The sequence below is a fragment of the Neoarius graeffei genome, chromosome 15 (genome assembly GCF_027579695.1).
Source record: "Neoarius graeffei isolate fNeoGra1 chromosome 15, fNeoGra1.pri, whole genome shotgun sequence".
Lineage (NCBI taxonomy): Eukaryota > Metazoa > Chordata > Actinopteri > Siluriformes > Ariidae > Neoarius > Neoarius graeffei.
The window spans coordinates 36,136,820-36,197,860 of NC_083583.1; the positions used below are offsets into that span (position 1 = coordinate 36,136,820).

At 41.6% G+C, this 61,041-nt stretch overlaps 1 protein-coding gene across 2 annotated transcripts; it reads right to left on the bottom strand.

Moving 5' to 3' along the window:
- Window positions 1–470: 470 nt before the first annotated feature.
- On the bottom strand, window positions 471–52,014 carry map1sa (microtubule-associated protein 1Sa). 2 transcript variants are annotated; one of them, XM_060941209.1, is made up of 7 exons: window positions 51,839–52,014; window positions 26,526–26,627; window positions 10,325–10,407; window positions 6,944–7,084; window positions 3,757–6,841; window positions 3,025–3,239; window positions 471–2,821 (listed from the first exon to the last, which is right to left on the bottom strand). In XM_060941209.1, exons 1-7 carry the CDS (start codon window positions 51,996–51,998, stop codon window positions 2,666–2,668), a joined length of 3,942 nt encoding a protein of 1,313 aa, XP_060797192.1. In that variant the 5' UTR covers window positions 51,999–52,014; the 3' UTR covers window positions 471–2,665. The 2 variants fall into 2 exon arrangements, with proteins under 2 accessions (XP_060797192.1, XP_060797193.1); XM_060941210.1 differs by lacking the exon at window positions 51,839–52,014 and adding an exon at window positions 38,151–38,230.
- Between the last annotated feature and the right edge of the window lie 9,027 nt (window positions 52,015–61,041).

The window sequence follows — 61,041 nt, forward strand, 5'->3', positions numbered from 1 at the left end:
TTACTTTGAACACTCTTAATCTCGGATACTGGTCTCAATAAATATGGGCTCAGCTGAGTGTCTGTACAAAAATACTCATATTGACCACAAGCCAACTAGCTGATGCAAAGACTTGGCCTCAAGAAAGATTTCATAGATTTTGGACTCAATCCCGACTTGCAAGCTTGTTCCCCTGAAGACATGGGCTTGATGAATCCTGATCTTGGAGCAACAATAAAAGTTTTGACTACAGCCCTAGTTATATAATATTAAATCAAGTTATGCCAATATCACACCTGTAAAGTTCAGTTCCCTTGATTCAAGACTTAGCTTTAATACTCCGATACAAATGACAAACCTGATGTGATGTCTAGATGACAAAGAAATTATTTTTAAGATGGAGGGGAAAAAAAAAATTTTAAATAGTGCAGACTGCTTTAATGCAAATGGATTTTTTTCCCCCCACTCACACACAACCCAGTTTGCAAATATTCAAATCATGAATCTGAAGCATTTATTTGTTCAGACAACTTGGATTTTATAGTGTTTAAGGCTTGTGAACTTGTTGAATTACAAACTGCTTAAATCACACACAATGGGGGGGGGGGGGGGGGGGGGGGGGACCAAAAAAAAAAAAAAATCACCCCAAGCGGTTGGATTTGCAAGCGTCTCCTCTAGAAGTGCACTATTTAGGATGCTCAACGTATCCACTTCCACACTCCTTAGTCCACCATTAACATGATCAGACAGACTTACAGCAATCCATTTTCTCAATGGTGTGACAAATGGTGCACAAATGCAAAAAACCGCCACTGCTAAAAGTAATCCCAAAGTTAGTTTTAGATCAACACTGCAAAATCTCAAAAGCAACTTGTGGCATTTTTTTTTTCTACATTAAAGATCAAACCCACCCTGAATAACATTCATATTAAATCTTTAACACTTGATCCTCAGTAGTGTCCAAGACTTATTTTATAATGATAATCTGAGTTTTGATTTAAACTTCCTTCATGTTGGTCCTTTTCCACTTTCACCTGCTAATAGTGGTGCATTAGCACACACTTCAGCTCGATCTAGAGGAAGCCATGCAGCAGCACTTTAATCCTTTAGTCTGTCTAGCCCCCTTTCCTCTTCGATACACTCCGCTCAAAACAGACCAGCTTGGAAATCTTTAACCTTCATGCCAATGCCACCACACTAGTCTCAGATCGCCAACTAGCTGAGCTGAGTGGGCTCTTTACTCAGCAAAACTGTCTGCACTGCCAATTTGGGGTTTACTTTAGCTCTGTAGGCCCAATGCAAAACTAAAACCTGTCTCGGGTGGCCGATTACAAAATGGGGTGAAGCATTCATGTCGTGAATTTTTGGGGGGAAAAATGAAGCCTTAAGATGCTGAAAAAGCTCCAAACAAATCTGTCATACTATATCCTGAACCAAAATCTGGAAATTTGTAATCCAGGAAACGGTAATTAACAGACTCATTACCATGCATCAAAACAGAACAATTGTAAAAGCAAAGAATATACATGATTGTTTTCTAAAACAAAATTGGCTCACAGTGTACCGTCACTAGATAAAATTAGCCCTGGACTACACTTATGCTACATTCAACTTAACTCAGAAATGGAAAGTCTGATTTGTGTAATATTTAAGCTTGGTGTATTGAGCTATAAAGTGAAAAACATGGACGCGTGTTAATCTAGGTCAGCCAACAGAAAAGTGATCATAAACTTCTGTATTTACATCTAAACAGCAAGCTTGTGTCTTACGGATTTGACCAGGTTGATTAATATTAGGACTATTAACTCAAAGTAGTTTTTTTTTTTTTACTATTGATATGAAGTCATAAGCCAAGTTAAGGAGACCTTCCCAACTTTCCAAGTTAAGGGGAGATTTTTTTCTTTGGTTTGAGGTTGCAGATTCCAAGTTACAAGCTTTAGTTGAACGCAGCATAAATCCAAGGATGCAGTAAACAAGTCGTTCCTAAACACTGGTGCTTGTGTGGTGGATGATTACCATCAACAACAAATGTGAAGATGAAACAAATACTGAAACTGTTCAAAACATGCAATTGTGATTTCATCCCAACAGAAGAATCATTCATTATGGTTCAGGAAACAGGTAAAGCATGGTGGGGGGAGGGGATTGCTTGATGATAAAACACCCAAAGCAAACCCTTTGTCATTTAGAGAGGATTAAAAATAACCCCGTGGGACCGGTGCATTGACCGTCCAGCCTCCTCGTCCATTACATAAGTCCACTGCGTTTTGTGTATCCCCATTTGTGCTAAAAATCCAAACTGTGCAACCATGCAAAAACCGACTGTAGTAATGAGGGAAAGAAAAATGATGTGTGAAGTCTATACAGCTTGGGACTGTTAAAACAATCAATATTTCACTACGGCATAGAAAAAAAAAAAAAGAACACCCCAAACTTTTGTTTACTCCTTTTGTTCACACACGATCTAGAACATAATACCAATAACTTCTGTAAATCTTCATTAATGGAGAGTCACAGTTTGTTTTAGCTAATTCTCAGAGTTTATGCTAATTAATTCAATGCATATCTGAGCAGTTATGTAAATGCTACTAAGCTTTGAACAAAAACTTCTATGAAATGTTACAGCTGAATTGGCCCGAGTGCTCAAAATGGGAGGAGTGAATTTGTTCCCCCCCCAATTTCCCATTCAAAACTCCACTTTGCAGGCAGGGAATGTTTCATCCTGCATGGCCACTGTACTGTTGCTTCCCAGTACCGTTATTGCTAGCTCTTTTTGTCTTTCATGCGTCTCTTGATACCAGTCATGCATTGTCAGTGAATCAAAAGTGGGGATCAGAGTGACCTGAAAAAGATGAGAAGCTACAATGAGTCGGGTGGGTTTACAATGATCAACAAAAAGCAGGAAAGGTTTTAACAATTTGCTTTTAAAACATCATACAAAAGGAACCCCTTGATTTTTTTAGTTACTGGACAATTCAATAATTGTGTAAAATGTACAGTTAAACACATTCGTTTATTGTACGCACAAGTTGAACCATAACTGACCTGTATGTCTGCCCAGGCCGCCTTGCCTTCTAACAGCGATTCAAGGATGGGCCTCATGACCGAGTTCTTGTACAATTCTTCCCCACTTATTATATAGCAGGAGGAGCGCACACGGCGGAAAAACTCCACATCAACCATAGACGCTGCAAAGCCAGAGGGTAGGTATGCTAGGTCCAGGTAAACGGCTGCAGCATGTGTCTTGTTACTTGCTGAACCTGCAAAGAGAGGAGGAGGAGATGCCAACGTTGTTTTGGGTTGATTTCTTGTATTAAAAAACCTTTATAAAGGGGAAAAAAAAAGTTCCATAATTAGTTTTCTTAAATTTCCTGGACATCCAATACCCCAGAGTTTCAAGTTTTTCCCCTAATCCCAACACCCGAGTCAGCTCATCGGATTATACCCTCCACCTTTTGATCATTTACAGTATACTGATTAACATTTTTCATCCAAAGCAACTTACATTTTAGGGTTAAGGGTTTTGTTCAAAAGCCCAACTTGGGAGTGCTGAGATTTGAACTTACAATATTCTGATCAGTAGCCCAAAGCCTTAACAGCTCTGAGCCACAATTTCCCCCAGCATTTAGATTCAGGGGGAAGTGCTTAAAATGGATAAGAGGAGGAAGAGAAGAATGCTTAAAACTCTGCAGGGAAGCTGGACGACTTCCAGCACCGGTCAATAAGGTTAACATTCCAAAACCTGACCCATACTGCGATATAAAATAGTAAAATCACCTGATTGTAGTTTTGCACTTGCTGACATTGGTCTTGTGTTACCAATGGTACTACGTAAAGCAGACTTCGTATCCAAGCTTGAAGAAGACCTAATTGTACCGCTTGTTGCCTGAGAACCAGCCTTTGTCTTGCTACTTTGTGCTGAAGTATGTGCAGCTGCCATCTTTTGTGTGCCCGACGTTGCTGGTTTTTTGGCCTTCATAGCTACATTCTTTGAAGACTTGCCTTGGGAATCGGCTTCAGGGTCAACCATGCAGGCACCAGGCTGAGGTGGGAGTGGGGGCAAGTCCTTCATTGGTGCTGGAGGAGGATCTGGAGAAGAATGTGCTGGGTCCATGTGAAACAAGTGACTGCTGGGATGATCATGTGGATGATTGGGTGGGAAAAGGTCAGCAGACTCATCATCAGAATCCAAATCTTCACTAAGTGAAGGACACTCTCCGGTAGCTGGCGGGACATCAGAATCCGAGACTGTAGGGAGGGAGTCGGTGACCGAGGTTGGTGTTGTCTCTTGGCCTTGTGACGAGTAACAAACACTGTTACTGTTGCACTGCGAAAGTGATTTAGCAGGCTCTTGAGACTGGTCACTCTCAGGTGAGAAGTTGTGAGCACCTGGGCAAGGCAACCCTGTTTGGCTGTCGGGCGATTTATGATGCTCAAATTCACAAGGTGACACCAAACACAGGTCAACATCATGAGGTGGGATATCAGGGCAAAGAGCCTGCGGGCCAGAGAGATGTTTCTCAGACCCGTTATAGTTCTGGTCACCATTACTGAATGTCCTTAATGGCATATGCGCTTTTGAATCATGCCCATTGGTGTACAAGCCATCTTCTGACCGGTCAACAGGGGGTACTACTTGCTCAAAAGAAACTGATAAAGAATTATCAACTTCAGTGGAGTGTGGAGAACCTTCCTCAGCAGGCAGGGATGTGACTGTAGACGAGGCATCTGGGAGTATGTCCTTCAAAGATGTGGGGTTGGCAGTCACATGACTTTTTGAGCCAATTGCCCCATGAGCATCTTCAGGACCAGTGTCTTGATTATCATTTTCAGGAGACGGACAGAATGACATCTGTCCTCCACTGTTTGCTGGAGAGACCATTTCAAGGACTCCATCCATCAACCCGTGCTCCATTGGCACGAGATCAAAATTCACACACTTCTCACTTTTTGGAGTCTTTGCAAGTGGTGAAGGAGATGGTCCCAGAGCAGAATTTGAGGCAGATAGTGTCTCTGTACATCGAAATTTCTCCGGAGTTTCTGACAAGTCTGTCCCACTTTGTGCTCCATTCAACTGATGATCTTTCTCAGCTTGCTCAGTGCCTTTAGCTGCAGAACCTAAACAATTCCCTTCCTCATCCAATGCTTGATTTTCCAATTTTAACTTCTCAACCTCTGCTCCAATATCCTCAGACAACTTTTGACCAGAGTTTGGTTTCAGATGGTGCTCTTCATTATTCTCTGGTTTAGACTTCATCCCTTTAGATAAACTGTCCTTTTTAGTGATTGTCGTGTCCTTCTTTAATGACCCGTTCTTGCCTGATAACTTTCTCATGTCAGAAGATGCAATTCCAGAGGTTTTCTTTGCATCCTTAACAACTGGCTTAGTCGTTTTCTTCTCCTCTGGTTTAACCTCTTTCTTAACCTCCTTTATTTCAGGTTTAAGGTCTTTTTTAGGTTTGGATCCCAAGTCTTTCTTCATAGGTTCCTTCTTTTTCTCAACATGTTCATCTTTCTTAGAAAGACTTGTCAAGGGTCGTTCCTCTTTCTTCTTCACTTCTTTTTTCTCCTCTTTAACCAATTGCTTTTCAGGCTTCAAGAGTCTTTGTTTCACATTATCTTTTGGCTTTGCTTTTTCTTCCACTTCTTTACTCTCTTTTTGGCCCGTTTCACTTATAGATTTGGCTTTCACTTTAGTGTCTTGTTTCTTATGGTCAACTCTGCTGACCTTGTCTTTGAGTGATGCAGTTCCAGGTCTTGAGTCTTTGGTAAGAGACTTCAGGCTCTCTCTGCTCTCCGTACGTTTTGGTTGCTTATCAGGCTTGAGTGATTCAAGATCCTGTAGACTCACCACTGGGTGCTTAAGGAAGTCTAGCTGTTTCAACCGCTCCAACCCATCAAATATCTTTGCCTGTGGCGTGCACCCAGGGAAGAGAACACGAATAATTTTTTCCTGAGGGCTAGCAGGATGCCATACCAACAGTGCACATACTGAAACCAGGCAAGGTAAAGGGATTTCTGAACCCTTCACACCAGAGGCACTACTGGGCCACTTTTGCATAAAGGTTTCTAGTTCTTTACTACCTTTAACAGGATTAAGAATATACAGTTCCAAACGACCAACGCCCATCTTCTGAAAGAGAATCAATGGCTCAATATTTGGACTGTTAGGACGACTGAGAGATTCTGGAGAGATCGATAACCTTTCTAGATGCTGTAGTGTAAGTGAAACCTGATCACAGCTGCGCAAAACCTTAGGATCACCTTGTAGTGTCTTAAGTCTTTCAGGAGCATTAAGGAACACAATTCCAATTTCTGGAGATATCAAGTTCCTCTGCCAATCTTCACTGCTCTGGGAGCCCGCCGAATCCTCCTCTTCCTGTTCTGCCGTTTTTCTCTGGAGAAAACTGTTTATACCTGGCAAGTTATCCGCACCAATGTGCGTCATCAATATGGAGTCCACTCTGTCCAAATGTCTCACCAGTTTCCAAAAACAAGAACGTGGATTAGACCCACCGTTGACCAATATGTTAAAACCATTCACGGCAAAGAAGGCAGAGTCCCCTCTACCACCAGGAAACACGTAGCAGCAGGGACGGGACAGTTTTAGAAAGCCAACTGTGCTAGGAGGCTCAAGGAGCTCAAAAGCCAAACGAGGTTCGAGAGACTCAGAAAGATACTCTGTAAACTCCTGCAGACCTTCCATCTCAGGCAGCACTGCTGGCGGGTTGGTCTTGATTTCAATAAAGTCTTGCAAATTGTGCTTCTCCAACATGGAGCTCTTCCATGATCCAGACACGGGGCAACTCAGTGTGAGGCTTGCTTTGTGTGTAGGATCTGCCGAGCTTAACATGTCACCAATCTGCGTTATAATATAAAAATTTATAAATGTTACTCCATGTGGCAATTTTCACACTGAAATCAATGGGGCATTACAATATGGACATCATTTCCAGTTCCTCACCTCTTCATGAGCAAATATCTGGATGAAGTCATTCAGTGAAAAGCACCCACTTTGTAATACAAGGTCCCCAGAGTCTTCCACACACTGTCCGGCCAGAATCAGCAGCTTGTGACGAGACGTGTCGGTAATAAGCCGACGGACCTTCGAAATGGAAAAACAAAAAGGGGACACAAATGGAGATTAACTTGCCATAGAAAGCATTACCACAAACGAAAAAAATTAGATCATAATTCAGTAATTGTGTGACGGCCTGGGAAACTGACATTTTTTCTACTGTAGGTGGTCCTGAAAAAAATGGAATTTCCTCAGCTGAAAACAAGTTTGTGTAAAACATTAACACTAATCAGATTTCAAACTGAGGGCTATGTCCATTTCGATACATCCCATCCAATGGAGCTTGATCAAACCACACATTGGCCCTGTTCATAGCTGGCATTTATTTGGTCTCTACGCATGTCTCGGGCGACCACTTGATCATTTCATTTCCCTGCTGTACATACAAACAAACACGTGCAGTACCAGTAAAAAGTAAATGAACGAGTGTGTCCAAACTTGTGACTGGTACTGCACATTTCTGTTTTCAAAGATCAAATGTGTTGTTTTTAAACCGGCGAGAGACCGTAACCAGGGTACCCCCAGGATTGTTAAACCAAAATTTAAGACTTAAGACTTTTTTAATGCCATTTCAAGTGAAATTTAATACCTTTGTTGCACTCATTAGGGAAGAATAAATCATATTGAGCACCAGATTAAACCTCAAATAATTAGTATTTACGAGTGTTTGAAATAACAAAATTACATTTATTAAAATAATCAATCAGAATTCATTCTACTCACACCCCCTGGACACCATGCAGAGGAGAGCACCCCCATGTAAGTCCAGACAATCACCCCTCATACACACACACACACACGCCAGAGAAGCATTCAAAAAGACAAAAAGAATAGTATAGCTATAATAGTATAGTATAGCTGCCTGCTTCTGAATTGTGGATGCAAATGAAATATGTTTACCACTTTTCATGTGAGAATCCAGAGCTGTAAGCCCCATTGTCCCTAGTTGAAAGGTTTTTTTTTTTTTTTTTACACAAAGTGCATAATGCCTCACGGTCATTATTTGGAACCCCCTTAACCCAGGCGTATTTAGGCCCCGGTCACACCGCCCGAACTTTGCTGGAGCGTTCCTGGAGCGGTGAAAAAAAAATTCATCACCGCTCGTAACCGTTCACCACCGTTTAACAAAAGTTGGCCCCCGTTAAAGCAACGCCGTATACGCTCGGCCACCGCTGATGTTTCTCGAGGGGCCCTCCTACCGCTCCGAAAGTTTTGAGCCGCACAAAATATTGCAAGCGGTGAGGAGGGGGCAATTTTCCGCCCCGGCAAAGTTCACCCCCGCTCCACCAACGCCCAGTCAAAGTTTGGCACCGCTAGACGCAAGTTCGTGGACGCTTGGGTCCGCTAGGCCAACGCAGAAATCTTGAACGCTGGACCACTGCTGCTTCGCCAGCGTTGCCCGGGTGGCGATTAAACGTTGCACAAACTTCAGTGGAGCGGTTGTAAGCGTTTTACGAGCGGACACAGGGTTGCTGGAACGGTGTCGGGCGTTGAAGCAGCTATCCATGGCGGCAATGAACTTTGGTTTGGCGTTGGTATAGAGGTGTCGGAGTGGGACCAGAATTTGGCTATAAATACAGGAGAAATGGACCAGGAGCTCATTTGGAATCGAGCTGCCGTTGAGTTCAGACCTCATCTATATCAAATTTGCTCAAAGTTACAGTAAAACTGTATCACCATGGATGCGGAGAGACTTGCTATGATTGGTGCTAAACCAACTTTATACCCCCGCCGAGCCAAAGCCCGCATGCGCAGAACGCCACTATACCAACGCTCGCGTCACCGCTAAACCAACGCTAAAGCAACGCCGGCTTCAGCGGTGCACCGCTAAGCCAACGCCCGTGTTTTCGATTTTTTTTCCCCATTTTGTGCGCGGTGACTAGCGTTGTCGAAATTCAGCCCCCCCTCCCTACCGTTCAAGGAACGCTCCAGCAAAGTTCGGGCGGTGTGACCGGGGCCTTAGGGTCGAGCGGCCACTTCGGGTTGAATCTGCACTTCCCCATGCTCTCTCCCCCTCACCCTCTCTGCGCCTGCTGCTCTCGTTTCGTGTGAACCCTTTACGGCGCGACGTGAATTTCCCGCTGTTTGCGTGTGAACGCCAGGGCAGCGCAAAACATTTTAGATTTTGCTTCATTTTCATCACAGAGAATTTAATCTAGGTTACGCAACGATGTTAGACTTTCTTTGGAAAATTAAGACCTCTGTGGAAAAAATTAAGACTTTCAAGATGAAATTTAATACTTTTAAGGCCTTAATTCTGGAAAATGAAATTCAATACTTTAATACTTTTAAGACTCCGCGGGTACCCTGTAACGTATGTCCCATGCCTAGTAGGGTTTAAGTTGTCCGATCACATGCAGTTATCAGGCAGATGAAAAGCTCAATGGCCAAGATGTCCAGGGGGAAATACAGGGTTAGTCAAAATTATGTTAAAACACACTTAAGTGGTAGAAACCATTTATTCACAAAACATGCATCATATGTACATGATTTACAGGACGGTCTCAAGCCGTTCGCCATCGTGTTCAACACACAAAAACCAGCGAGCAACAGTACCATTTAATCTGTCACCAATAACGTACATCTATCTGCAAGAGAAAAATAATCCATTAGTGTTAACAATTTTGACTAACCCTGTATACCAAATAAATGAATTTCATTAATACCATATTAAATAGCCCAATATTGTGTGAACTTAAATACAAAAAGTTTGGCTTTACCGCCACGGTTACGACAGTGAGGGCGTCACTGAGTGGTTATGTGACTAAGCACTGTATGAGATGAAAAGCCTATAGGTTGCCACAGCAACCCTGTGCTTAGAGCTGCAGGACACGTGTTCATACCAGACGTGAAGAGGGCCATAGTGAGGTTTTAGAAACCTTTAGTCAGACTGTTTTTACCACCATGTTTGTTGAACTGTCTCAATAGGATTTCTCTTTTTTTCCAAGAATTCAGTCACAGCGCCATCTGCTTGTTTTTCCCATACCCCCACAAAATGTGACATTTCTAGGGTGTTGGACTGCAAATGTCAAGAGGATGCAGAAAACCCATGTTTATACTTCATTCAGCTGAACACTTTACATTGATAAGGGAGCGAAACAGCTCTCTGATCATTAATGCAGATCAAGAACAAAAAGGCACCACCATTTTGTCAATTTCTCTCTGGGATTACTAAAAAGTGATCCATTTCATGCAAAGCAGCTTTGTAATGCTTGTTAGTTAAAACATCCTGATAGCACACGCACACACACACACACGTTGTCTGACCTCTGAACACACCAAACTGTGGGATGGGTTCACAACCACCTGGGTCTCCAGAACATCTCCACTGTGCTGCAGCGTCCTCTGGCCTAGACAGAGAGAGTAGGGGAGGGTGGGGAACTTTACTCATTACTCAATTATCAAAATAGTTCATTGCAGCCTTACCTCAAAACATATAACCACCAGCCCTGAAATTAGGGGAACCCCCCCCCCAAAAAAAACCCCACCCACAACAAAACCCTGTGCAAGAGGATAAATGCTTCCGGTACTGTACACAATTTCATTATTGAATGAAAATCTATTCAAGTACAGAAAATGAACATCACATTATGTTGGGGGGAAAAATCCCGACTATGTTTATATTGCTGGAAACTCAAAATTAAACCAAGCCACATCCTGAATAACCCCCTTGTGGAAGGCTGATTTTAACCTTGATTGTGTTTAGATTGCAATTTTGTATCCTCTACTGCTGCGAAACAAACCACTTCAGGAATGCACAAGAGCGCTTCCAGAAACAGTCAAGAACCATCTTCTCCATTTAACCAGCCTCCGAAGCCTTGAACAGATGCGAGTAACCCGCTGTTGAGAAAACATTTCACTTAAATGTTGTATTTGTTACCAAGAGGCAAAATGCTGGAAGGGAAAGTAACAACGCCAACCACGGTCTGCCTCAACACAGCAGCCAGTACTGAAACTTCTCATTTTATACCACAGCTCTCATCTTCTAGAACAGCAGCTCTGACAGTCGTGCAACTATAAATAATTGAACAGGTTCAGTAAATATAAATCTTATCGTTTCTATATAGTAATGGCTCATTCGCAGGGACTTGTACGGTGGACACGCCAAACAAATGTGTTACGTTTCAAAAAATGTGGACAATTAAATAGCCTGTAATACATTTGACTTAAATTAGACTAGCTTTTACATTTTTTATTCCAGGTTTCTGGGAAACCAAAACATGCTCGCAAACACATTTATGATTCGTCCTTCCAAATAATTACTTTGAAAAAGTCTTCAATTTGCCTATTGCTGGAGTTCGGTCCTCAAAAATAAAGGATCACCCATCACATCGTTTGTTAGTGTGAACAAAAAGTGGCCTTGAACTGCTGAACTATCGAATGTTCAAACCTTGAACATGATCACACACATGATAGGAAGGAGCTGCTTCCTTCCTGTACACAGACATACTGCTGTCACATCTGTTTGAATCAGAAAGGTCTCATGTTTAAGCCTTGAATGAGATTTCTTACAAACCGGTTTACTTTTTACATGCTTAGTGTGACAGATCTAAATGTGGATTATTATTTTTACTTCTGAATGAGGACACTCGTCAGCTATAAACATCAGTTATTCCTGTGAAACAACGCAAATATAAAATCAAGGCCTGTAAATTTTTAGCTTGATCTTGTTTTTGCAATCATCAATGTCCAGAAAATTCTGCCAAAATCCGTAAACAAGTTTTATGGATTATGTTCAAAAGGTGCTTATGATTTGAGTTAGTACATTTTTAATACAACGCTGTAGATGTCTTCCAATATTGAAGATAAAGAGGCTTTGGAGCAGAATGGGATGATCAACATCATGCTAAATTATGAAGCACTAAATTCTTCCGGGATCTCAAGTACTGTCAACTTTAAAAAAAAAAAAAAAAAAAAAAAAAAAAATTACCCATTGACTGGACACAGCTGCAAGTTTTTATTGAAGCTTACTTTTTTTTTTTAATTACTAAATATTTACAAGAGTAAAGCATTAATTTTGTGCTGAACCTTTAAAACGTTCAAGTTAATGCCAATACTGAGATTTGATGTTACTTACTGAACTCGGTTCTTGAGTAAGAATTCCATGTCGAGTTTTTTGGCATTTCCTTGTCCGAGGTCAGAAATGACAAGTTACCACCTTTAGTCAAACACAGTGTTTTATTAATATTAAAGGAATAATTTTGTACTAAATCTAACATTTCAAAATGATCAAACCCCACACAAAAAAAGTTTGGCCTCACCCAATTCTGTTTTTTTTTTATTTTTATTAAGACACTTCATGTCTTAAAGTAATGGATGTCATTTCTCTTTACTTAGTTGAGCGATTCTTGGCATATGAATTACTACAGTTGTAGAATAGAGCTATTTACCGTATTTACCATTTGATCTCAAACACATTAAGAAGGCAAGAAACTTCACCAATTAACAGGTGACTACCTCATGAAGCTGGTTAAGATAATGCCAATAGTGTGCAAAGCATCAAGGTAAAATGGTGGCTACTTTGAAAAATCTAAAATAAAACACTAACACTTGTTTACCACATAATTCCATGTGTTTGTTATTTCATAGTTTTAATGTCTTCAGTATTGTAGTGTAGAAAAATAGTCAAAATACAGAAAAAAAGCCTATGAATGAGTAGGTATGTCCAAACTCTGGACTGGTACTGTATATGAACCTTTACTGTACATCTGAACCTTTAATTGAATACCTTAAAGGGCATATTCTGGACCAAATTTCTTTTTTTTTTTTTGAAATATATGAAAGAATGTCCCTTTACACACTCATCCAGAAGGGTACTTTTGCACAAGGCCATCTGTCTACAGCAGAAAAAAATAAAACACGTCTTGAAAAATCCCAAGGGAGTCTGGAGCCAGATTCGTGACGTCACCTGCAGAAGCGCCAGCAGGCTGCGCGAGCTTTGCACGGTTTCAGTGCACAGCCTGTGTAGACCAAGCGCTCCCATTTCTCTCTCATTGTCCGGTCTTTTGCAAAACGATGAGTGCTAATCCCATCAAGATTGGTGTTGCTACACCCTCCTACGATACATCTGTTAACCATTTTAATAATTACACGATAACGTTGAAGAAATTTGCTGAAAACCACCAGGTCATTTTCTCATAAACAAACCAGCGCTGACGTAGGATTCAGAAGGAGGCGTCCCACACGCGACGTCACGAAAATCAATGTTTCCTGGGAAATCCAAATGCCAAGTTTTTTCAGAGGCGGACCAATTCGCCTCAAATGGCTTGATTTCAACTGAATTTTTCTGGTATTGCGCAAGGTAAAAAAAATAAATAAAAATAAATAAATAAATATTGCAGAGAATGCAGAATGTTACAGATATTTGACCAAAAGTTTAATATAAAATAGGAGAATTGCATTGATCTTGCTCCTGAATTTACCCGTGATATGCACTTTAAAATTTTAGAACATTAAAATGTTGAATTTTTGCATTGACTCTTTAAAATAAGATGTAAAAAGCTTAAATTACAGAATATTTCTTTTGTATGGAATATTCAAGTGATCTAATAAATCATATTGAAGAATGCTTTAAAGTGTTAATTTTGTACAGACTAAACTTATAAAATGACAATACTAAAATCTTTATTTTAAAAGTATTACAATTTTGTATTAATCTAAATTTTTACAAATTAAAAAAAAAAAATTTATGCAAGTTGTAAAATGGGGGAAATATTCTAGATCTTTAAAGAAAAGCACAGTGATTCTTTTAAGCTGGGCCCCATTTTCCCCATTTCTTTGGGTCCAAATTTATGAGACACGCATACGATTGAAAATCAGTCCAGTCAGAACACTAACTAGCAAACACAAAATGGCTATACAGCATAATTCTACAGGGAAATCAGCAGCATCAGAGTAAGCTGCTTATTTTCACCACTAATGGGCTCATGATATTATAAGCGTCTTACAACATGGAAAGAATCTCTACAGAGACAGAATCTCTACAGAGACAGACCCGTGTCTGTTTACCTCAATAACTAAAGAAACTGTAGAAAGTGACTAAAAATACTTCTCATTTTCTCCTTCTCTTCTTCCAGTCTCTGACAGCACCCCATTTATTGCCTGTAGTCGATTATCACACGGGGGCTGTTTTCTAAATGTTTACGAGAAGTTATGCAGAATTTGTGAAGTCCATTTCCAAAGTAATGCCAAAGCTGAGGAGCGACAACATGGAAAGGATTTCTTTTGGGGATCTCATTATGGACAATGACTTCTTTAAACAGTTCTTTTTCTGTAACAAAATGACTGTCCAACATTCATCATTAATTAAAAAACAATTGCCAAGTTTTAATTTATTCTGAAAAATAAGTCAAAATTGTACATACAGCACAGAATATTTGGTTAAATTTCCCTTAAAAGTTCACTTGACAAAATTCTGGCAGATTTCAGGTTTGCCATTTGGCCACTTTTCTTGACAGAATTAGAAGAGTTCAATTAAAATTTGTTGGTTTCCCAGCACTGACCTGACTTAAGCATAACCCACATACACTCACCAGCCACGTTAATAGGAACTTGTTCTTGACTAAGATTCCTGTTCTTGGCTGGCAGGAACGGAACCCAATGTGGTCTTCTGCTGTTGCATGCCGAGATGCTTTTCTGCTCACCACAGTTGTAAAGAGTTGCTATATCCTTCCTGGCAGCTCAAACCAATCTGGCCATTTTCCTCTGACCTCTCTTGCCAACAAGGCGTTTCCACCCACAGAACAGTCACTCATTCAGTGTTTGTCGCACCATAAACTCTAGAGACTGTTGTGTGAAAACCCCAGGAGATCAGCAGTTTCTGAAATACTCAAACCAGTTGATCTGGCACCAAACACCCATGCCACAGTGAAAGTCACACTTTGAGATCACAATTTTCCCATTCTGATGTTTGAAGTGAACATTAACTGAAGCTCTTGATTTGTATCTGCATGACTTTATGCATCGTGCTGCTCTCAAGGGATCGGCTGATTAGAGAACTGCATCAAACAGCAGGTGGATGGACGTTCCTAATAAAGTGGCCAGTGAGTATTTTTTGATAGGGTTGATGTCAGAATTTTGGGAAGTTTGACTGCATCATAGAAGTGCAGTTTGTAAATGCGATCTTGAGACAGGCTGAAGAGGTTTTATATATCACAGTAATGAGAGTGAAGGTTAAACACTATCTGCTACTGAGAGCGTTTTATATTCTGACAAATGCTGACTCTGTACAATTTGAGTCAGCTTTATGATGGCGTCAGATCAAATGAACCCACATTTGTAAGACTTTGTATGCACTCCTCACACCGTTTCTGCTGATCATGATTTTTGGCTGATGCTCCAATAAACATTCAGGAGTTTATGGACTACTGATGAAAACAAAGGCAGCAGAGTTTCAGTGTTAATGTCTCGTTAAGAGATTTTACGACTAGCCAAATAAAAGATTTTATCTCTGGTGAAGAGTTAAGTACAAAATTAGGCCTTTTATATTTCCAGGAAGTCAAATATGCACATAATCCACGATATCACCATTTATACCAGTGCTGTATCACTGGTCAGGTGGTCTTGATTTATAAACTGGAAAAGTCTTCTATTTCAGTTTCTTCCCGACATGAATAGCTGCATTTTTTTTGTCTTAACAAAAAAAAAAAAAAAAAAAAAAAAAATTGGAATGTTTATTAGAACCTGTTTTGTGGCTGTTCCACAATATTCACTGCAACTATCAATGGATAAAAAAAAAGTGACCATGCTGGGTTTTTTTAATTACTAGGGAACTAACACGTACCTGCTGAGCTAGAGGAATAAAAACCATTTGCAAAATGCCATGATAGGAAAATCATGAAAAAAATCTCTCATCTCAAGCCGCTTTATCATGTTCTACAGGGTCGCAGGCAAGCTGGAGCCAATCCCAGCTGACTACGGGCGAAAGGCGGGGTACACCCTGGACAAGTCACCAGGTCATCACAGGGCTGACACAGACAACCATTCACACTCACACTTCACACCTACGCTCAATTTAGAGTCACCAGTTAACCTAACCTGCATGTCTTTGGACTGTGGGGGAAACCGGAGCACCCGGAGGAAACCCATGCGGAGACGGGGAGAACATGCAAACTCCACACAGAAAGGCCCTCGCCGGCCACGGGGCTCGAACCCGGACCTTCTTGCTGTGAGGCGACAGCGCTAACCACTACACCACCGTGCCGCCATGAAAAAAATATATAAATTTCCTTGAGGGAACCCTCCCAAAGGGATCAATTAAGTTCTACCTAATCTAATTAAATTAGAACTCTGCTTCATCACAAGAGCCAGTCACTGATTAATTTCCTTTAGTATAATACGGAGATGATTATTAATAATAATCATTAATAATCATGAATAAATCTGAATCTCTCGACCAAAATCACCTCGAGCAACTCAACAAAACGGCAGCCAATCACTTCGTCACTGTGGAAGAATTAACAGCATTTTCTTTCATAATCTGTACATGGAGTTAATTAGCAGATGTTCTTATTCAGAATGATGTACAACATACCCAGAGCAGCCTGGGGAGCAGGTGCCTTGCTCAAGAGCACTTCAGCCATGCCTGCTGGTTCAGGGAATCAAACCAGTGACCTTTTGGCTCTAAAAGCTGCTTCTCTAACCATTAGATCATGGCTTCCCCTGTTCCTAAAAGCACAAAAGAGGCTACGAAGTTTAGCATCAAAACCAAGTATCGAGAGTTGGTGTAGAGAAGGGACAAGTCCACACACATTACCTTTGCATGCCACTTTTGAAGATTTAAATAAAAAGATTTCTTAAAAAAAAAAAAATCGCCCGCGTATTTACAATAACAATTATCCGCCTCAGGCTCTGTGAATAAGAACCTTGACTTCAGTGAAAAATTGCTAAAAAAACAGCAGAGTATTTTATTTTTGCCTCCGATATAGGAAGTAAAAGTGGAAAATGCAGTCACAGCTGTTTTCATTAAGCAGCACAAGATTTTTTTTTTTTTATAAGAGTGACCTCCAAAGTGTAACAGGACACTCCGACACACAGTCATAACAAGGTACTGCCAAAAATAGGCAGAAGTGTTCAAAAGGAGGAGTTAAATAAATGCTAAAGATTAACAATTAATGAAAAACTATTAAAAAGCCCATATTAGGGCAGTGTTATTAACTGTGTGTAGTGAGTCAGCGTGTACACCACTAATGCTAGCTCAAACACCACAGCCTGCACGCACGCACGCACTCATGACTAGGCTCCGAGTGAGCATCCATTACTGTCTGCATAATATTTCAATCAATAAAATCCGTGCCAGAATTTTGATAATGCAGTTTAGAAAGATGGAGACCATATATATATATATATATATATATATATATATATATATATATATATATATATATATTTTTTTTTTTTTTTTTTTAAATTATTATTATTATTTTTTTTTTTTACACACACACCGTTCAAAAGTTTGGGGTCACCCAGACAATTGTGTTTTCCATGAAAAGCCACACTTATTTACCACCATAAGTTGTAAAATGAATAGAAAATATAGTCAAGACATTTTTCTGGCCATTTTGAGCATTTAATCGACCCCACAAATGTGATGCTCCAGAAACTCAATCTGCTCAAAGGAAGGTCAGTTTTATAGCTTCTCTAAAGAGCTCAACTGTTTTCAGCTGTGCTAACATGATTGTACAAGGGTTTTCTAATCATCCATTAGCCTTCTGAGGCAACGAGCAAACACATTGTACCATTAGAACACTGGAGTGAGAGTTGCTGGAAATGGGCCTCTATACACCTATGGAGATATTGCACCAAAAACCAGACATTTGCAGCTAGAATAGTCATTTACCACATTAGCAATGTATAGAGTGGATTTCTGATTAGTTTAAAGTGATCGTCATTGAAAAGAACAGTGCTTTTCTTTCAAAAATAAGGACATTTCAAAGTGACCCCAAACTTTTGAACGGCAGTGTGTATGTATGTATATATATGTGAATATATGAGAGAGAGAGAGAGAGAGAGAGAGAGAGAGAGAGAAACACGTGCTCTGATGTTCTGCATTCCTAAGCAGCTGCTTGTATGTTACTCAGCCTCCTGCTTGGAAGTGATGAGGACTGTGCATGCGCGCACAGTTTGGCAAGCCATCTATGGTAATGGTCATTTAAATAATTATGGTGTCAACTTATTGAATAAAATCTTTACAAAATTGAAGCCAGAAATCCACAGTTAAAAGATATTTTCTCTTGGTGTAGTTTTAGTTGCCAAATTACTTTTCGTTGATGGTATAAAGATCTTCCTTTGAATTAAATAATTGACAAAGCTCAACCTACTTACTCAAGCATTTTTATTTTATTTAAAAAAAAAAAAAAAACCCACACAAACAGTATATTTACAGAACAAAAGCTCATTACTCCCCCTTAGAGACAGGGTGAGAAGCTCAGTCATTCGGGAGAGACTCCGAGTAGAACTGCTGCTCCTCCACATCAAAAGGAGTCAGGTGAGGTGGTTCAGGCACTGTGTTAGGATGCCCCCTGGACGCCTCCCAAGAGAGGTTTTCTGGGCATGCCCCACCGGGAGGAGACCCTGGGGCAGACCCAGGACACATGGGAGAGATTACATCTCTTGGCTGGCCTGGGAATGCCTCAGTGCTCCCCCGGAAGAGCTGGTGGAGGTGGCTGGGGAGAGGGAAGTCTGAGCTGCTCTGTTTAGGCTGCTACCCCTGTGACCCGGATAAGCGGTAGAAAATGGATGGATGGAAGCCCCATTTGAAACACTTGTTGCACAAAAAGGCATTGCGATGTGAAGACATGTATGGCACAAGCCAGCAACACGGTGAATTATAATAAAACGTGCAACAATGTTCATCCCTTAGCTAGTGATAATCCACAGCTAGCTCAGTTTGTTTTCTATTAGCAATGCTGGACTCAAGAGAACATGGACAGTGTGACCCCATTGGCTTCATTTCTATAGAATGGAAGTCAAAATGCCTCTGGTGTCAAATCTGGAGCAAGAATCTGCACAGGAGTGATGAGAGTTGAAGTCTCCACACACCCCTTCTCCCAAGGTACACTGGTAGAAATGAGCCGATGTATCCAGGCGCACGCACACAAACTCTCCATCACATCTATCCACAGAGCCCGAATTGTTTCAGCTGGAGATCTCATTAATAAACGTCCTGTCTAGACATGACATTTTATCACTTGAACTAGAAATTCACCGACAGTGATGTGACCGTTACCCATTCATCACTGTTGAGTTAAAAACTCATTTAGGACACACTGCTATTTTGAGCATACTGTAAACTAACCTACTTATAAAATCCATTGTATACATGTTCATTGTATACATGGTCACTGCCGAATAAATGGCTTTTACACAAAATTTCAATAGCTGTCGTTAATATTCAAAACAATATAGCCATCAAGGCAGCCATAGCCTTGAAGCTCGTCTTTTCCTAGGAAACCTCGATTTTTCAAACGTTTTTAATAGAAACGGCTAACAGTCTGCATTAGCGCATGCGTCCAGAAAAGTCCAAATAGGTCTGTATAGGATGGTAAATTCTGTGGTGAAGTTAGCCGGTACATTGTGGGAAATAAGGAATTTTAAGTCGACTGTAACAGGACAGAAAAGTCTGAAATGTTCTCCATCCATTCAAATTTCAGCCCGTCTGACAGGCCAAAGGCCTGGAACAATGCAGCCGGGGGCCTAGGGCTGGCTTCTCAGCTATTTCCAGGCACATTTTTGTGACCTTTACAGGCCAAGTTACACTAGACATTAGTTGCCAATTACACTACAAATTGAATATGATTTACAAGAAAATGTCAGAAGATCCAAGAAAAACATGCTTAAAGTTATACCCAAGAAAACAGTAGCACACGTACACACACACGCCATGGGGAACGTTCCAGTTGGTTACAACTTACTTGTACTCCTATAATGCTCATGAAAATGTGCCAATGACTTATAAAGTCTAAGAAATTTAGTAATTAACAATACAGCTATTCTTAGAGTTAAAATTGAGTATGAGATTCCAAGTAACTAACACAATGACTCAAAACTAGACATGGGAATATCACTTGGCATCCGACTAAAATCTGCTGGACTAGAACTTAGAAAATAGAAAACGCCACGAAACAGAAACTAATGGAAACCGAAAGAGTGAAAGTGATCATGCTGTTACCATGGGAAGAGTCTTTTATGAATGTGTAAGTGGGCATTCAGCGCTCTGACACTGGTGTGACTGAGGAAGGTGACAAGTTTTATGATTCATGCAATTTAAAAAAATAAATAGAGCTAGCAGTGGGCACGTAGGAAAATGTAAAAAGTTTGTTAATATGCTCATCATGCTTGTATGAAAACTCAAAGATCTTAGTATAAATACATGACCTACTCATTCTAAACCTGCCGAGCTTCACCAGCAAAGCTCTTGACCCCAGAGGGTTCAAATACGATTGAAAAAGAAAAGGAAAAAAAAAAAAACCCACACCACTTTGTCAGAGTCCAAAACCTGTAGTAGCCCATTTTCTTTTAACGTTCATGGTAAACCTACCCGGCTAATAACAGCGTCGCGTGGCATCATGCCAGAATGCACTCCTACTCACTGATGATGCGACTCGTCATTCATTGAGAATGTCCGTGATCAGCCAATCACAGGCCGTGTTGACAACGTATTCGCCCAGTGTAACAATCAGAAGCAGATTAGACCCATATCTTAAATTTTTCATGAGCCACGCAGTTTGATGCTGGATATAAAATCTAATATACCATGCATCAAGGCGCTCCGATAATTACGGATTCTCTTCGGTGACTGGTACTATGCCATTTTCTTCAGGGCTGCGCCCCTCACAAAATACTACTATATCAGTCATCTCAGAGAATCCATAATTTCAACCAGAGACACTCAGTGCATCATATATTTGATTACTAGCAGTATGTATTAGACACTAAATGGAAAGACAGTTTAGATGAGAAAAGTGCCCCCCCCCCAAAAAAAAAAAAGTCTACGCCACTGAAACATGAGGATGGACAGGGCTAAACTGGTGGCAGCGCCACTTTTATTAAAATAAATAAATAAATAAATAGGGGCGGCATGGTGGTGTAGTGGTTAGCGCGGTCGCCTCACAGCAAGAAGGTCCGGGTTCGAGCCCCATGGCCGGCGAGGGCCTTTCTGTGCGGAGTTTGCATGTTCTCCCCGTGTCCGCGTGGGTTTCCTCCGGGTGCTCCGGTTTCCCCCACAGTCCAAAGACATGCAGGTTAGGTTAACTGGTGACTCTAAATTGACCGTAGGTGTGAATGTGAGTGTGAATGGTTGTCGGTGTCTATGTGTCAGCCCTGTGATGACCTGGCGACTTGTCCAGGGTGTACCCCGCCTTTCGCCCGTAGTCAGCTGGGATAGGCTCCAGCTTGCCTGCGACCCTGTAGAACAGGATAAAGCAGCTACAGATAATGAGAGGAGATGAATAATAAAAACAATCACTGTTCATGTTTGACAGTCAATGGACTACAGTAAAAAGTAACGACATTAAACTTGTCAACTAGCTCCGTAAGGTAAACAAACTATATCCTCTTTTGATCTCTATTAGCTTGTGAGGTAACCAGCTGGCTGGTTATTATTATTAGCTAGAAACTGGATAGCCAGCATGTTTCCTGCTCAGAAATCTAGCCCTGTACAAGAAAGATGTTGTCTTCTAAACACAAAAGTTTGTCACGTTACGTTTTAAAAATCACAGCTCGGACCATTCGATGATCGTTTCTATTTTGGAGGTTTCTACTCAACAAACATGACATTGTTACCTCTGACTTTTCAGCCTGATCAGTGGGGTGACCCTGTGGACTAGCTAATGAACGATCATAACTGGACAAGTGATGAATGCACCATCTGAGAGACAGCCCAACAGTAACTGGTTTGTCAGGCCACAGAAGGGAATCCCATCAGCTGATATTATTGGTAAAAGATCAACAGCTAAGAGACCCTGCTCTGGGCTCAAAATTTAAGTCCTATGACTCTCATCCCTGAACCACACAAATGTTTACTCTGTGTTAAATGTGTGTGTGACAAACCAAACCATCGCTACATTTCACAAGTCACGTGAGAGAGGGGCAGCATTTCTCTGGAGCTTGGTTAACTATGCAAATGTAAACATTTCTTAAAATTTCACCATCAGTGGTGATAAACCAGTAAGCCCACTGCACAGGACATGATTTAATGCTTGGCATCATCTTAGGATGTTTTTCCTTTTTAGGACTGGCCCTTTCATCATGTTTGCTCTCCATTAAAAGCATTTAAAAAAAAAAAAGTTTTTTTAAATAGAAGGTTATCAACTATATACCGGTGGTTTTGAATCCTGCAATGTGACTGGTGATAAAGTTGTTAATTTTAAAAACACCCAATCTAATGTGTGTTTCTATAGCAACAGCTTGTTCACAAGGACTTGTATGGCAAATGCTTCACATAAATGGACACGTGAAAGCTGTTTTTCCTGTGCAAGCTTGAACTTTTATTTTAAAAAAAAAAAAAAAAGGGGAGAAAAAAAAAGCAGCTAATTGACATGCACATTCCAGGAGCATGACAGATCAAGAAACTATAACTGACAAATTAGTGTGGTACAAGAAGAATAAAATACTTCACTTTTAGGTACATGATTCATATAACAGCACACCAAGTTTATAACTAAAAAAGGAAAACGTGAGGAATTCGTGTCACTTTGATGAACAAATATCCTTGCAAAACGTTGGGATTCCTGTATTTTTCTGAAGTCTGGGAACAACTCCGTAGACTTGACCTCTATTTCAGACCTGATACAAGAGGACATCATGGATGTGAACAGTTCCGCCTCCACGAGCAAGTGGGTTTGAGTTTTCTGGAGTGTTTTCTTAAGCACATGCGAATATTGCTACACACCGAGACCCCACTCACACATGCCGTGTGAACGGACCTTAACTGGAAAGCACCAAGTACAGATGTGTACAAGGTGCAATGTGTTTCAGACACTCAATGATCCAAACACACTCAAACCTAGGCATGTAACGATATGCAACGATAAATCATGATCTTAAAAAAAACAAATTGAGATAATCTTAGTTTTCCCTCGCTGTAATTGTTAACAGCAGAGGACGCATTAAAGTACAGAGAGACTGTACGTGAGGTACAAGTAACAGTTCTAACGCTGTGAAAAAACAGATCTAAAAATAGCAGAGAGCTGTTGTGTGACTCTACAAATAGATTAACAAGAAATAAGAGCTCTCTTTACAGACTGCCGAAAGTTAAGGAGAAGCAAATGCAGGTAGTACAAACGTTCATAATTTAAGAAAAGGCCCATGTCATTTCCTTTAATAAAAGGAAAATTTTAGTTAAAATAGGACTCCAACCTGTACAGATGTGGGTAAAAAATTAATCGCTGGTTATTAAAAAATTGAAAGCTTTTTAACAAAAGGAATATTTTAGTTGATAAAATCTTGCACTTTTTTTTTTTTTAAAGGAATAACGTCATTTAATTTTTTTCCAAATACATCACGGGAAAATTGTATCGTGAACCCAATAGTGTGTTCACAATCCAGCATCAGATGGTGATTGAAGGTGGGGAAGGACAGCTGCACCATCAGCTGCTCATATCTTCACTTCCGTTCTCTTCTCCAATTCCATTCCAGTCTTCCAAACCATGTCTCGTACTTCCCAAATTCCCCATCCACTTCACCCATTTTCCTTTAGGGTTGGATGATGAGGTAATCGAATATAAATAGCACAAAACTGTGTCTCTAAATCGCTCATACTGTACATGTTCCTGAGAAAATCTCTTTTTTTAAAAAAGGTCACAAACTGATTGGAAACTGTTGGTTGTGGTTATAATTTTGTACCAAATCCTAATAATCGTAAAAATAGCTTGGACAGTTAACAGTTTCCCCCGCAACATTCTGCAATTTTTCTAGGAATTTATAAACATCTGAACTAGTTCATGTTCACGTCTTCTGATCTTTTGTTTAAGGAGTTGCTCCGAATCCAAAGTGAAATTTTTGTTCAATTAAAATATTAAACTTCAGTAGACCACATTAGAGTGCCATACCATTAGAAAGCTCTGAGTCTGCTTTACTGAAAGCAAATCAGCCGTGTTGTGACCAGCACAGTGTGCACCGCCATCACAACACTGGGAAAACATAAAATCAAGATTGCATTGTAATAACTCTCCAAGGTGCACTCCTAACACATCGTACTACAAACATTTCAAATCACAAGTTCAACCTTTACCCATTACTCCTACTTCTGGTGTGTGTGTCAGTCACTAGTTGCAAAGCGATTCATTCAGTTGACCATTCACCAAAAATATGAGCATGCTCAATGCACGGTGCTCATTTAATGCATTCATGCACAACATTGACTATAACCATCACAGTGTTGCAACAGGGAACCAGCAAAACTTTTTTAGGCAGCAGCCCATATTTCCTGTTATCCAAAATCTAACCATTACAGCATCAGCTGTGGGTGATGACTAAAGCACAGTGTAAAAATAACACCACATGGTGGGCTGTGCAAATTATCCTTCTGGCTCTGACAAACATTTTACCATCTAAATATCAAGTTCTTTTATTAAAAAAAACAAAAAACCAACAGGGACCACGGGTAAAGAGCAGAGAAATGTTTTGCTAACATCACACCAATAGAAGTGTGACTTTCAATATTCAGCCCCATTATTTTTTTTATTTTCATGGTGGATACATCAATAACCTTAGCTGCTTGATTCCAAACTGATTCCACCTTCAATCCTTGGTCACCACCCAATCCTGGTTTCACACCAGCAAACATTTAAGTATTAGGAATGGATAAAGAGATGCATAAATACTTGAAGTGCTATTGTTTTAATGAAACTACGCATGTAAATCGGGTGGCACGGTGGTGTAGTGGTTAGCACTGTCGCCTCACAGCAAGGTGGTTCCGGGTTCAAACCCAGCAGCTGGAGAGGGCCTTTCTGTGTGGAGTTTGCATGTTCTCCCCGTGTCTGTGTGGGTTTCCTCCGGGTGCTCCGGTTTCCCCCACAGTCCAAAGACATGCAGTTAGGTTGATGTGGGGCGGCCTTGGCTGAGGTGCCCTTGAGCAAGGTACCCAACCCCTGACTGCTCCCCGGGCACTCTGGCGTGGCTGCCTACTGCTCTGGCTGTGTGTGCACATTCACTGCTTCAGATGGGTTAAATGCAGAGGATGAATTTCACTGTGCTTGAAGTGTGCATGTGAAAAATAAAGGTTTCTTCTTCTTCTTCTAAAAATCATACTCTGATATTCTGAGAGCAAGTTTTTCAATCTAGTGGCCAAATATTTGCAGAGTTGGTACAATAAAGTTAAATCTAGCATTTCATAAAACAGAAGGCTCCTGTTAGACATACTCCCAGTCTTTGGGAACTACTTTGCACTGGCTAATGGTGCTATGGTTTGGAGTTTGATTCAGAAGATCGACTTGTTCACCTCAGCCCCCCTGCCTTGTAGGGAAAAGAAATTGAAGCAAAGGTCATACCAGTGCCACAGCTTGTGAAACTGCTGCACCGACTAGCCTTGAGAAATACTCGAGACTTTATGAGCTCATTTTCACAAGGCTACTGGCCATGTACATGCAGCCCAAGGTCACAAGTTGTTTTTTTTTAAAAAACACCCAACCCCAAAACTAAAGATACCCTAGTTGACTAAACTGTTGGCCAAGTCAAAACATAGATTGCTAGGTTTTTTTAAAAAAGGGAAACCACTGAAACACTTGGCCTAAAACTTGACCTCCAAATTCAAGACCAAGGACTTAAAAAAAAAAAAAAAAAAAAAAGTCTTTGGTCTTGAATTTGGTGGTCAAGTTTTAGGCCAAGTGTTTCAGTGGTTTCCCTTTTTTTAAAAAAAAAACCTAGCAATGCATGTTTTGACTTGGCCAACAGTTTAGTCAACTAGGGTATTTTTAGTTTTGGGTTTGTTTTTTTTGGGGGGGGGAAAACCACTGAAACATTTGGCCTAAAACTTGGACAACCAAATTCAAGACCAAGGACAATTTAAAAAAAATTAAATTAAAAAAAAAAAAAGAAGGGGGGCAAAAACCCCACACAAAAACCCCAACCCATCCTAGTTTACTAAACTGTTAGCCAAGTCAAAACATACATTGCTCGATTTTATTTCACATCAATGAGAAACTCAAAAAAAGATTCTCCATTTACTGCAACAGAAAGCAAGGACGCTGCATCAACATCATCCAAGCGAGAAAATCGAGGAACGAGCGCACCGGCAAAAATGCCAATTATGTAAAATGGAGGGAAGGAAGCGGGGCTTTCAGGGTGAAGATCATTCGAAAACAACTGTCACTTATTCCTGATTCATATGACATTTGGTTCTTTTTGGGGGGGGGTTTGAATGACTTGGCGATGCTTGATGACTTCTTGGCACATTTTTCAAATGATAACTCGTAGCAGAGTGCTTCTACACGGAAACAAAGGCTGTCGGGTCACACGGTTTAGCGCCTACCTTTGAGCTCCTCAGAGAAGAAAGCAGAGTGTCTGGAGACGAAGAGTTTGAGCTGCTCATCCAAATTACAGGAAGACGGGTCCACATCCCAGGAGCGGATACCTGCATCAAGAAGAAAGAAACGAGACAGACAGAGACAGGTCTGTTAGAGCACATTAAGCATGCTGGGGTCAATTATTCATGCTCAGAGTTCGCTTTCCCACAGACACTGCAGCATTCACATGCAGAAACGCCAAATATAGAGCCGGGTGTGTCCCAAACAGGGCAGAATAACGGCTACTGCAGACTTCATGTGCCTTATATTAAAGGTTGAAAATTTGGCCATGGGGTACAAAATCTCCCATAATATGCAATTTTATTTTAGGGATCTGTAGGGTTTGTGAAGAAAGTCCCAAAATACCTCCCTTTTTTTGGGGGACAAACTCAAGGGTAGGATGATTAATTCAGTCCCATCCAAACAGATTCCAGCAAATTTTTTGCTCGTGTTGGAAATTGTAGTCTACCGGCCCTGTGTTTGTTCATCTTTCCCTGCACATCCAGAAACTCATTTACTGAAATCATAATCACAAAATGGTGGATTTGGAAAAGCTTCAAATACCGGTATTTAGTAGCTATGGGCTATCAATGAAAATATTTTAAAGGTTAAATTATATAAAAAAAACCAACACACAACATGATAGCTAGAGGATGAAGCCTCATTTTATAATATTCACATATGAGAGAAAAAAAAATTATTGCATTAAGTGTTGAAAATTTATGCAAATGAAAACCAAGCTCACCTGTGCATTCATTTTATTGCTGAGAGGACACGATTAGAGGAGACACGTCAAACAAATTTTAAATGATATTGGGACTTGTTCGGTAAGGAGACATGAACATAACCTTTATGAAAGGATTTTCCAGTGTCAAGGACCTGGAACCAGGTTTTTTTTTTTTTTTAAATCAAGTTTACATGGTTGTGTTGCAGTTTCTCAAGAACATCAAGAGAGGAGGGAAAAAAAAAAAGTGATAAGCGAATGACTGTTTATAGCTGCTATAACATAAGGGAGGACACAAATTAACCTGCTTCACAGACGTTCTGCAACATTAAATATAACTATATGCATGTGTCATTTGTTATATCTATATATAAATATTAAAAAAAATTAAGCTTTGGCAAACTAGTGGGTTTTTTTTTGGGAGAGGACCAAAAAACCCACCACTTGAGGACATAAAATAACTTTAGTAGTAATAACTCCCAGTTATTGATTTTCCTATAAATACGTGGTGTGTTTTACTCCTCATTTAATATACCAACACTTAACTACTGGATATACTAAAGGTTCTTTATGGAACATGAATATTTTTGTCAGGGGATCAGTGCATCACCTCGAACAGAGGATTCAAGGAAGGAACTGCGAGAAAAAAAAATAAATCTATCCAGCCATCACATTGATGAATGTGGTGGGTTAAAAAGATATTTTTATATTTATATATATATATATATATATATATATATATATATATATATATATATATATATATATATAAATAAAAAAGCCACCACTATTAAAAATCTTCCACCTCTCTTCCCCCCCCTCAGAAGAGGAAAAGGTACAATTTGCTCATCTTTCAGCTGCTTAAAATTAGCTCCAGGACACTGTGGACTCATGTTTAGTACATTTCCATATCCTGCCAAACCATGGCCTTTGGCTCTCAGCATGCGATAATGAAACATAATTGTCAATGTGACCTCAGAGTGCAGAGTAATTACATTGGCAGCGTAACGGGTGGAGCACGCGGCCATATCATGGAGCTTTTATCCTCCACAGTAAACATTTCTCCTCGGAATAAAACAGAAGTTGCACAAATGAGTTAACCAGGGGTCTCAAAGTACAAAGGCTGACATTATAACTATCGTCACCGCTTTGTGTACGACTGGGAAACGGTTCACTGAGGGAGAACAAGACTAATACAGCGGTGCTTGAAATTTTCTATATTTCTGCATAATTAGACCTAAAACATCAGCTGATTCTCACCCAAGTCCTAAAGAGAAGCTAAAACATGAGACATTAATCTTACACTTCATTTATTTAAGAAAAACGATCCAATATTATATTTGCAAGTGGCAGATTAGGAGTCAATTTCAAGGTGAAATTAGGGCCATGCGTTTTCAATTAATGGGCTGTGCGATGCAACAGGAATCAGAATGGATCAAGACATTTCTACAACAGCGTGCATCACAATCCGTTCACAAACGGAGCCAAAATAAATAATTGTATTTTTTTTAATATATATTTTAACAAGTTTCCAATAAATGGAAAAAAAAAAGACCAAACAATTATTTTAGTTAGAAAAGAGACAATACTTGCAATCGTGCAGAACAAATATATCATGATATCAATATTAAATTGACAATGAGCTGTCTTAGTTTGTCTGGACCCAATAAAGAATCCTGGAATTTGAAGGGGTTTAAATAAAATTATATTTAAAAAAAAAAAAAAAAGCAGCTACAAAAAACTCATCTCATTATCTCTAGCCGCTTTATCCTGTTCTACAGGGTCGCGGGCAAGCTGGAGCCTATCCCAGCTGACTACGGGCGAAAGGCGGGGTACACCCTGGACAAGTCGCCAGGTCATCACAGGGCTGACACATAGACACAGACAACCATTCACACTCACATTCACACCTACGCTCAATTTAGAGTCACCAGTTAACCTAACCTGCATGTCTTTGGACTGTGGGGGAAACTGGAGCACCCGGAGAACATGCAAACTCCACACAGAAAGGCCCTCGCCGGCCACGGGGCTCGAACCCGGACCTTCTTGCTGTGAGGAGACAGCGCTAACCACTACACCACCGTGCCGCCCACAAAACACTCAGTTATAGGAAAATAATGACTGACATTTACTAATACAGCTTCAAAGCTGATTCATTTCCTATAAAACATTCTGAAGTGTTTTACTCCTCTACTACAGCAATTTGCCAAGGATTACAATTTTATATATTTATTAAAAAAAGAAATACACATCACATTTTATGTACATTTCTCATTATTCAACATTATGGAATTGTAATGAAAAAAGTTAATTTCCGTTCTCACTTGTGTTACAACACCTACAAACAAAAATTGAAAAGAAAAAAACAAAAAACAAAAAAAAAAAACACCTCTTCATAGCGACATTATACAAACTGCTAACACTAGAGACTCCTTCCATAAACATCTCCTTAGAGAAAATTGCACCGCATCAATGATTACGCATGTTACCGAGCCCTGTTTTAAATGATACAAGTGTAGAGTCTGACACACACAGTACAAGTGCATTTAGGGTGTGTCCAAATCCACTTTTCCTAAATTAAGGGAAAAAACCAGCAGCACCAGGCACATGGTTCAAAAGGGTTGTACTCGGTCTCCTAATCATGGGTGTGTTTTGGGCATAACAGGCAATAAACCAGAGTGTCGTCTCCTATTCCCTTTAAAAGCCAGGTGTGCTTGCACCTTGGTGGATCATTATCATAATGGAAAAGGACCCTTTTCTCTGCAGAGGACACGGATCTGCTTGTGCAAAGTGAAAGTGTGCGGTCAAAACATTTAGAGTAACACTGGAGCTCCCAGAAGTGGAGCAGGGGTGGGAGGAGGCAGCGGTAAGTAATAAAGATTATATAAAGATTATAAGAAGATATCCCTCATCAAAAAATTCCCATGCAGGGATTGACCAAGAACAGCTCACGTGACATTAAAAATTGTTCCACCATTGATTAAGCACAGTGTCTCATGACAAATTTTAAAAACAGGCTATGGTGCGAGTCAGTCATGGTATATCCTGGATATACCATGAACTGGTGTCACAATTTCAAGCTATACAGCCAGCTAGTCTTTTTTACACAAATAAAAACAGACAAAAATACAAGTCATTAATACAATCAAAAACATTTCAGCCAGGAGTAGGGTTGCAAAGGAGTGGAAAGTTTCTGGGAATTTTGAAGGGCCCGGGAATATTGGGAATTTTCAATTTTGGCATTTATTAAGTTTAAACATTTCAAAACTTATCACCCAGAAAAACAAATTAAAACCCATGTTAAGCCTTTCAATTATATACCGTTTTGTGCTAATTAAGAATAGGACATGTTGCTAAAGGCCAATTAATGAAAAGCTTTTAGTTTTTCAATATTATTACATTCAGATTTTTCAGTGAAAAATTATTCTTCTCAATCTCAATTATCTAGTCTGAGGGACACTTAATAGAAATCCAGTCAAAATGGTCAAATGCGCATTCCCAAGTTCCCTGCCACAAAAGTGTAGAAGGTCTTGTATCCCTTAGTCTACTGCACATTTTGAAGACATTTTTTTGTGTGTTGGGGACCTCTCGAATCTGCATTTGAACAGATTTCTATTAAGTGTCCCTCTGACAAGATATCTAGTAATTTTGAATTGAATAGATTATTTTTCTAGAGTGTACCCTTTGGTAAGAATTAACTAGAACTCTAACTCCTTGCCTAACAAGTAGTGATTTCTAAAAATCTTGCCAAAACTCAATTTTGACCATTTTTATTACAAAATTTTACAAAACTTGAAGACTTGTCTACAGATTTAATCAAAAAGATATTACATCATAAAATAAGGAATATTTAAAAATGTAAAATTTCTAATTACTAGTAGTCTTGAAATAAGTTTTGCTGCTTGTAAAATACATTAGTGCCACTTTTTTTCTGGAGCAAGGCTGTTTAACGTCATTGTTTTAATAGCACTGTATACCCTAATCATTACTTCTAATCCAATCATTTGCAAGCAAATTACTTGACAGGATATGAGGAATTAAGTTGCTGAACTATAATTAGTAAACCCCCCCCCCAAAAAAAAGTTACAGGAAGCAGTCTTCAAAATCCTAAGTAGAGTTAAAGTTGCTTTTGAAGAGAAGTAGTTCTCACAAAGTCTAAGGTTATCGTTTCATTCATTATACATGTACCAGAGAAAACCTGTATTGTTTTTGTAAAACATCGGGTGGTTATTAATTCTCAGTTGTTTAATTAGTTACAGGCTTGGTTTTGCTTGTATGTTCTTTTGAACAGAACAGAGACCCAGAGAAATATCCTAATCTGAATAAAAGGACCTTATTTTTTGCATCAATTTTTAAGTAAAGTTGGTTTTGAAAATTCCTGAAAAGTTCCCCAAAATTCCCATAAATTCCTGTTAATTCCCAAAATTTCCATGGAAGTTTTCCACTCTGAAAATTCCTGGGAATTTTGCAACCCTAGCCAGGAGGATTTTCAACTGAACACATTAAAATAACCATAATAGTTTTAACAGCGGGTGGCACGGTGGTGTAGTGGTTAGCGCTGTCGCCTCACAGCAAGAAGGTTCGGGTTCGAGCCCCGTGGCCGGCGAGGGCCTTTCTGTGCGGAGTTTGCATGTTCTCCCCGTGTCCGCGTGGGTTTCCTCCGGCAGCGGTCTCAAAAGTAGCCGGTCACCGGCGGCAAATCGCCGGCTATGGCTTGTTATGCCGCCAGCTATTGTCAGTCGAGTCACAAAATTTAATATTAAATATTTCTGACAGCAAAAAAAGAAAAAAAAAAAAAAAAAAAAAAAAGTTGTTAACGTGAATTACATCCACTATGTCATGTATGTCCGTTGCCGCGTCAACTGTGTTTACATCCTCGACACGAGTGCAGCCATTACTGCCGCCTGTGTTGCCAGATTGTGTTTACATCCTTGACACGAGTGCAGCCATTACTGCCACCTGTGTTGCCAGATTGGGTGGTTTCCCGCCCAATTTGGGCAGTTTTAAGTGCATTTTGGCAGGTTTTGAACATATTTTGAGCTGTAAAACGTCAGCAGTATCTGGCAACATATTTTTTTTTACTTAATACAAGAAAATTAATGGATGCCAACGTTTTTGCCAAAATGGTATTTTATTTTCCATTGTTTACGCAGCTTCAGCATCATACTGTGAGATTCTGTTCAAATTGTTTTTTTTTTCTTCTATGAAGCCTGAGCCATTTATTTTATTAGTTTATAATTATTGTTTAATTTAGTCTTCAGGAGAGACTGCCTGCACACAGTACTAGTATTAATAGTTTTTTTTTTCTTACATGAAAGCTGAGGCATTTATATTATATTTTAAGGTAACTTCATGTTGCGCTGTGAGGTTCTCTGCACTTTAACTTTTGAACCAACAGGTGCATTTGGATAAGTAAAGCCTATTTTTCTGCATTTTTGTAGTCCTGGTAATCTTTTATATTGGTAAAGTTGTTTATAGGACCATTTCTCAGTGTCTTTTTTAATCAATAGTTTTTCAGTAATAACTTAATATTTAACATATCACTCAATTTTAAACAACCCCCACGCCTCCCCCATGGCTTGCCCCCATAGTCTCCAAAATTTCTGTGGGAAACACTGACGTGCGTAACAATGCTAATCAAGCTTAAGCTAGACGACCTGCCTCAAATACCTGTCCCGGGTAAATGTTATCCCAATTTTAGATGGCCTGTTCCAAACCATCCCGCCCCATGAAAAATTCGTACTTCCATCCATCCATCCATCTCTGCACGCTTTGCGTGCATTATGTCTGCCGCTGGCAGACATTTTACCATTTTACACCCTGCTGTAAATTATTTGTACCCTGCTATTCTCCCAAACTTTGAAGCCCCTGCTCCGGGTGCTCTGGTTTCCCCCACAGTCCAAAGACATGCAGGTTAGGTTAACTGGTGACTCTAAATTGACCGTAGGTGTGAATGTGAGTGTGAATGGTTGTCTGTGTCTATGTGTCAGCCCTGTGATGACCTGGCGACTTGTCCAGGGTGTACCCCGCCTTTCGCCCGTAGTCAGCTGGGATAGGCTCCAGCTTGCCTGCGACCCTGTAGAACAGGATAAAGCAGCTACAGATAATGAGATGAGTTTTAACAGCTTTCTGATTTTGAGAGTCAGTAAATGTTTATATATTGCTTGGTCTCCCCCCCCCCCCCCAAATACCAAAAATAATTGTTTGGTCACCGGCTCAAGTCACAGCTGTGGCGCCGTGAGCATTTCTCTGTGTGTAGATCTACACATCATGATCGTGCCTAGCGACACAGGTATTGGTACATTGCACATGCGCAGGTCGCCTGGAAGCAAACAAATATGGCTGCCTCCAGGGAGTTTATGCCGAGATTCAATCTTAGTTTTAGTCTGGAATTTTTTGATGAGGGATATAAATGTAATGCATCATGCACTGAGCGGCACCAGTAATTATGGATTCTCTTTGGTGACCAGCATACTACTATGCCAGTCATCTCAGAATCCATAATTTCAACCGGAGCCTCCCTCTCTCTCCTTCATATTTTTATTTAATTTATTTTATTTAATATATAAAAAAAAAAAAAAAAAAAAAAGTCCTGATGTACATAAGGATTACAATAGTAAAGATTGTTATTTTGCATGCTGCACGTCCCTGTGCGTGTAATAAGCAGCATCTCTACTTGTTGCACACCTGCCTTTGTAGGCACCCATTACTGTGTTGATAACGTACCCTTAAAATAATGAAATACCGCGTTATTGACTTCAGACCAGGCCAATCATGCAATCGCTTTCCCCGGCCTCAAGATAACGTACCAACACTGTGCCTGCTAACAGCTCATTTTAAGACAGACATGCCCATGGGCACTCAGATGGGCACAAGTGCATTTGCTATTTAAATAAAGTGGGCGCTGGACAGAACAATGACAACTGCATCAGCCTCAAACTAGCAGAGCCACTTGCATCATGCTTGGTGCAACTTTCCCTGTAAATGAACTGTTACTATAGCAACACTAACATTATAACAAGCACATTCGGAACTGCAGTACTGTCAGAGCTGCTACAGAAAATTAAATCAAGACCTTCAGAAAGCAATAACGATGTGCTATTTGAGCTACTGGAAGGCAATACGACTTAAAACCTCAGGTATAACACAGACGCTTGTGAAAAATCTTTGGAAACTGTTCCTTTGTGTGTGAATGTGGAGACTTCAGTCTACGTAGCCCAAACAGAGAGACATGACCTCATCAGTTTCTGAAATCTGTCAGCTTTGCCAGAAATGTGGGGGAGGAGAGGGGGATGGGGGGGGGGGGGGGAAGGGGACAGGACAGATGTCACCCAAGGTCTACTGAAAGTATTCAGCAAGGACGTGTCTGGCAAACACAGATTTTTCTATTTATTCACTTCCTGATGAGGTCACATGCTGTCTCAAAAAGGTGACAGAGTTAACAACCAGAGTTCTGATGACTTCCAACACCATCATAAAAATGAGAAATAAAAGTTAACCTTAAAAAAAAATAAATAAATTTACATTTCTCTCAACCCCCCCCCTTTTTTTTTGCTTTTTTTTATAAAAAGAGCCTTTTCATTGAGGTAATGATTCTTGACTTTCATTTAACTATTGTACACTTAGGACGACATCCCTTTCATTCAGACTGGTAGGCAGAGGCCACACCTCTTCTGGAAAGGTGTGGCACGGAGACCATGCCGCCATTAGGACCGACATGCACATAAGCCATGCATCTGTCACTGACTGGCACACCTCAGTAATTACAACTGAGGCACAGCAGCCACACCTCACCTCCCTTAATACTGACGGACAGAGGGGTCATGAATTCTTCTTTGGGAATTAAGCATACAGACCACAGCTTTATTGGGAAGGAAAGAGATAGACCACACCTCTGTCAGTAGGACTCTCAGCTAGGCCTCCTTCAATAGGACTGACTGGCACAGAAGCCACAGCTCCTTTGTTTTGACAAGCAGGGCTGTCATACCTCCTTTCATTACAACTGACAGGAAGAGACCATCCCTGTGTCCGAAATCGCTCACTACTCCCTATATAGGGAATTACTATATAGAGGACTATAGAGGATTTCGACATGACGTCACAGGTCACGTGACGCCCCGGTGTCCGCCATTTTGAAGGTCAAGCTAGCTAATGTCAACAACATAGTAGCTGGTATGTTACTGTAGCAATGTTTACATTCAGTCATTTGGATGACTTAAAACCTTTCAGTCTCAAGTTTTTCCTTTACTGTATTTACTAGTTTACTGAGCTAGCGCGCTCAGGCAGGCTGGGAGCGAGCGTGCTAGCTCGGGCAGGCTGGGAGCGAGCGCGCTAGCTCAGTAAACTAGTAAATACAGTAAAGGAAAAACTTGAGACTGAAAGGTTTTAACAGTCATCCAAATGACTGAACGTAAACATTGCTACAGTAACATACTAGCTACTATGTTGTTGACATTAGCTAGTGCTAACAGCTAGCTGCTAGTGCACTGCTACAACACAGACACCGACCCTAATAATACAATTCTTGGTCATTGCCTGGTAACAGCAAATTTATACCGGGCCATGTCTCAACAGACTAAGAAGTTATTTCAATGACATTTAATAACATTGTTTATCCTGAGGACCGAAAGTAAATGAAAACGTGAACAAACCTTAGCTGTAATAAGATGGCGACCACCGGCTCCAGGGACGACCCGCTGATGTAGGCATGTTACCCAGCCTGGTTTTTAACGACATAGGTATACAGATCATGTGGGCCGAAGTCAGGTAAAGATGAGGGCTTCATGTACTTCCGTACGTCAGTGAACAATCCTGGTGGAAGCAGGTAAACGTCGTTCTCTAAGCCTGCTAACCTCAATTTTTGCAAATACCTCTCCCTCTGCTCGCCCTGTAAATGCCCTACGTTGCTGGATAGTGAAGGTGTTTTCTGCATCTCGCTCCTTTTTCTTTTATGTTTTTTCCCTGGTATTTCCCCACACGCCTGACTGCAGGTCAGGAAGATCACCCGTGCTGCAAAGCCAGAAAAAAAGATAGCCTGGTAACGTGTATGGATCACGTACACCAGCATCATTGATTTTCTGGTGATATCGCTTCTTACTTGCGTCATCTAGGCCGGATAAAATACTCGACAATGAGACTTCGTCATGATCAACAGTGTATCGCTACCGGTAGTCGCCATATTTGTAACCGTCAAAATGGCGGCATAAATATTGTCGCTATGGAAACAATGATGTAGGCCGAAATCCTCTATATAGTGAGCTCATTGATGGTGAGGAAAGAGAAAATGAATAAATAAATAAACTTTTGGACACTAGTCCAGTGCACTGTTATTTACATCATTACTGTCGCACAATTAAAACGTGCCAGATCAGTTGGCTGGTGGGTTTTCAAAATAATAAATACTTGTTTTTTTCGCGGTCCGGTTTCCATCAAATCCTGCGCTCTGATTGGCTGGCGAGTGGGTCCATATCCTATGATACGGACCCCGGTTCGGACCTCTGGCGAGTCACTCGTTCACAAAAAACATTTTCGCATTTCTCAGGAGAATGGCATTAATTTTACAGCATGGATAGTGATAACGACAGTCTTCACAGCGAAAGCAAGTTTTACTACCCTGAGGAAGAGGAAATAAAACATTTCAGGAGAAAGCTAAAAACCTGTAACTGTTGCTAGCGCTGAGCAAAAACATGGCTGAATCCTGAATGACTCAATTTTGTATAAAATAGGGGACTACATAGGCAGCAAAATGTAGTTTTTTTTCCCTGCCTTGGAAGTGCACTTGTTTACCGAGGAGGAAGCCATTTGCATTACAGCCGTGAATGAGGATTCAAAATGGCAGCTCAGCTCGGTTTTCCCTTTTGGGCGCCCTCGTTTTCTGTTAGAATTTGGTAAAGAAAAAAAAAAAAATTATTTACCAGCTTAAGGTCGGTCCGTACGGTGAAATACGGTGACCTCGGCCTTGAATACCGGCCTCAGTCAGTACTTACAAGACCTCGGTCACAGTATTTCATGATACAGACCTCCCAGCTGGTAAACAACATATTATACTGAGTGCATTTCCCACATTAATAAATACAAAGTACCTGCATCTTTCAGTTCTTTTAAATCAAGGCTGAATACTTTCTTCTTTGCTACTGCCTTTTATTAAAATCACATTTGAGACTTTTAATTTGATTTCTTTCAGTGTGACTGCAATGCATGATGGGATATATTGCTTGGTTAGTGACCATCGGTTGTACACTACTTTTCGTGATGCATTGTGGGATACTTTGAGTGCACTATATAGGGTGAAATAATGCTCACTATACATTCAGACAGTACTACAAAATGGCGACCTCACTATATAATGAGCAGGGAGTGATTTCAGAAACTCGGTATGTCTCCATTACTAGGAAAGAAAGAACACGCCTCCTTCATTAGGAAACACTGCTATCAAGGACACGCCTCATCAGCTAGACTTTACCAGCACAGACAACGTGCCTACTTCACAAGGAAGGACACAGTGGCCACGCCTCAATCCCTAGGAATGACCGAGGCCACACCCTCTTCACTCGTACTGAAGCACCAAGACCACACCACCTTTACGAGGGCTGCTTTGGTCAAAACACAAACGAAAAGGAAATTCATTTCATAATTTTACCATAAACACATGAAAAGAACAAGCCGACATTCAGATCACTGATGCTGTAAGAGAAACAATCATTCCAAAAAGCACAGCAGGACCAAACAGGAAATAAGGGGAAAGTACAAAAATAAAAAACATCAGCGAGAAGGAAAGAAAGAACATTCCTTGGAGGATGAAGGCACAGAAGTGAAAGGATTAAATTAAAACACCAACAGTTTCTGAAATCAGAGGAAGAATTTTCACCTGGGTGCAGACATTCATGCACAAATGAGACGCCACTGCGCATTAGCATCCATTTTCACAATGCAAACACACAGCTGAGTGAGCGGCGCCAGCAGCCCAACCTTCTATGCTCTTCACCCTTTTTCTTGAGCATGTTGCTGAAAACCTCAGATGAAGAGCCAGCCATGCTGAAAGCAGGCTTCCTATAATTTTCTTTGAGGAAAGCATTTATTGAAGGGGGGGGAGGAACCCTTGCAGTCCTGCTGTGCACTTCTTGTCACATGCGAGCGACGGATTTCTGTTCGTGATCTGTGCAAGAGTCTCATCTGACTAGGAAAAGGAGGAAACAGTAGTCAGTGTGTACAAGAAAAAAAATACATAAAGAGGATGTGAGACTTTACTGTCAGTCACATGGGCCTTGAGAGATAAAGACTAAGAATCAGAGGCTGGAGGAAGGAAGGAGTACCACAGAGACGATGGAAAGCAATCTGTGGACATAACTGAGCCATGATACACAACCATGCTCACACACACACACACACACCTTCCTCTTTACACACACTGGCGGACTTTGAGCTGATAAACGAAGCACAATGAGGAAGCCGAATCGCCTGCATGCTGCACTCTTAACGCCTCCGCTTCATACAGACCGGACGCTTGGCTCACTTCCACCAACACTGGGACATGATTGCGGAAACAATGTGATGAATGTTAACTGTGATCAATATGATGTAATTATGCAAACAATACATCATTGTGTATACAATATGTAACCCGATAAAATTAGATTACTGCATAAACAAAAAACCAAAATTGCATCAACAAATGTGATATTACTGCATAGACAGACAATGTGATGTAAATGTGTAAACAGTGAAGTTACTTTAAACTATAGGTTACTGTGTAAGCAATATGATGCATGTGTAAATGATACAACAATTGTATAAGAGGGAAAAAAAAAAAAGTTGTGTACACGATCACATCAGGTAGAGACTTTAGTCCTGCGTCACACAGCAGCACGGTGGTGTAGTGATTAGCACGGTCACCTCATAACAAAAAGGTTCTAGGTTCAAGGCCAGTGGTCGACAGGGGCCTTCCTGTGTGGAGTTTGCATGTTCTTCCCGTATCTGCACGGGTTTATTTCAGGTGCTCCAGTCCCCCCCAACAGTCCAAAGACATGTGGTTAGGTTAACATGGGGCAGCCATGGCTTGAAGGTTGGGGTGAAGTGCCCTTGAGCAAGACACCTAACCCTCAACTGCTCCCCGGGCGCTGTAGCCCATACGGGTTACATGTGTGCGCAAGTATGTGGGTATGCATGTGCACTCATTGCTCATGTGTGTGTTCACTGCTTCAGATGGGTTAAATGCAGAAGTCGGTGCTTGAGTGTACACGTGATAAAGGCTTCTTTAGCTTCCTTGTCGTCATACGCACGGCAGCTATAGACAAACACTATACACCCAAGTATGTGTATATGCAGGAATCCTGAAGTTAAATTCAATATAGATCAAGACCTCAACGTTACTTCGAGCTGTAACCGGTTACACCAGCACCACACCTTCCACTTACATTTATTATACACCGAGACTACAAAACTAGTCTTGCACTACGTTCACACTGCAGGCTGAAGTGACTCAAATCCGATTTTTTCGCCCATATGTGACCTGTATCCGATCTTTTATTGACAATATGAACGACACAGATCCGATTTTTTCAAATCCGACCCAGGCCATTTGGATATGTGGTCCTAATTCCGATTCCTATCCCATCTTTTCATATGCGACTTCAGTCTGAACCGCCAGGTCGCATTCATCCGACTTACACGTCATCAACAAGCCACAAACGTCACTATTCTGCGCTGAAGTAGGCGGCGGGTCTCTCAAAAAAGAGAGTTACAACAGCATGGCGCATGACATCAATGTGACTCCGCACCCACACGTTCCTTTGAACGGAGGTTGCAGTCACTACCCCGCAGAACACCTGAGCCAAAATCCTTGCCCTCTTCCTTCTCAACCTCCTCCTTAACATCAGGCTATTGTGCATGTTCTGGCTCCGTCGCAACAACAACTGCATCATCGCCAGGTACTCCATGCTGGCTACTGTCATACACAGGAAACTTTAGGTTACTTCCGTAAACACTGGCCATGCTCACTGCGTGTGACGTCGTCGTATCCTGCAATGCGCATGCGGAACACTTTCAGGTCGCTTTTCGTTCATACTGAGGATCACATACAAGTCGCATATATTTGTTAATGTGAACGACCTCACAAAAAAAAAATAATCGGATTTCACAAAAAAATCGGAATTGAGCATTGAGCCTTGCAGTGTGAACGTAGTGTTGGTTTGTGATCTTGTCTATGGGCCGCTGCATCAATACAACAGAACTCAGAACAGCCAGGAGGGCACAAAGCTCAAGAGAATAAGTTGAGTGAGTAACCAAAATTCAGTGCGCGTGTGCGATGGTGTAACAGACTGAACTAGCAAGCTAGTTAAATCAGCCATCAAAACATTTGTCTTTAATACATCCAAACTTACTACGTTCAAGAAAGCCCAGGATTAAGTGTGATGTACCAGGAACAACAACCCCCCCAATCCCCCCGCCCACACCCCATTACGCTGCATTTTGCGAATTAAATGACCAAACACCATCGTCCTGCAATTTTCAAATGATCTGACTGCTGCCAGTGAAATTTGCTCATCATTTGTCTGGAATTAAACTTTTCCCAATTTGTTTTGCTCACTTCCTCCAATTCGCTCGTCTACATCTCTGTCGTCGGATTCCAACAGAAAATAAAACGGAACACAATTTCACTTCAGCTACATGTATTTACAGCGTACCCTCACCAGCCGACACAGAAGAATCTCACAAGCGCTACATGGCTACGCAAGAAGTACTGTAAATTCATGAGAACTTTCTGCATACAAACTCTTTGGACAAAATCAGCTATACATGAAGAAAATAGCTACAAAATTTAATCTTGTAAAATGCAGATGATACTTTACAGAGGCGGTGGCAGAAAGTTTTGGATTGTGTGTGTGAGAGAGACGCGTCGTGTGTCAAAGGCACGGCAAATCTAGGGGGGCACCCCGGGAAATTTTGGAATTTTTAACCCTTTAAAACGCTATTTCCTAAGTTTTGAGAGGCAAATTTTGGTGGAGTAAAGCTAAGTTTAATGTCTCCATTAGAGTACATTTCATCCATGTATTTTTTTTTCCCCCTATATGAACAGGGGTTGAAATTAAGCATGTACCGACAGACATGGGCAAGTCATTCTCATACTCGGGCAACAATAAAATTATCACTAGTTGTCCATCAGACAACTGTGTTTGAATGTCTATTTTACCAAGAAAGATTAAGTTGTGATTCCTAACAGAAACAGAACGAAAACCTTATTTTTCCCGTCTTCTCTTTCGTTTGTCCTTGACTTTGGTTCGTTGCGGTAGTTGACGCTTCCATTCGCGAGATGGCACTACGTGATATATGATTATTCACACGAGGCGCCACCGTCACGTAGGCTAAAACGAACGAAGCATCTTTTTGGACTGATTTTTAATTCTGATTTGATCAGTTACACTTGACCATGATGACATGATGTTTTCTGACTGTTTAACATGTTTAATAGAAGATACTAGTAGTTATACCTAGTTGTTTTACTGTTCGTCATGATGAAATAAACACCAAAACACGAGTGTTATAACTTTATTTCTATCAATCAGTAATCAAACAATGGCAAAACAAGTTGAAATATTTTATTGCATACTCTATAATATACATCCAAATTGCTTTTTATGCAAATTACTTACCCAGTCAACCTGCAAAAAAGTAGGGCAACTGATACATGCATGCGGGCAAGTAAGTTTTTGGGGTTGGTTGCCCTGAGGGCAAGTACATTCAAAAGTTAATCTCGACCCCTGATGAAACAGAACCAATGATACTATAATGTTATTTCGTCTACTTAGTACCATTGAGAGGATAACACCCTCTTACCATGGGGTTTGGTCAGGGCAGCAAGCAAATTCATGTAGATCTAGAGAAGTATCAAGTTTTTGGGCACCCAAAACTGCTTGTATGCCTCATGAACGCTATCTAGCCATCCGGACAGGACACGAGTTAGTCAGATACAAATGTAGCAACACTGTCATAGCCTTGCTGTCACAGGGTCCTCACTTTGACACAAGTACCCAAGGAGACCAGACATGTCTCGACAGTTGTTACAGCAACGGGTTAATTAGTCCACAGAATATTCAAAAGTCAGCTTGTCTACTAAAAGCGATGGGTTTTGCAATTCTGCGCAAGCCAAATAAGGAAAATTCCGGAAAGCGGAGGCAATCTGTGACGTCAGGGCCAGGCTAATTTGCATTGGTTTTGGTGCGAATGGGTGCTACCAACCTACAGTACAAAGAGACGTCGCGATGAAGGGACGCAACGGGATTTAATAAGGGAAAACAAAGGTGTGCAGTGGGCTGTTTATTCACACTACTCCCTCCTTTTCTGCCTTGTAAATAGTCAAAGGACTCCCATCATAACTAACAATTTTAAGGGGGCAGTTAACCCCCCCTGCTGCCACCACTGCTTTAACAGCCTTCATTTTTGATAAATTGATTACCTTTTAATACTTTAAGAACCTGCAGACCCCTGTATAAAATCATCATGGCCAAGTAATTCAACATTTCAGTAGCGCCCCCTGCAGTACTGGAGCACTCGTACACCCCGAGACTGTAAGGTCACAAAGGTGGTGGTCTGGGAAGGTTCTACAAAGACATCGCCTCCTCAATAAATTGTCCTGAAAACAAAATCAGTGGCACACTCATTACCAGCTGAGTCTCGATTTATTCAACACGGCTGAAATGTGGTACTCCCATCTGGAGCAGGATTTACTGTCGGAGGCGGAGCGTCACTAAACATGGAGGACAAAGTCATGTTCTCTCACTCAGATCAGCCCAAATGACGCAAAGCAGCTGCAGTATTTATAGCAACAGCTTTAACCTCACAGCTCTCCAATTCTCTCCTCCTCCTCTCCTTACCTGTCTCTTCTCCATACCTCTCTTCCCCCTTTGTCTTGCTGACTCTCATCCTCTCCCATCTCTCTTCCCCTTCCTTACTTCCCCATCTTTGCCTCCATCCCTTTCTCTCATTTTCCTCTCCACCATCTCCTTTTTCCATTTCTTCCTTATCTGCTTCTCTACCCATCTTCTCTTCTGTCTCTCCCTCCCCATTTTTCTCTTTATCCATCCCTCAACATCCTCTCTATATCCATTTCATTCTCTTGCTCCATCTTCTTTCACTCCTTTTCCTCCCCTCTTCCCAGCCATCTTTACATCTCGCCCACATCTTTCTCTAGTTCCTTTCCATCCCCAGCTCTCATCATTCTTTCCTTTCCCGCAGTCTCTATGATTTCAACATTCTCAGCTCATCAGCACCTGTGCTGATGATCTTATTTTTAAACCACAGTAAATGACATAATTTCACATCCGTTTGCTAGCTTGTCAGGTTAGGTTTTAAAAAAATAAAGAAATTCAGGTCTTGATGCATGTTTAAACCTCAAATTTCAGAGTGGTGTGATGCACGTCGATAAATTTGAATGCAAAATAATGCCGCTTTTCCACTACCAACGCGGCTGAGTAGGGCTGAGCTGTGCCGTGCTGAGTTGGGCTGAGTCGAGCTGAGTGGGGCTGTTGGAGTTGCATTTCGACTACAACCGCGCTGAACCGTGCTGGCTGGAAGTGGGTGGACACATTAGGTGGAGTTAGCGAAAGTGGGTGGACGTCAGGTGATGTCGTTCGGCGGCGCAAACAGTGACATCAGTGACCTTTTAAGCGGTAGTCTCACAACCCGGAGAGTAAACAAACATGGAGGACATGGTGTCGTTAGTGTTGCTGGTCTTGGTGCTGTGGCTTGTTGTCACCGACAACGCCAACAGATACTGGCAAGAGCGTATAGATGAGGCGAGGCACATAAGGCTTCATAATTCTCGTAATTCTTCTTCTTCCGGGTTTACAGATCCCAGCGTGCTCGCGGGGCGTGTGTGGGCATGTGAGGACACTCCTCCTCACCAATCAGTGCACAGGGGAGTGTCTGCTCACGCCCCCAGCCTCACTCGGCTCGGTTTGGCTCGCTTCAGCCCTACTCCAAAACCGTGCGAGTTTTGGGGGCTGAGCAGGGCTGAAGAGAGCCGAGTCGTGCTGTTCTTAGATAGTCGAAACGCGAGCCGTGTCGGGCTGAAGCGAGCTGAAAAAGGGTAGTGGAAAAGGGCCATAAGTTGACGTAAAGCAGTCATCTCTCTCCTGCTTATAACGGTCTCAGACAAAACAGACAAAATAAATACACTAGCCAGACTACCTTTTTTTTTTATGAGCGATGAGAACAGGAGCACGACATCTCAGAGCAGAAACATTCGCCAATACATTTTTGACTTTGTGTCAAGGTGCTAAACTTCATTCTCTTTCTAACAATCATGAACTCTCATTTCCCCTCAGTCTCTTCGTGCAGTTAAACCCGTCTGTATTAATGCACTGAATTAGCCAACTACCTCACCATGTGTCATTACATACATTACATTCTGTGTATATGAGTCACTTCAGTAACCATGACAACAGTAATGAGGAATCTTTCACCCGAGTTAGATATGACTGTGTAAAGTGACTAGAAACAATTGGCTCAAAGGATTCCTCAAACCAAACCTATACAGCATGTGGGCTGATATTTCTTCAGCTCCCGACCCAACGGACTGCACACAACCTGCAATAAGTTTAGAATATGGGATGGAGGCAGAAGGGCCCAAAGATCCCTTCTCCCCCCAAACAAAAACTTAACTGGCTTCATGTAATCCTATTATATTTAACAATTATTCCATGAAATCGAGTCGTACATGAGCCAACGAGGAGCGTAGCACCGAGTTGGCTAGAAGCCATGTATGACAAGATTGAGTGGAATAACTTATTCTATCCACATTCACTGGATTTTTAATTTTTTTGCAAATTCAATAAATTAAAAAAAAAAAAAAAAAAAGTCCAACAAACTCATTTCTGCTCAGAATGTAAACAAACCAGCAAAGTGACAGTAGGAATCTGTGAAAAATTATATAATTCTTGAAAACTAAAAAGAAACATATGTTCTTACCGTCAAATACTTTTATCAGAAACCAAATTTGGTTTCGGGCGGCACGGTGGTGTAGTGGTTTGCACTGTCGCCTCACAGCAAGAAGGTCCGGGTTCGAGCCCCGTGCCCGGCGAGGGCCTTTCTGTGCGGAGTTTGCATGTTCTCCCCGTGGGTTTCCTCCGGGTGCTCCGGTTTCCCCCACAGTCCAAAGACATGCAGGTTAGGTTAACTGGTGACTCTAAATTGACCGTAGGTGTGAATGTGAGTGTGAATGGTTGTCTGTGTCTATGTGTCAGCCCTGTGATGACCTGGCGACTTGTCCAGGGTGTACCCCGCCTTTCGCCCGTAGTCAGCTGGGATAGGCTCCAGCTTGCCTGCGACCCTGTAGAACAGGATAAAGCGGCTACAGATAATGAGAGATGAGAAATTTGGTTTCTCTCTACTCGTAGTAGCTAAGCCAAGGAGCCGCCGAGCCTGTCACACGTACACAAGCACAGACTTAAGCACACAGTGAAATGTTTCCTCTGCATTTAGCACATCTGAAGTAGTGAACATACACACGTACCCAGAGCAGTTGGGCAGCTATGCTACAGTGCCCGGGGGGGGGGGGGGGGGGGGGGGGGGGGGGGATGGACTTCAGCCCAACCACAGGCCAAGGCTGCCCCATGTCTGGACTTTGAAGGAAACCGGAGCACCCGGAGGAAACCCATGCAGACATGGAGAACATGCAAGCTCCACACAGAAAGCACCCCCCCCCAGGCTCTAACTCAGAACCTTCTTGCTGTGAGGCGACAGTGCCAACCACTACACCACCGCTATAGGAGCTGACAGTAATTGAGTAATTACTAGTAATCCTGTGTTTCTGCTATGTACAACTGGCTGCGGCGGGCCGCCGTACCTTGATTTTTGCCGCCGCACCTTCAGGAATACCCCTAGGAGCTATATGTATTCAACTACATTATCCGTTGCTTGCCCAGTCTTTGCGTTTGGGCCGAAGTGCAGTTCCACTGGCCGAGTTAGCAGTTACTTGACTGGTTTCCACGGGTTGCCGTAGGCTCTGATTGGACAACATTCTGCCTGGAGCAGCGTAGCCAAGCCAACCTGAGGTAAACTAACTGCTACGCGGCTGTCACTTCAGCTGTCAAATTGGGAAAGGTAAGTGTTGGCAACAACTCTTGAAAAGTAGACAGCAGATGTTATGTTACCTTATATTTCCAGTGTTACTTGAAATTATGTTTCGTTATGTCACATAATTACGTTATGTAAAACTATGTTAGGCCACGTTATGTTACATACTGAGTACTGACCACTGCTGAGACGTCTCGTTTGGCCTCCCGGTCTTCTGTGGTAGATTAGTCCGTTCACAAACTGAGGGGATGAATATCCACATGTAAACTACATAAATCTTCTAGATAGATTATCGTTTGGCATTTTCCAGATATAGTTCGTGAGAAATGTAAGGGCAGTTTTTTCAATTTCATTACAGCCTATCGCCAGAGCGCTAGTTTTTATTTGAGCTTAATTAAGTCGACTGATAACGTCAATGCGATATTTTTCAATTGCAAATGAGCTTGAAGTATTTCGCCAAAAAAAAGAAAGGCGACAGATGAAGAAACTGGGCAGGTAAAATTCATTCGTGCAAAAAAAAAAAGTCATTCGAGCTAGGGATGGGCATTCGATTACGTTTTCTTCACCGATTGTCGGGAGAATTAACGATGAATAATCGAATAATAATTAACATCTTTATATTAATCAATTATTTCTATAATTTATCCCATTAGATTCCATGGCGGCCAGCGTCGGCCGTATTGTATCCCATAGCGGCCGGCGTCGGTGTTTTAATAGGCTATATAGGTGAACGGACGACGCCATCATCCCATTTACAGATAAGCCGAAATACTCTTAAGATCAATATTTCAGACCCTCTTCGATTTATTTTCATAATAAAAACACGTCTTTGTAATCAATTATTTTTAGATATTTTAGTTTTACTCTAGATCTTGTGGTCTGCAGGGGGACCATCTGGCTGCATGCATGCGCTTCAGCATCAATGGACCTCCAATCAGCGAGTTCCCCTATGAGCAAGCCTTAGAGCTATTTAAAAAAAAACACAGGAAAATGAAGTGCTCTGAGCCAGCCTGCAAACTTTGCCACTGACATGTTTATGTGTGATTTCCAATAAATGTGTACTTGTAGTAATCATGTGTTGTGAGATTTATGTTCAGGGGGCAGGGGTAAGGGGTCGCTCTGGGGTTAGGTGTGGGGGGAATTTAGGGTGTATTCAGACCAGGATAGTTCGATAGTTCACTTGCTTTGGTCCGAACCAAATGTTTTTTTTATTTTTTCATTTTGGTGCGGTTCGCTTTCACACTACATTTTAGTAAGCGGACCAAAATCTGTCAACAAAGCCACGCGCCCTGAGGTCGTTCAGCTATTGGTCAGAGACGACACGCGCACAAAGCGTCAAGTTCAAAAGTAGTCATGGAGGCTTTCCGTGCTGTTATTCTTTTTAATGTCATCAAAGCTATATGTTTTTTCCATTTTTTACTGTTTTCACAATTGTGCGATTACTATGCTGTTGTACAAGTAATTTATCAACGACGACTTCAAAGGGCAAGGCGGCTACGGAGGATAGCGCTGATGAGCGCACATCATGTTGTGACAGTTCTGGCTCTTCACGCAAGACGGAGGAGGTATGTGTCGGGATATTCGCCTTATCCATCGCAATAGATGAATTTCTTTTTTGCGTCGCTAGTACCTCCACTTTTTGAAAGAATGTCCCTGATTTTAATGTAGGTCTGACGGAGTTTCTTCACTTTTAGCCGAAATTGTTCTGGGGAGCGCGTGAACCCCTTCTCCTTCATTTTCTCACTGAATACAGCAAACACGTCGGCATTTTTGTGTGTTCTCTCCAAAAGCTCAGATATGTGGACATCTGCCCATATATCCACAAGGGTACTCGTTTCTTCCTCGGCCCACGTTTGCCCCCTACTCATTTTTTGTACTCTGTAGTCTAGCCTACCACTGGTCTGAATGACTGAACGACTGATGTAAGGTTCCCTTGACAACCGAAACAGTGTTTGCACTTTGCAGTGGAGTGTCAAGACTCTGTTTCCCATAATGCTCAACAAACGACGGAAGCTCCCGAGGTACAAAAAAGCAAAACTGTCGGATTAGGTCCGGTCTGCTTTCACACCTTCAAAAGGTCCACACAAGGGTTCCTTTGGTCCGGACCGAGTCCAACCTTGCAGCTCGGTCTCGGTCGGCTTGTTTGGTCCGGACCAGAGTTCGGTGGTTTGTATTCAGACCAACCCAAAAGGTCCAGACCAAGGGAAATTTGGTTCGTTTGGTCCAGACCAAACAACGTAGGTGTGAATACGCCCTTAGTCTCCCTGACTGTTTTCTAAACTGCCTTGCTCTGCAGGTTATGCTTGTTCTTTCAAGACTAGGTTTATTCATTTATTCCCTTACAAAGGGTCACCATTTTAGAGTGCGTTTTGTCAAAAAATTTCTCAGAATGCTCCCGTATCCTCGTACTGGGGAGGGACGTCTGAGCGCAGGTCTTGCCACCGCACCTTCAAACATTTTCTAGGGGAAACACTAATCAGAGCATGCGATTGTTCATATCCAGTGAACGTGGACAGAATAAGAGACAGTTCGACTGGTAAACGTGTCTAGATACTTTGCAAAAAAAATAATAAAATAAAGCTTGAATGGAAGTAAGAGATTGTTGGTGCCTCTGGTGTGTATGTGGCTAGTACCGTGAACTTGTTTTGCTAATCTGCTCTGATGGCTGAGGACTACAGGTCACCATGATAACTTTAGGACTGCAGTTGTCATGAACAGTTTTACACTCAAGTCTCATTCAATGAACAGCTGATAACTTCAACAAAACAGACTTCATGTTAAAACAATGAATTTCCTGGTTACACAGTTGTACTTTGTGACTCTAAAGGACACCGTTATAGAAGCAAGTTATTTATAACCACGCTATCTGTGATCATCCAGATGAGGATGGGTTCCCTTTAGGGTCCGATTCCTCTCAAGGTTTCTTCCACGTGTCATTTGAGGGAGTTTCCTTGCCACCATCACAGGCTTGCTCATCAGGGATAAAATTAGTTCAAGTCTTTATTTTCTGTAAAGCTGCTTTGCAACAATGTTGGTAAAAGCGCGATACAAATAAACTGACTTGACTAATCAGAGAATAAGGGCAAAGTCGAGCATGTAATATAAATCGAACAAGCGATTAATTTGTATTTAACTATTTAGCTTTAGAAAACACATATAGCTACTATTATACTATGAAAGAAAAAGGTATAGGCCACGCCCACAAGCAAACTACAGGCAACACAACCACCAACCAATCACCTACTAGCGTAAATGAACCTCCACTCATTTTTCTTCATTACCCAGAGGATCCTGGTGAGGGTCGTTATGATGAAACCACTTTCATTACAAAATAAAAATAAAACAGTATGACCGCATTTCAGAATTGTTCTGCATGATGGCTGTGTTCTACCACATGGTTATAATTTTCAAGTGGCCCAGCTTCAGCGTTTCTGTTGTTCATTATAAGAACTGTGCAGTCGTGGAGAAGACACGTCGACTCAGCAGTTTCCGGTCAGGACTGTAAATCGATGCACTGCACTTACAGTACGTGTTTGTGGATGTACATGGTGCGCCATTAGGTCTACCAATATTTTCCAGCACCCTTAAATGGTCTACAAAATGAAAATTAGCTCCAATGTTTGAAGACAAGTGCTCACTCATGAGGGTAACACTGATGTGATAGAACGAGACAGGAATGAAAAAGGATCCTGAAACTGCAGGACAAAATAATCGTCTCTAAAGTGATTTGAAAGCCATTATTTGATGCATTTCCTGTTGAAACAGGAAGTCAGAGTGATGTCAAAATGTTTATCATACAAGCCAATCATGTTCAAGAAACTCCAAACCCCCACTGAAGTTAAACAAACCTGACAGTGGCCTAACTAAATATAGAGAACAGTGACAAGATTAACTCTTTTTCCCCAGCTGTGGAAGACATCTTACTGCCACCACCACCCACACCTGTCCACTTTAACCAGGATGATATCCTAGACTCCGACATGTTTTTGAAGAAACGCTGTACATGTTTGAGCCGAAGTCGAGCATCAACCGTAGACTACCGATGGTGACAAAGAGCCGCAGAGTAAAGCACCAGGACATGCATGATGCGTGAGATAAAGATATTCATCTCATCTTATTACCTGTAGCCGCTTTATCCTGTTCTACAGGGTCGCAGGCAAGCTGGAGCCTATCCCAGCTGACCATGGGTGACAGGCGGGGTACACCCTGGACAAGTCGCCAGGTCATCACAGGGCTGACACAGACAACCATTCACACTCACATTCACACCTACAGTCAATTTAGAGTCACCAGTTAACCTAACCTGCATGTCTTTGGACTGTGGGGGAAACCGGAGCACCCGGAGGAAACCCACGCGGGCACGGGGAGAACATGCAAACTCCACACAGAAAGGCCCTCGCCGGCCACGGGGCTCGAACCTGGACCTTCTTGCTGTGAGGTGACAGCGCTAACCACTACACCACCGTGCCGCCCGAGATAAAGATATTGCTGAATCTTAATAATAGAGAAGCCACACCACAGAACTCTCCATCAGCCCAAGATGGCACCATTTCAGCACTGATCAGCCCCATGCTGGCAAAACACTCCTCTGAAGAAAACAAACTCCGCCCTCTTCCAAACAAATAAACTCCAACTGTTCGTCCTACACCAAGCAACGACTGGAAAAGGGAACACCGAGCAGGGGAAAGAAAAAAAAAGCCACACAACACACTGACAAACCATGCTGACTGGACTGTTGAGCCCAGAGGGTGGGACATGTGTTCAACAGAGCATTTAATTGGACGAATACAAGACCAGTACAGGATGAGTGATGAAATATTTTTAATTGCTTCCCTGATTAAACAAGAACCAAAAATCTGAGAAAAATCCACAACATTTCTGCATTTTTTTTTGGGGGGGGGGTTCTAAATGCCCCATCATCTTGGTGTCCATAAGTGAGGGGCACAAAAAGCTTGATTTCAGAGACAGCTTAAAACAGCCCATCCTGAAATCAAATCCATTCTACACTGGCAAATATCACTTCATTCATTCTATAACAAAAAGTCCAACCCATGCATTTTATTTATTTATCATCACAAACTGAACCCCAGATCTCATGAAGGGTAAAAGCAGTGCTTTCTGTAGTCCATGAAAACTAGTGCATCATGTCTACAGCTTCCCACTTACTCAGGCCTAGGGTATACAGAGAATGTGCACTACATAGTGTGCCACAGCAGAGCCCTTCTCTTTAGTGCCCTAGAATAAAACAAAAAGGCGTTTAGGATTCAGGCAGCAATCTCAGAACTCGTTATTGTTACGAGATGTTTGTGTGCAGCTTAAAAAAAAAAAACTGTCCCAGCCTCTCACATGTGGAAAAGGGAGCCGATGTAGTTTTAAAAGTGAGCTTAAAAAGTCATCACCTGCAAATCGGATCAGACCCAGAAGGCGAAGGGAGCCCTGCTGCCTCACTGCAACCGTTTATCAGGGGAAAAACACCACATTTACCTCGCTCAATCTCCGAGACCAGGTACTCCACAGAGCCGACAGCAGTGTGTTCCCCGACCACAACCAGTAAAGAATATTTATCGCTGCTAAACCCGGGATGGGCTGAAGTTGTGCTGGCGGTTTCCATCATTTTCACTCTGGCGATGAGCTGCGACGCCATGTTGAGAAGTTTTAGTCTATTGAGGCGCAGCAACCACGCCCCCATATTTAAATCAGGGGTGTGAACAAAAATGACGGACAGGTCAGTTGAGCCAATCGAAACTCACAGAAGTGGCGGCCGGATTCTCCAGAGCAAGTTATGGATAATTTAGATTTTTAGACGAAAGAAATATGGAATAAATGAAGAAAAAAGTCGGGATGAAAACTGTTTTTTCAGTAAACATTATCTTATACATATATTTAAAAAAAAAATCAAAACCACATCCACTGTTTTCAATGACTTTTTATCATCTCATCTCATCATCTCTAGCCGCTTTATCCTTCTACAGGGTCGCAGGCAAGCTGGAGCCTATCCCAGCTGACTACGGGCGAAAGGCGGGGTACACCCTGGACAAGTCGCCAGGTCATCACAGGGCTGACACATAGACACAGACAACCATTCACACTCACATTCACACCTACGCTCAATTTAGAGTCACCAGTTAACCTAACCTGCATGTCTTTGGACTGTGGGGGAAACCGGAGCACCCGGAGGAAACCCACGCGGACACGGGGAGAACATGCAAACTCCACACAGAAAGGCTCTCGCCGGCCACAGGGCTCGAACCCGGACCTTCTTGCCGTGAGGCAACAGCGTTAACCACTACACCATCGTGCCGCCTAAATAATAGTCAATTTTTTAAAAAATGAAACTGCTGCTTATTAATAGACTTGAGTGAAATCTTTCATACTAATGTAAAGTAAAATAGTTATAAGCATCTTTCACCAATTAGAAAATACTCCTGACTGTGAAGTAGGTATTACCAGGACATCCACTTTTCCCATTTGAAGCCCCCCCGTGGGATTAGTATGTTTAGTTTTTTTCTGCCGGTAATAGTACCGTCATTCCTGACTGTAGGCCCAAATTTCTGACTACATAAAAAGTACACAATGTCTAGCGCACACACACACACACACCTTTATTGTGCATTTTTATGCCTCATTAAACATTTAATGTTCCAGTTGTTATTCTGCACAACAATACATTTATTAATGAATAACAATATTTAGGCTCATTTGTGTTTATTATTTAACTTATAGGGCAGCACGGTGGTGCCTCACAGCAAGAAGGTTCAGGGTTCAAACTTCACAGCCGGCGAGGGCCTTTCTGTGCAGAGTTTGCATGTTCTCCCCGTGTCCGCGTGGGTTTCCTCCGGGTGCTCCGGTTTCCCCCACAGTCCAAAGACATGCAGGTTAGGTTAACTGGTGACTCTAAATTGACCGTAGGTGTGAATGTGAGTGTGAATGGTTGTCTGTGTCTATGTGTCAGCCCTGTGATGACCTGGCGACTTGTCCAGGGTGTACCCTGCCTCTCGCCCGTAGTCAGCTGGGATAGGCTCCAGCTTGCCTGCGACCCTGTAGAACAGGATAAAGCAGCTAGAGATAATGAGATGAGATGAGATATTACAACCCTGATTCCAAAAAAGTTGGGACAATGTACAAGTTGTAAATAAAAACAGAATGCAACGATGTGAAAGTTTCAAAATTCCATATTTTATTCAGAATAGAACATAGATGACATATCAAATGTTTAAACTGAGAAAATGTATCATTAAAGAGAAAAATTAGGTGATTTTAAATTTCATGACAACAACACATCTCAAAAAAGTTGGGACAAGGCCATGTTTACCACTGTGAGACATCCCCTTTTCTCTTTACAACAGTCTGTAAACGTCTGGGGACTGAGGAGACAAGTTGCTCAAGTTTAGGGATAGGAATGTTAACCCATTCTTGTCTAATGTAGGATTCTAGTTGCTCAACTGTCTTAGGTCTTTTTTGTCGTATCTTCTGTTTTATGATGCGCCAAATGTTTTCTATGGGTGAAAGATCTGGACTGCAGGCTGGCCAGTTCAGTACCCGGACCCTTCTTCTACGCAGCCATGATGCTGTAATTCAGCGGTTCCCAAAGTGGGGGTCGCGGAGGGACTCCAGGGGGGTCGCGGAGAGACGGGACTGTTTGCATAACACAGAAAAAAAAACGGGCATTGGAATGTTTTGAATGGCGTCGGAATGTTGGTAATGCGTCAGCCGGCAGAGAGTCATTAAATCAGTCTATAGAACCCAATCACCCCCTTTCACTTCATAATCGCTCCCCGCCCTCCAATCTGTTGGATTGCTCTGATATTGTTGTTGTTATTAGCAAACCCTCCTCCTGTGAATACAAACTGTATAAAACAGGTCCCTATTTTGAGATTCAGAACAAAACATCGGACGGCGACTTTATGACAACATGGACAAGTTTCTACGCGTGCTTCCTACAAAACGCAAGGCTGCTGCACAGGATGAGTTCCCATGCACTTCGGCAGCGAAAAAGATAAGGCGGTATGATGATGCATACATCAAAATGGGCTTTACGAGCACATTGGTGGGTGGTGAGGAACGACCGCAGTGTGTTCTCTGTCTGAAGGTGCTGGCGACAGAAAGGTTAAAGCCAAACAAGCTGAAGTGTCACCTGGACACGGCACACCCCGAGCACAAGGACAAGCCGGTTGAATTCTTTCGGCGGAAACTTTTGAACTTTCAGGCACAACGGGTGAACTTCACTAAAGTTGCGTCTGTCAATGTCAATGCCCAGCTCGCCTCCTACAAAGTGGCCTACCTCCTTGCGCAGAGCAAGAAGCCACACACAGAAGCGGAGGAGGTGATCCTGCCCTGTGCCATTGAAATGGTGAGGACCATGGTCAACGAGGCAACAGCAAACAAGTTACGGGCGATCCCCCTCTCAAATAATACGATTGGAAGACGCATACATGACATCGCTGGCGACATCGAGGAGCAGCTCACCGACCGAGTACGTGCAAGCACCCGGTTTGCTCTGCAGGTCGACGAAGCCACTGACAGCAACCAAGACTGTTTATTAATCACGTACATCCGTTTTGTTGATACAAAGGACATGAGAAAGGATCTGCTATTCTGCAAGGAGGTGAAAACACGAGCCACTGCTGATGAACTGTTCCGAGTGATTGACACTTATTTGCAAGAGGCAAAATTGAAGTGGGAGTGCTGTGTTGGAGTGTGTACGGACGGGGCTCAGGCTATGGCTGGGAAGCGCAGTGGGCTACAAGCGCTCATAAAGCATGTGTCCCCCAATGTGCAGTGGACCCACTGTATGATTCACCGAGAAGCGTTGGCATCGAAGCAGCTGAGTCCCGAACCGAACAAGGTGATGACGGACGTAATCGCCACTGTCAATTATATCAAAATGCGCCCTGTTAAAGCTCGACTCTTTGCTGCTCTCTGTGAAGAAATGGGCTCCAAACACACGGCAGTTCTGTTTCACAGCAAAGCGCGATGGCTGTCACGTGGGAAGGTATTGAACAGGGTGTTTGAGCTGCGAGAGGAGATACGGATTTTTCTCGAGGAGGAGAATCATGCACTGGCATTCTGTTACAACGACGAACGGTTCCTGATGACAGTTGCCTACCTCAGTGACATTTTCCAAAAACTGAACGAACTGAATCTGCAAATGCAAGGACCCAACACCCATCTCCCTCAGCTTGTCGCTAAAATGCAGTCATTTACAAGGAAATTGGAACTGTGGGGAAAGATGATTGAGGAGGGAACAACAGATTGCTTTCAGAACTTGCATTCATTTCTCCATAACACCAACAGTCACAACACAATCATGCCATGCATTCGTTCACACATTTTTGCCCTCCAACAACATTTTCAGAGGTACTTTCCTGTTATGGATTTGGCACACTATGAATGGATCACAGACCCCTTCAATACAAGGCCACCTGCTCATCTCAGTGTTACTGAACAGGAACAGTTCATTGATGTGACCTCAGACATAGGATACAAACAGCAGTTTAGGGCCAAGTCACTGTCTGCCTTTTGGATTGGGGTGGAAAAAGACTACCCACTGTTGGGTGGAAAGGCTGTGGCCATACTCCTCCCTTTTGCCACATCCTACCTCTGTGAGGTGGGCTTTTCTGCAGTGGCCTCCATCAAGACCAAATACAGGGCAAAGTTGAACATTGAAAACGAACTAAGGGTGGCGATCTCACAGTTATCACCAAGATTTGAAAAACTCTGTACTGAAAAGCAAGCACACACAAGTCACTGAAAAAAATATTCTGATGTTCTGTGTAATGTTCTGTTTTATTATGATGTGCAATGCTCTTTTGTGGATAATGCTCTTCTGTGAATAAAAAATAATAACTTTAATATCCATCTGATTATTATTATTATTATTATTATGGTTATTATTACTACACTACACACTGCATAATGGGTGGTGGTGTGTGTGTGTGTGTGTGTGTGTGGGGGGGGGGGGGGGGGGTCGATGTCAGGGGGTCCCAAAAATATTCTGAAGTCCAAAAGGGGGTCCCCAGCCAAAAAGTTTGGGAACTACTGCTGTAATTGATGCAGTATGTGGTTTGGCATTGTCATGTTGGAAAATGCAAGGTCTTCCCTGAAAGAGACGTCGTCTGGATGGGAGCATATGTTGCTCTAGAACCTGGATATACCTTTCAGCATTGATGGTGTCTTTCCAGATGTGTAAGCTGCCCATGCCACACGCACTAATGCAACCCCATACCATCAGAGATGCAGGCTTCTGAACCGAGCGCTGATAACAACTTGGGTCGTCCTTCTCCTCTTTAGTCCGAATGACACGGAGTCCCTGATTTCCATAAAGAACTTCAAATTTTGATTCGTCTGACCACAGAACAGTTTTCCACTTTGCCACAGTCCATTTTAAATGAGCCTTGGCCCAGAGAAGATGTCTGCGCTTCTGGATCGTGTTTAGATACGGCTTCTTCTTTGAACTATAGAGTTTCAGCTGGCAACGGCGGATGGCACGGTGAATTGTGTTCACAGATAATGTTCTCTGGAAATATTCCTGAGCCCATTTTGTGATTTCCAATACAGAAGCATGCCTGTATGTGATGCAGTGCCGTCTAAGGGCCCGAAGATCACGGGCACCCAGTATGGTTTTCCGGCCTTGACCCTTACGCACAGAGATTCTTCCAGATTCTCTGAATCTTTTGATGATATTATGCACTGTAGATGATGATATGTTCAAACTCTTTGCAATTTTACACTGTCGAACTCCTTTCTGATATTGCTCCACTATTTGTCGGCGCAGAATTAGGGGGATTGGTGATCCTCTTCCCATCTTTACTTCTGAGAGCCGCTGCCACTCCAAGATGCTCTTTTTATACCCAGTCATGTTAATGACCTATTGCCAATTGACCTAATGAGTTGCAATTTGGTCCTCCAGCTGTTCCTTTTTTGTACCTTTAACTTTTCCAGCCTCTTATTGCCCCTGTCCCAACTTTTTTGAGATGTGTTGCTGTCATGAAATTTCAAATGAGCCAATATTTGGCATGAAATTTCAAAATGTCTCACTTTCGACATTTGATATGTTGTCTATTTTCTATTGTGAATACAATATCAGTTTTTGAGATTTGTAAATTATTGCATTCCGTTTTTATTTACAATTTGTACTTTGTCCCAACTTTTTTGGAATCGGGGTTGTATATATATATATATATATATATATATATATATATATATATGTGTAGGCAGCACGGTGGTGCCTCACAGCAAGAAGGTTCAGGGTTCAAACTTCACAGCCAACTGGGGCCTTTCTGTGTGGAGTTTGTATGTTCTCCCTGTGTCTGTGTGGGTTTCCTCCAGGTGCTCCAGTTTCCCCCAAAGACATGCAGAGTAGATAAAACGCCCAGCCACTGGGGTTGTTCAGGACAGTGCATACTTAGTGCCAGTCCCAAGCCCAGATATAGTTTGGGGAGGGTTGCATCAGGAAGGACACCTGGTGTAAAACCTATGCAAATCAAATATGTGGAACAGATCTGCTGTGGTGACCCGTAACAGGAGCAGCCAAATGAAGAATGATAAATAAATATTTTTTTCCCTAATTTTTCCAAAGGCAGAGCTGATAAAATGGTCCATCAGCTGTTTGAATGTTTCTTTTCTTATTTATTATACCACAGCACTACTGATTTCTGGATTCTGATTGGTCAGAAGAATAACTGTTTACAGCTGCCATAACGTGAGTACAAGAACTAATTTGTCTCACAGAGCATTAAACGTAACTATAAATGTATAAAAAAAAATATGACATGCCATTCTTTAATTCATCAAAAATTGTAATTATTGGCAAATTGCTTTGGAATAAAATACTCTGGGACATACAGTCTCATAGGAAAAAAATAATCAAACTATTGGGGTGGTAACACTGCTTCATCACACCACCTTGTGGTTGATTATTTTCCTAGAACAGCATGAATTGGAGTGATTTATTCAGGTAATTTATATATTAAGGCAGTGTTACACCATCCATTTTTGACTAGTGTTCCTCTTTTCTGACACATTTGCTCTTTCAGCACTGCATCATCATGGTCACGTTATATTGCACTACCGTTCAAAAGTTTGGGGTCACCCAGACAATTTTGTGTTTTCCATGAAAAGTCACACTTTTATTTACCACCATAAGTTGTAAAATGAATAGAAAATATAGTCAAGACATTTTTCTGGCCATTTTGAGCATTTAATCGACCCCACAAATGTGATGCTCCAGAAACTCGATCTGCTCAAAGGAAGGTCAGTTTTATAGCTTCTCTAAAGAGCTCAACTGTTTTCAGCTGTGCTAACATGATTGTACAAGGGTTTTCTAATCATCCATTAGCCTTCTGAGGCAATGAGCAAACACATTGTACCATTAGAACACTGGAGTGAGAGTTGCTGGAAATGGGCCTCTATACACCTATGGAGATATTGCACCAAAAACCAGACATTTGCAGCTAGAATAGTCATTTACCACATTAGCAATGTATAGAGTGGATTTCTGATTAGTTTAAAGTGATCGTCATTGAAAAGAACAGTGCTTTTCTTTCAAAAATAAGGACATTTCAAAGTGACCCCAAACTTTTGAACGGTAGTGTATGAGAATCTGTGGCCTTTACACCCTTTGTAGTGCACTACATATCTGATAAGGAGTCATTTGGAATTTAGCTATATATTTTGTAAATAATTTTAAAAACTAGAGTCATTTGGGATTGAGTGTAATAGAGTAATATAGGACTTAAAACACTGATTTCTATAATCTATATAGTGTACACACCTGGCAATTACACTCATGCATGGGTCTTTTCCAAACTGTTGTCACAAAGGTGGATTCATACAATTTTATAGAATGTCTATAGCATTGAAATTTCGCTTGACTGAGCTAAGAAAGCTTGTTTCATCATGATAATGCCTTGTGCACAAAGCGAGGTCCGTAAAGACATGATCTGCCAGTGTTGTAGTGGAAGAATTTGTGTGGCGTGCGCAGAGCTGTGGGTGGATTATGGGTGGTTGGTTGACTGGTAGGTAGGTTGGGTTGGTAGGTAGTGGGTTACACAAGTGTTCACCACCTTGAATCCTCATCCAAAACTCAATTCTGTTTATTTTTATTAGTATAGCTCAACAGCTTTATTTGTAACTCAATCTAAAAGCTGTTTTTAGATTTTAGCAGTACTGATATTTCATTATTATTTGTTACTCATCTGCAGCTTCATAGTACCTACCCACAGCTTCAAACACTATTCACTTTGCCCCATCTAGTGGTGTCCAAGTACAGAATCTGCTCAAATGCTTTTCGCAGTCCTACTTATTTCTTGCCTTGACTATTTAAACCTTTCTTCTTGCTGGTCTTCATTATGTGATTTTTCCTCTGCAGATTATTCAGAGCACTACATGACAACTCGTCTTCAACTTCACAGCTACTGACATGTCCTTCTTTGAGATCTTAACACACTCTGAGTGCAAGATCTTGCTTCAATGTTCCTCCATAGTGGAACGAGCTTCAACATCATGCAAAGGAAAGTGATTTAAATGTATTATTCTTTTTACACCACAGCGATTTGCCAAGGATAACATTATTAATTCAAATAAGACACATCACTTTATAAATTTATGAAATGTCCATGAAACAAATTAGTTCTGGTTCTACAAACAGTAGCTCCCTCACAAGCCTCTCTTTTTCCCCTCTTTTTTGGAGTTAATAAGGCAAAAAAAAACAACAACAGCAGCTTATCATGTTACAGAGAAACCAAAAAACACAACATCCACCACCATTAGACTTTACAAAGGCAGAACATTTACTGTTACAAAGCACTGATGCTGGGGATTCCTTCCAAAGAAGCAAAATAATTCCTGACACAGACGGTTTATAATCTCAGTGATTATAAGTTTGTCTTCATTAAATAACAGCAAATTGTTAATCCGTTTATTGATTGGGTTTAGATTATGTGGAGCATAGGTCATATACATTTTATAAATAATCGCATCTCATCTCATTATCTCTAGCCGCTTTATCCTGTTCTACAGGGTCGCAGGCAAGCTGGAGCCTATCCCAGCTGACTACGGGCGAAAGGCAGAGTACACCCTGGGCAAGTCGCCAGGTCATCACAGGGCTGACACATAGACACAGACAACCATTCACACTCACATTCACACCTACGGTCAATTTAGAGTCACCAGTTAGCCTAACCTGCATGTCTTTGGACTGTGGGGGAAACCGGAGCACCCGGAGGAAACCCACGCGGACACGGGGAGAACATGCAAACTCCGCACAGAAAGGCCCTCGCCGGCCACGGGGCTCGAACCCGGACCTTCTTGCTGTGAGGCGAAAGCGCTAACCACTACACCACCATGCCGCCCTTTTATAAATAATAAAAAAATTATTTTATTTAAAAAACATTATTCATTTTATAGACCACAATTTGTTCCTTGTCTTTCAGGTTATGAAGGCTTATAGGTGCACAATTCTTAAATTATTATTATTATTTATTTTTTAATTATCAGCAAGTTGCTGTGGGATAAAACACTTTAGGACATGCTGTTATAGGAAATGAAACAACTTCTTCATCACACCACATTGATTATTTTCCTGTCACAGCCCCTCTTTTTCACAAGATGCTTTCAACTGTTTGTACGTTTTGTAAGTCTCTGTAGTCACTAGTGCATACATGAGCAGAGTGACTGGAGGTCAGTTT

Excerpts from the sequence above, each read along its gene's own strand:
- map1sa (XM_060941209.1), bottom strand. The coding sequence starts at position 51,998 with ATGGCGTCGCAGCTCATCGCCAGAGTGAAAATGATGGAAACCGCCAGC. Across the intron at positions 7,085-10,324 it reads ACAGTTTGGTGTGTTCAGAG|GTCCGTCGGCTTATTACCGA; the intron begins GTCAGACAACGT and ends TCCATTTCGAAG. Across the intron at positions 6,842-6,943 it reads AGATATTTGCTCATGAAGAG|ATTGGTGACATGTTAAGCTC; the intron begins GTGAGGAACTGG and ends ATTATAACGCAG.